The sequence below is a fragment of the Petromyzon marinus genome, chromosome 12, assembly GCF_048934315.1.
Source record: "Petromyzon marinus isolate PM22_M1 ecotype Great Lakes invasive population chromosome 12, UKy_Petmar_22M1.pri1.0, whole genome shotgun sequence".
In the NCBI taxonomy this organism is placed as follows: domain Eukaryota; kingdom Metazoa; phylum Chordata; class Hyperoartia; order Petromyzontiformes; family Petromyzontidae; genus Petromyzon; species Petromyzon marinus.
In genome coordinates this window covers 13,536,116-13,608,204 of record NC_133678.1, presented here as the reverse complement: position 1 = coordinate 13,608,204, position 72,089 = coordinate 13,536,116, and the positions used below count along the sequence as shown (strand labels likewise).

The 72,089-nt window shown below is 45.5% G+C and overlaps 2 protein-coding genes across 3 annotated transcripts in view; both read left to right on the top strand.

Annotated features, from left to right (window-relative positions):
• Positions 1-4,986, top strand: part of LOC116941530 (chymotrypsin-like elastase family member 2A) — a 10,214-nt gene extending 5,228 nt beyond the window's left edge. The window contains exons 4-8 of the mRNA XM_032952677.2: positions 387-515; positions 1,344-1,480; positions 1,837-1,979; positions 2,721-2,873; positions 3,459-4,986. Of these exons, the coding sequence (XP_032808568.1) occupies positions 387-515; positions 1,344-1,480; positions 1,837-1,979; positions 2,721-2,873; positions 3,459-3,563 (667 nt within the window). The 3' untranslated portion in view covers positions 3,564-4,986. The remainder of the gene's footprint in view (positions 1-386; positions 516-1,343; positions 1,481-1,836; positions 1,980-2,720; positions 2,874-3,458) is intronic.
• Positions 4,987-19,861: 14,875 nt separating this feature from the next.
• LOC116941533 (stromal membrane-associated protein 1-like) lies at positions 19,862-65,312 on the top strand. Of its 2 annotated transcripts, XM_032952679.2 has the most exons (11): positions 19,862-20,215; positions 26,865-26,998; positions 28,092-28,177; positions 29,414-29,492; positions 32,217-32,261; positions 33,719-33,787; positions 35,585-35,681; positions 45,567-45,688; positions 59,724-59,892; positions 60,567-61,003; positions 61,877-65,312. In XM_032952679.2, exons 1-11 carry the CDS (start codon positions 20,098-20,100, stop codon positions 62,012-62,014), a joined length of 1,494 nt encoding a protein of 497 aa, XP_032808570.1. In that variant the 5' UTR covers positions 19,862-20,097; the 3' UTR covers positions 62,015-65,312. The 2 variants fall into 2 exon arrangements, with proteins under 2 accessions (XP_032808570.1, XP_032808572.1); XM_032952681.2 differs by lacking the exon at positions 32,217-32,261.
• The last annotated feature ends 6,777 nt before the right edge of the window (positions 65,313-72,089 follow it).

Genomic DNA, 72,089 nt, shown 5'->3' with positions numbered 1-72,089 from the left:
TTCCAAATTTTGCTAAACCCTGTTTGATTTAGTGTTGCTCCGTCTCTCTGTGTGTCCCCTGGTGTGTCTGTGTTAATTCCCTCTACTTAAGGTTTGTATATATATGCAGTTATGTGTTTCCTCTCTCTCTTAAATTTAGCTCTTCTGTACCTGATGATGATTGCTTGTGTTGCAATCGAAACGTCGTATGCTTGATATAATTTTATTTTTATAATTTCTACATGACTTTACCGAAAAAACTAAAGAGTAATTCCTGCAGTCACGAAAGCAACCAATCAAGTTCGCACAATTTCTGTTTAGTAATTCCTCACTGCAATGTGTACAGATTAAAGTGATTAAGACAGCCCATTGCTCTGTTATCTCCCCACATCCACCACAACGTGCAGGAATGGCTACAGCTACAGGGTGGTGTTGGGAAAGCACAGTGTGTCCACAACCGAGCCGGGGGAGATCACCCCTCCATTGAGCCTGGCCGTCTGGCATACCTACTGGAATCCCAGCATCCCAACAAATGGGTGAGAACGCAAACACACACACTGATTTGTGTGACACCGTGATAGAATTGCCATGGAGAGATAAAAAATACAAACATAAAGTGTCATTTAGACAAACAGACAAAACACATACACTATAAATAGTAAAACAGACATGCATACAGAGGCATCCGTACAGGAACTGTAGGGTCTGCAAAAACTCCTATTATCCGTGGCCGTATTCTTTCGATTATACATGATTAGCTGCAATTTTATTCCGAAAATAATAGGAGTAAATTAGCAGATAATATCATCTTCGATATTGGTCCCCCACATCACCACGGTTAGAGGAGAGTTATCTGCACAACGCTGAACCCCAATTGCATGGGGTATGTTGGATGGGGAGCAGGCCCAGACTGGCCATAGGGCATAATTCCGGGCAAATGCTCAGTGGGCCGGTCCATTCTGAGGGCCGGTGAGCCGGTCTGTGTGTAGAAATAGCAAATGTGATCAGAGTAAAAAGAAAAAAAAATCTAAAAATGTTCTTACCTCGAATGTGTAAGATCCATTGCTTAGTTGGCATTAAATCAGATAGTTGGCAGCCCAAAATATTGGTCTTCACCAGTCCATTTGTTTTTTGTACCAGCCCAAATGGGCCAATGAGATCGCACGGCAAAATTCAACTAATACGTCACATCGCAAATCTAGCTTCGAGTATACAGTTTGTCCCCCAGCCCATTAAACAAAAGAATATTGTCCATAGCCATAATTTGGTCCGGTTTGTTTACAAATGCCTGTGCCGATTTTTAGTCCCAGTCCGTCACTGGTATTGAGCGTTGCTTCACGGCTGCCCATCTCGATCCCCCACAGGTACGACATCGCCATGTTCAAGATTGCATCGCCCGTGACCCTCACAAGCAAGGTGCGCCTCGCCTGCCTGCCCAGCGTCAACCAGATCCTGCCCAACAACTACCCATGCTACGTCACGGGCTGGGGTTCTCTCGACAGTGAGTACCGTTCACTCAGTCCCCATTAAACACAAAGGAGGCAGAGTTATGGGAAGTGATTTAAGCCCAATGTGTCAATTGCCCCTCCACGTTAACGAGATGATTCTGGCTGATAAACTGTCACAAATCACAGTAGAGGGTTGACTCAGCCCTTCATATTTTTGTAGTCTTCAAAATGAACACAACTCTGTATGGAGTCATTAGAATGCGAGTAGGCGGGCTATGATGCTATGTGCCTTTTGCATATTGAACATGGAGACACCAATGGTTCGCTTGGGGAGCACCTGCTAACGCCACACAACTCCGATGCTTTCACCAATGCTCTCCGTTTCCACATTGTCTATGCGCGTGAGCAGCCAGCGGCCCCTTCCCCAGCGTGCTGCAGCAGGCCAGCCTGCCCGTGGTCGACTACGCGACGTGCAGCCAACCCAGCTGGTGGGGGAGCAGCCTGAGGAGCAGCGTGATCTGCGCAGGGGGCAGCACCCGCTCTGCGTGCTCTGTGCGTATGGAGTTCAACGCGAGCCAACCTGCCTCAATTATTTGACTAAATTTACTAATGAGAATAGTTATCAACAAAATGTTTCTTTTAAATCTGAATTTAGTCAACAATGTCAATGAGTGGACAACAATCCCCAAGCATGGTGATGACTGTGACCACTAACATCACTGATTGGCTGACCTGGTAATGTTGGGGGAGCAGAGGGGGGCGACGCACATCCCACCACAATAATTAATAACTCAGACTGGACAAATAGTGACTGCTTTAGTTGTCTAGACTAACAGAATGACCAAATGAAATCCGGCGACACAATGATTTGACTAAAATTATTCCGACAGTTTTTGCATGACTACATTCAATCAATAAATAGCAGAAGGAATACAAATATTGACTAAATTAATGCCAGAGCCAACAGGGTGCATATTGATTTTGTCACTTATCATAGTCTGACTTTGCCATACCCTGCCACGTGTGTCTAGCGACCAGAGCAGTGTGGGGCTAGACACAGAAAGGCGTTTCAAGTGATGGGAGGAATCAGGCCTTAGGGTTGTGTGATTTTACTCCGTTACTCAGCAACACGGTACTAAAGCGTATTTGAAAAGTTTGCTCATCCAGACACCGCCCCAATATCCTGTACTTGCAAGCTCCTGTACTTACCCTTACCAGCACCCACCACCATATCCCGTTTATGCTTTACCCAGTTAACGTGGATGCATGTGTATCCTCTTCTATGCATCACAGGGTGATGGAGGTGGTCCACTGAACTGCCAGCAGTCAGACAATGCCTGGGTGGTGCAGGGAATCACCAGCTACGTCTCATCTCTGGGCTGCAACACAGTCCGCAAGCCCACTGTGTTCACCCGCGTATCAGCCTACAACAGCTGGATCAGCAACGTGAGTGCCAAGGCTATCAATGTCAACGTTCTTACCATGATCTTGCTGTCAATGTCAATATTGATGCTCTTACTGTAGCAATGTCATTGTCATTATCATACAAATGGTGCAGTAAAAAGCATTTTCAATAACACGTCACTGTCAATGTGATTATTGTTATTGCTCTTATAAATGCCATTATCATTGTCAATGTTGATATTGTTGTAAAGATCGATGTAGATGTCACTTAACCTTGAACCTTGTAATTAATCAGGGAAACGTTTTATGGATGGGGCATATGTGGAGGATTGAAATAGACATGTTATCAAGGCAGGCGTTGAAAGTGGAATTCAGTGGTCAGAAACCAAATGTGAAAACCACAAGATTGTGAAAAGACTCGTAAACCTTGGCGCTCAAGTTTTGACTGTGCACTAGCATAAGTGATGGCAAGGTGTCATGTCCTTTTTCTTTATCGATCACAATGCAAAGGTGGGATTTGCATGAGTCATCGGTGTGGCTGGTATCGGCAAGGTATGATTGCTATCATATTCGTTTATCAATAGGTACTGACGTTCAAACACCACCCATACCCTATTTCTCCCGCAGGTCATGAGCGTGTACCGTGAAGCTCCGAAGATCGCCGAGGGAGAGCAGAGCGTCAACAGCGGAGTTAATGCCACAATTGCCGCATTCAACAAGCCGCAGGCTTAAAGCATCATGCTCTTTACATCAATGCTACCGCTAATACTAGAATTACAGTTTATTGTTACGGGTATTGCCTTTTTTAATGTGGGACTGGACATCTGAGCATAGGATGGGTGGTTTGATGCAGTGAGTTTGTGTGGCCATGGCAGACATTACCAGTGTTAATGACACTGTATCAATTTGGCATTTAGATCACATGTTAAACAATGAGCTTCATAATTTGACAAGAAATACATATTTGTCATACCAACATGCATACTGTACTGCCAGTGCTATACAATTTTAAAAAACATCTTTTTAAGTAAAGTTCCATAATAGAACCGCTATTTTCATAGTAAGTTTATATTTTTTCTCCATTTGTGAAGACAATGTTAAACAATATTGCATATATAGTATGGTACGACTGATTACAAATCAATAATTAGCAAATTATTGACTCGATTTCCAAATACTGTAATGTGCTCTCAAGTGTACCGGATCTGCTAATGCTCTACCAGGCAGATATTACCTGGGGCCGTGTGATGTTCTGCGTTGTGTTCAGTCTCCCGACTCATGCATAATCTGGTTGCGTGGCATTACAAAGAGGATCCAGAAACAGAGCTCAATTGGCTGGTGGAGTTTATTTTTAAAAAAAGTGTTAGCCTCCACGCCATATTCAAAGCATCACTCTCCTATAAAATGGACATACAGTACACTATGAATTGTACTTTTTATTAAATAAATAAAAATAATAACAAAATTATTTGTTTTCTGAAATGCAAATGACACTAATATAACAACAGCAATGTATGTTAAGATGTTATACTTACAAACATGTGATAATTTTAAGTCGGATATTTCAGCATAACGGAGACATGGCTGACATCTGTAAAATCTGGCCATCATTGTAGGTGATGGCTAAGACTGTACAGTAGGGCAAAGCGATTGGACAGTGGGGGAGGATTAAACACAATCATTTGAGACTGATCCTGCAGATCAAAGCTACCTCTGAACTATCTATTCAGGTACTGACATTTTGGTGACAATTCATCCAGGTAATTCTACTCATCTGTTCTACGAGCAATGATTGAAAAAACAAGCTCATGGGACGACCTTTTAAGGCATGCATCTTTGGACTACCGAAAAAATGTCATTGTTACACGTGTACAGTTTAGCATTATACAGGCCATTATATTACTTTAATTTTGGTCAGGCCAATGTAGCATTTGTGCAATTTCGTCCATTATAATTTAGTAGTGTTTGGGTCACGCGGTTTTGTGGTGTATTGTGGGAAGCAGGTTAATGCAGGGTGATGAAGATTCGTTTCATAATGCTTAATGTTTACGATTTGGTTTATGAATTAACAGTACTGTACTGTAAATTGATAATGTTATTTGTCAATGATTGGGTTGGTGTAAAATAAACATTTAAAGTACAAAATAAAGTATCTGGTTTGTTTCATTGCCTGGTACATTTACCACACACCACTCACTTGCAGTCATAACTTACAGGCACTCACAACTTACTTTACGTATATGCATGTACGTATGTTGAACTTGTTTCGAACACCATACATAACTAACTGTGCTAATCATCTGACATCTGACACCACCAAACACTCTTTACTCAGCACTCACCACTCATCTTCCAATCACCCAAAACCTACATTCACTAGACTCACCACTGACCAAAGATCGCCCATGCAGCCTTAGTCTGTTGGGGAAAGTGCTGTAAGCATGCACCTCTGAAGGCACTCGAGGGGTTGATAGGGCCAGTAACACGCCTGGCTGCCTTTGTCTCCCTAGTGGCAATGTTTCTACAAGGCAGTAGGTAATCAATTGAGGCTGGGTCGACCAATGTGCGACCCTGGGCCGGTTCAGATATTCGCCACTGATATTGGTCGTGAGCAGGAATAGAACTAGCTTCGCCGGATACAGAGCACCTTTGAGTAGCTCTGTTGGCTACGTACGATACGAAATAAGTTAAACATACACACAGAGTGCAGTTGTGGTGCCACAACAGCGAAGCCGCTCCGTCGAAACAGGGGCCGTCGCTGTGCTGCTGCGACCGAGAAGCCACCCGGCTCCCATTACAGCACTTCCCCCGCCACCCCCCCCCCCACCTAAACACACACACACTCCAGTAGGGCCTCATGGGGAGGGAGGGGGGCACCTGCCCTAAGTTTTTACCCGAGAGGCCCCCTCGTGGGGGTGCTCCACGATTTCTCAGGGTCAGGGAATTGGCAGGCCCCCCCCCCCCCCAGGCAAAATGGCACTGCGGCGCCGTGGCTTAACTTAGAATTAAATGACCACAGCAAACTCACTGAGAACCGCAGTGAGGAGATGCTCAAGACACACACGGACCAGCAGACAGGTGGGGGAGCGGGGCAGCATGGGTTAAGCATCTCTACCCATGGTGCACCGCGGGCTAGCGTCTCTACCCATGATGCACCGCGGAGTAACGGACCTACCCATGATGCACCGCGGATTAACGGCCCTACCCAGGATGCACCGCGGATTAACGGCCTGACCCATGATGCACCGCGGATGGGCGCTGCGAGGGCTTTCAAAGGAGCATAAAAGGGGACGCTTTGGGGAAGCAAGGGGCCATTTTTATTTGACTGAAGATCAACAGGAGGGAGGGACCGCGGAGCCGTCACCTGACTGTTACTCGCACGTCCGTGAGACGGGGCAGAGAACAGCCAGATGCTGGTTACAGCATCATCTATCCGCGACCTCCATCGCTGCGAGGTCGGACCGTAAGTACAAGGGAGAGAGGTAAGACAAAGGGACGAAATTCGGAGAGAAAATAGAGGGCAGACAGGTCCATTAAGTATCAGGCAGTAGCAAGATAGGTTAGACCTGTCCTGCTGGTCCGTACTGACACACACAGTCTAGTTCGATACTCGCGGGGAATAAAACCACTAATAGGATAAAGCTGTGTCGTGGTCACTGTGAGTGCGAGGAGGGAGACGGAGTGTTTGGTGTTCGCATATCGGTACAAGTGTGTACAGAGTGTTTTGTGTTTGCGCGCATACGCGGCTGTTTGCAGCGAATAAGGGAGTAGAACGTGGTTAGTGCCGGTACCTGTACGATCGTTTACAGTATTGTTCAGCGCGCGCGTACCTACACGAATATTTTCGGTGGTGCCCAGCGCTCGCGTACCTGCGCAATAGCCTACAGTAGCGCTTTGCGCTCGCGCGCCTGCGTGACGGGGTGGCGGGGTGGTGGTCACGCACTCGCGCGATTGTCTAATAGCGAATTAAGCGCCTGGCGTGTGCGAATACGCAGCTGTGTAAACAGCCCGTTAAATCGGAGCAAAGTAATCGCGGCGTGTTTGCTTAAGCGCGTGGAGCGTGGGTGGGAGGGAATCCCACGGAGGCGCGCCGCGCCTGTTTATTCCCGTGCAGGACGGGGTTTTACTTTGCGAGCGCGCTCACCGCGACACGCCGCCATTGAACAGGGTAGCGCATCGCGAGCGCAAAGCGTACGAGCCGCTAATTAAGCTACGCAAACGCAGTCGACATCCCAGGCAGAGGTACAGGGGGGCGAGGCATTAGGGGTCGGTAGTCTGGACCTGACTGGAACGGGGGAGTCGGTGGGCAATGGCCCCGACAATTCAGCGATGGCGGGGGACGGTAGCCCCCACAGTTTGGCGTCAGAAGCGGTACGAACCCCCGCGTTACCCCACGCGAAAATAAGGCATATATTCACTGGCCTGGGTACACCGTCGTGGAAAGCATTTGTCCGCAACGTCCTAGGGGCTAAGAAAATTAATGGGTGGACGGACGCGCAGGCGTTACGTCAACTTAATATGAATCTGGATGGGCGGGCAGCCGATTTTGTGGAAGCCCTACCTGCAAGCGCGCAGACACAGCTAGAGGAGCTGATGCGCCGACTTGATCTGCGTTTCGGTACGCGCGATGAGGAGGAGGCAAAAGCGGCCTTAGAGGCACGCCGTCGCCAACCCGGCGAGGACCTGCGCGATTATGCCGAGGATGTGCGCGAGCTAACAAAGATCGCACGCCCGGGGTACACAACGGAAGTGATTGAGGAGCTGGCCGCAGAGAAAATCCAGCGATACTTAACGCGCACGGCGTGGTGGCAGCCAGACATGAGCTGTACGCGCCTCCCCTTTAACGCCCTTGTCGAGCGCGCGCGCAAATGTGAAATAATTTCTAGTGAGCGCACGCAGCTTCGAGGACTAGGACGAGAGCACGCCATCGCGAGCCTGGGCCCAGGGGAGGAGGAAGAGGAGGAGGAGGGACTCGCCCGCATGGCAAGGGGTCGAGCAAGAGAGTCTCCGGGGCCCCGCGAGACAACCCCGAGCTGGGTAGCGGGGATACAGACGGGCATAAAAGATGTAGCCGGCCAGGTGACCCAAGTAGGCGATAGGGTGACCCATGTACGCGAGGAAGCGAATAAAAATATGGAAACCATCCAGTCCGAGATGGGGGATCTAGGCTCCACAGTAGGGGGGCTGGCCGGGCGGGTGTCCCAGTTAGAATCCGACCTTGGGCACCTGCGTACGGGAAGGGGGAGAAGGGATGGGCAGGGGACCCCCTATGGGACCACCCCCCGGGCATGCTACCTGTGCGACCAGCGAGGGCATCTCGTGAGGGACTGTCCCCAGATCGCCCGTGCTAGAAAGGCACCAGGGTTAAAACGCCAACGCCCCCTAGATAGTGGACCACCTAGGGGTGCAATCAATGAGGTCCCGAAACAAAACGGCGATAATAATAATGGTGAGCGAGTGACCCCCACACAGGTCCCGACCACCACACCCAAGGACGTGGTGAGGACGGGCGACTGGCTGCGGGAGCTGGTAGCAGGAATCACGGGGGCCATGTCGCTGGTGGAAGGACAGGTGAACGGGCAGCACACCCGGATCCTACTGGACACGGGGGCCGTAGCCTCACTCGTGAGCGCCGCACACTGCAGCGTGCTCAGGGTTGACGTGAGCCGCTGCAGGCCCCGGATCACGCGCTGCACACAGCGAGCGGAGCCAGGATGGGGTTGCTGGGAAGGATCTCCCTCGAGGTCCGTCTCGGAAACCAGGTGTGCACCCAGGAATTCTACGTCTCGAGTGTGTTGTGCCACGAGTGTATTGCAGGTACGGACCTCCTGGAAAAGCTGGGGCTCAACGTGCAGCCCTGCCAGCGATGCGCCACCATGGAGGGCAGCGGGGAGCGGATCCCGTTCCTGGGACCCGAGCCGAATCGCGCTCGCTTCACACCCGTGGCCGCTACGCTGGTGTCGGCCGTCACCATCGGGCCGCTCGCCAAGATGCTGGTGCCAGTGGCAACCCCCTCTGCCGACCCCACACACCGACCATCGGGCGAGGTAATGCTAACTCCTCACCCGGAGTTGGCAGCGAGTCGTAGGGTCAGCCACGCTGGTAAATGCAGATGGGGGCCGACTGTTCATGCGGGTGTTTAACCCACACAGTACCCCGGTGATGCTACGACGACGCACCACAGTAGCCACCATACACCCCCTGCACGCCCGCCACTCTAACGACTCGGTGTTTGCACTCTGGGCGGAAGACCCTGGCCACTCCGAGGACAACCAGGATCTGGCCTGGCGGGTCGGCCCAACCCCCCGGGCCGAGATCGCTCCCCTGCATGATGCGTTACATGTGTCTTGGGCAGATTTACCTAAGGGGGAGGCCGATCAGCTGCGCAGGTTGTTACGGGAGTACGCCGACGTGTTCAGTGAGCACGATTCAGATGTAGGCCGAACAGACCTTGTTAAGCACCAAATTGACACAGGTGCAGCCCGACCGATCAAACTCCCCGCATACCGGGTGGGCGCGCCCGAACGGACCCAGATCAAGGAGGCAGTCGCGGACATGCTACGTGATAACATAATTCAGCCCTCGACGAGCCCCTGGTCTGCCCTGGTGGTGCTAGTGACGAAAAAAGATGTGTCGATCCGATTCTGCGTTGATTACCGAAAATTGAACGCAGTCACCCTCGGCGACGCCTTCCCCATACCGCGCATCGACTACACCTTTGACAGCCTCGCAGGAGCACGGTATTTTTCCACCCTCGATCTGGCGTCCGGGTACTGGCAGGTGGAGATGGCGGAGGAGGATCGGCCGAAAACCGCGTTTACCACCCCGATGGGGCTGTTCAAGTTTTGAGTGTTTCCGTTCGGACTCACTAACGCGCCCGCGACGTTCCAGTGGTTGATGGAGTTGGTAATGCGGGGCTTACAGTGGGAACAGTGCCTGATTTACCTGGATGACGTGATAGTGTTCAGCAGATCTCTGTCCGAGCACTGGTCCAGGTTGCGAGAGGTGTTCCAGCGACTACGAGCAGCACATCTCAAGCTCAAGCTGCGTAAGTGCTACATTGCGCAGCGTGAGGTAGGGTACCTCGGGCACCGAGTCAGTGAGGCGGGGGTGCGCACCGATCCGGAAAAGGTGTGCGCCGTAGTGGAATGGCCACGGCCCAGGAATCTGACGGAGATCAGGTCATTCTTGGAACTCGCCACCTATTATCGTCGATTTGTAAAGGGATTCAGCAAGATTGCACGCCCCCTCACCCAACTCACCTCCCCTAAGAACCCCTATCGATGGACGGAGGCCTGCCAAACGGCCTTCACCGCCCTCAAAGACCACCTCACCCACACCCCCACCCTAGCTTTCCCAGATTTCACCACGGATTTTATCTTGGACACCAACGCCTGCAGCAGTGGGCTGGGTGGGGTGCTGTCACAGGTGCAGGGTGGGACGGAGCGGGTCATCGCATACACCAGTCGGACCCTGAGTGGGGCCGAGCTGAATTATTGTGTGACCCGTCAAGAACTGTATGCCGTGATCTTCGCGTGTAAACAGTTCCGACCGTATTTGTACGGCAGGAAATGTCGGGTGCGCACCGACCATTATGCCCTGCAGTTTCTCCTTACATTCAAGGAACCACGGGGGCAGATGGCCCGATGGCTGGCGCAGTTGCAGGAGTACAACCTGCAAATAGAGTACCGAGCTGGGCGTACGCACGCAAACGCGGACGCCTTGTCGAGGCGGCCCGCGGTGTGCGCCGAGACAAGGTTGGAGGAAGTCTGCCCGTGCTTCACGGGGGGCCGTTGCCGGCAGGTGGCAGGCCTCCAGGAGCGCACCGAGACTAACCCTCCCCCGGTGAGAGGCAGTGCAGTATGTGCCACAGAGACCCTGGTAGGAGGAACCAGGGCCCCGGGGGACCACTCGGCGGGCACGGGGCCCACACCCCGGGGCCCGACAGGTCGCGCAACCCCACCCGATCGGATCCAGAAGGACGTCGGCTGCGCCTTTCCGGGCCTGGACGATGCGCAGCTGAGACGGACCCAGCTGCGGGATCCGGATCTGGCGGCGGTGGAAGCGGCCCTACGGGAGAAGAAGGACGCCCTACCACGACCCTGGAGTGGCTTGTACGCCCGGTTGTGTGTGCAGAACGGGGTAGTACGAGAACTGACAGAAGCCGGCCAGCCTGGGTGCATCTGTGTTCCCGCCCAGGTGCGACCCCAGCTGCTAAGACTGGTGCACGACCACCCGCTCGGGGGCCATGACGGGGAACGGCGCACTCGTGAAACCCTGCGTCGCCAGTATCTCTGGCCCAAGTTAGCACAAGACGTGGCCGCCTGGGTACAGGGCTGCCGCGCGTGCCAGCAATGCGGGCCGAAACCAGCACGATACCAGGTACCCCTGAGACCGTTCCGCGTCAGTCGAACGAATCAGATGGTTGGGATCGACCTGCAAGGGCCATTCCCGCGATCCCACCGGGGCAACCGATATATTCTCGTAGCGGTGGAGTACTTCACACGCTATCCCGTAGCAGTGGCCATCCCCGATAAGACAGCCCTCGTAGTGGCCCGAGCGTTCGTGGAACACTACGTACTGAAGCACGGGATCCCCGAACGAGTTATTTCCGACCAGGGTAGTGAGTTCGAGGCAGAGCTATTCCAGGCGCTGTGCCGGGAGTTCGGGATCCAGAAGGACCGAACTACGGCGTACCACCCCCAGGCAAATGGGATGGTAGAGAGGATGAACCAGACTCTAGCCAGGAAGCTTAAACGCATGGCGGCCGCGAATCAACGGGACTGGAACGAACACCTCCCCTATGCTCTGTTCGCCTACACCACCACGGTACACACATCTACGGGACAGACCGCGTTCCTAATGATGTTTGGTCGTGAGTCTCGCCTGCCCACAGATATGTTGTTCGGTGTACCTCCGCCGCAATGGGAGGAAGGGTGCCACCCCGTGGAGCACCTGATGGAGACCCTACGAGGAGCTAGGGGCCGGGCCTACCCGCAAGGCGAGGCCGCACACCAGCGGCAGGAGCAGGGGGCCCGACCCCGAATGGAGCCCACTTTCTACTCGGCGGGCTCTAAGGTATGGCTGCACACCCCTCGCGTCGGGGCCGGGCAGGGGGGGAAGCTAACCACCTACTGGCGGGGACCCTAGACCGTGGGACGACAGATCTCCCCCTGGACGGTACTGATTCAGGGGGGGGAGAGAGGCCGGGAGATGGTGGTCAATGTCCGGCGACTAAAACCATGGAGGGCGGCCCCAGCAAAGGAGAACCCCGCCGCTCGAGTACCCCGAAACCCCGGGGTCCCCACATCCCCCATACCCGGGGGCCTCGCACGGTATTTGGGCCCCACGGAGCCCCGGGGGTCCTGACCCGGGCCAGGGAGGACGGGGACGACGGCCCCTGAACCCTATGGCCCCCGAGTTTGCCTCCCAGCCCGCAGGTGCCAAGGACCAAGGAAAACCGCTGGAGTGGAGGAGGAGACTGCCGCCCGAACTCCGGGAGACGGAGCCACCACCCCCGAGGCCGGCCACGAGGACTGGACGAGTCCCGCGGACACCGCGGCGCTACCTCGTGGGAGCAACCCAGGTGAGGTGCTCCAGTCAACCCGGGACGGGGACTGGCACCTCGGGGGGCTATGTGGTGCCACAACAGCGAAGCCACTCCGTCGAAACAGGGGCCGTCGCTGTGCTGCTGCGACCAAGAAGCCACCCGGCTCCCATCACAGCACTTCCCCCGCCACCCCCCCCCCCCATCTAAACACACACACACTCCAGTAAGGCCTCATGGGGAGGGAGGGGGGCACCTGCCCTGAGTTTTTACCCGAGAGGCCCCCTCGTGGGGGTGCTCCACGATTTCTCAGGGTCAGGGAATTGGCAGGCACCCCCCCCCCCCCAGGCCAAATGGCACTGCGGCGCCGTGGCTTAACTTAGAATGAAATGATCACGGCGAACTCACTGAGAACCGCAGTGAGGAGATGCTCAAGACACATACGGACCAGCAGACAGGTGGGGAGCGGGGCAGCGTGGGTTAAGCGTCTCTACCCATGGTACACCGCGGGCTAGCGTCTCTACCCATGATGCACCGCAGAGTAACGGCCCTACCCATGATGCACCGCGGATTAACGGCCCTACCCAGGATGCACCGCGGATTAACGGCCTGACCCGTGATGCACCGCGGATGGGCGCTGCGAGGGCTTTGAAAGGAGCAAGGGGACGCTTTGGGGAAGCAAGGGGCCATTTTTATTTGACTGGAGATCAACAGGAGGGAGGGATCGCGGAGCCGTCACCTGACTGTTACTCGCACGTCCGTGAGACGGGGCAGAGAACAGCCAGATGCTGGTTACAGCATCATCTATCCGCGACCTCCATCGCTGCGAGGTCGGACCGTTGTGTTCGCGCGCATACGCGGCTGTTTGCAGCGAATAAGGGAGTAGAACGTGGTTAGTGCCGGTACCTGTACGATCGTTTACAGTATTGTTCAGTGCGCGCGTACCTACACGAATATTTTCGGTGGTGCCCAGCGCTCGCGTACCTGCGCAATAGCCCACAGTAGCGCTTTGTGCTCACGCGCCTGCGTGACGGGGTGGCGGGGTGGTGGTCGCGCACTCGCGCGATTGTCTAATAGCGAATTAAGCGCCTGGCGTGTGCGAATACGCAGCTGTGTAAACAGCCCGTTAAATCGGAGCAAAGTAATCGCGGCGTGTTTGTTTTTGCTTAAGCGCGTGGAGCGTGGGTGGGAGGGAATCCCACGGAGGCGCGCCGCGCCTGTTTATTCCCGTGCAGGACGGGGTTTTACTTTGCGAGCGCGCTCACCGCGACACGCCGCCGTTGAACAGGGTAGCGCATCGCGAGCGCAAAGCGTACGAGCCGCTAATTAAGCTACGCAAACGCGGTCGACATCCCAGGCAGAGGTACAGGGGGGCGAGGCATTAGGGGTCGGTAGTCTGGACCTGACAGAGCAGCCGGGGGGGTAGCGGTATGAATGGAACGGGGGAGTCGGTGGGCAACGGCCCCGACAATTCAGCGATGGCGGGGGACGGTAGCCCCCATACAGTGCACTAACCACTGCGCTATCTCTCCCACTCACTACTTACTAGTGGTGATATATGTAGGGCAGCCAAGACATCGGTTTCTTGGAGCGTCATGACATCAATATGTTTGTTCATTGTCTTCGCGAGACAGTCACACTTCCCTCAATGTTCAGTTGGAGGATACTTGTCCCAGGGCCTATCTGGCACGTAATTTGGCCATGAACGGGGCCGTTGGCGTGGCTTGTGTCGTTGCACTGGAGACTGAGAGCTCGTTCAGTCGACGCATTGATGGCATTCTTGTTATTTCTCACTTAACAGAGTGGGCAACGTGAAGGCTGCTTCCTTCCACTTCCAACTTCCACTCACCAAACACGACTGAACACGTATGACTCACCTAATCCTCGTCACTCACCACTCATTACTGACCATTCAAACAAGATTATAACAATGCATCACGTACTCGCTGACATTTATTAAGGATTGGTGGCCCACACAAATGTTGCGCAACTTCCTTGAAATGTGCGTCGAGGTGCCATACCCCGATTGGCCAGGAGACGGCGGTAGAGCCCAGAGTCAGTTTAACACGTAGGATTTCGCGACCAATCGCATCCATAATACAGGTTTTTGGGTTAGATCGCATAGACATATACATATATCGTTAAACAGGTGGACTTTTCCACAAATCTGTCTGTCGCCTGATGAAGCTAGTTGTAATTATTGGCAAAGCGTCGTACTCAGATTTTTAATGCTGTGGCTTGGCTCTCCAACACACTGGTGTGCTGTACTAGCGATGAAGTAGCATGTTCTGTTTACAGGACAACCCTTGCTAACTGGCTGTCGGGTGGTGGCGAGTTCAACGACACATATATACTTATCCTAAAAAACCCGTATTAGAGCCCAACAGTGTCCACGTTTTGTCTATCCCCCCTCCAGTTTAATGAGTGGAATCTGGCCGAGTAGAGTCCTCGACTCTCAATAAAATCACGAATTGAACTCCCTGTCAGAAGTTGACGCAAACTTTTATATTTATGGGGTAATCGAAGGACTGAATTGTCTTGGTATTTTCTGCCTTCCCCAAGCTTGCATTTGGTCTTGGGAAACCTGTAAAAATGTAATTTATGTATCTGTGTAATTTGTACTTCGATACGTTATTTGTATTTATCAGTAACTTGCTCAACCTTCTTCTATCTTGCTCTCATATAGTTGTTTGTATTGTTGATGTCACTGACTGATGTCTATTAAAAAGAGCTTCATAGCTCATCAGATTTCTCCAGTCAAAATAAACATGTAATGTTTCTGAACATAACTTTGCATACATCAACAGTGGCCATACTGTGGGTCTCCATCATAGGACTGTGTAATTTCCAACAATCAGCATTACTTAATATGTATACCTCCCATATTCTTGGTTCTTTCGGTAAAGTCCCTTCTACGTGACTTTACAGAAAGAACCAAGAATATGAATCCCTGCAGTCACGAATGCTTTAAATCGAAATTTATACCTCCCATGTCACACATTTCGTGGCACCCTTTGACCGTCCAGCCACGGGGATCCCCAGTGGCAGCTATCCCTATGATGCACGAGTGAACTCAGCACTGGCCAACAATTGGGCATTAGTCTGCCAGTAAGGGGGCGATATTGCAATGTGGTCGAAGGGTGTGGCCACAGCAGTGGCTGTGTGAGTACCTTACAGGAGGAACAGTGGGAATAGAAGAGCCGATAGCTATGTTAAAGGAAGGTTTTACCATTGGTCGCGACAGAGTTTTTCAGAAAGGCCATGGGAGGGCCGGAAATGAGCCACAGAGATGTATGTATGTTGAACTTCTTCAGCACAGTACGTAGACGACCATGCTAATTGGAGGTGCGGGAGGACAACAAACTAAACACACAACGCAGTTCTAAAGAAATGAGTTTTCAAACTAGACTTAAAAGTGCCTAGCTCCAGTGATTTCCTTATATCGAAGAAAGAGCATTCCAGATGTTTGCAGTTGGGCATCTGAAAGCACGCAATACAGTGACCATCTTTGTTTGATGGTTAGCCAAAAGCCTCTGCGAGGATGGCTGAAGTTTGCGCGCCAGTTTATGCTCCTTGACATCAGCAAGGCATTGTGGTTAATTTATGGAAAGCACTTTGTGTGGAATGAGTGCGACCTTATAATGAATTCGTTGGGCAACCGGAAGCCACTGCAACTCAGTGAACACTGGACATACATGGTTGGATCTTGCAGTACTCATCACGACACGTGCCAAAGCATGTTGTACAAGCTGCAGCTTAGTAACTTTTTGCCAGACATCTCGTAGAGTAGTGAGTTGCAATAACCGAGCCTTGTCGATACTGTGCTACACACCACCATACTGGCTATGTTATGACTCAATAGTAGTCGAATGTGTCGGTGAGCCCTTATATGAAATTTGCAGAACCCGACTATATTTTGCACCTTGTGGTCAAACGACATTCTGCTTGAGTATATTGCCGAGCCTCTTTAGATAAATAGAAAACTCAATAATGGCATCTGCGACTGCCACACCTGATCCTCCCACAAATGTTTTCGCCTGAGCCTGAGTGCCAAGTAGCAGAACCTCCGATTTTCCTGGATTAAGCAGCAACTGGTTTCGTGAAAACCACATGCACCACTAATATGCAATCTTCGAGGTTATTGAGGCTCTTCATGTCTAACTTTGACTTCACTGTGGTGTAAAATTATGTAGCATCAGCATATTGATGGAACTTGATAAGATGCGATGATATGACATCTGCCATCGGAAAGACATATGTTGAAAATAGGAAGGGCCCGAAGATGGACCCCTGTGGTATGTCAACTAGGTACGGCAAAAGTGATGACTGGGAATGAATGAATCCACTCCAGTGCCGTATTCAACACAACAAAACTTGACCGTAGCTGCTCTATGGTTTCGAAGATGGCTCAGACATCGAGGCCAGCCAACTGTGGTGCACCGGTCATGCATGTTCTGTAGAGATCATCAGTGATCTTTAATAAGCCGTCTCAGTGCTGTGGGACTTCCGGTACCTCGACTGAAACGGGTTGACTCTGTCACAGCGATGTGGGGAAGCAACCGCTTCAGACAAAGGTGTTCTATGCCCTTTGAAATCGTACTCAGGTTTGAAATCGGGTGATAGTTTCTGGGGTCACTAAGGCTCAAGCCAACTTTTTTCAGGAGCGGAGTTACCTCCGCCATTTTGAACCGGTCTGTGAAACAGTCCTCGCTGAAGGAAAGATTTGCCAGGTGGATAATCAGCGGCACAAGCACGTCTGAGCATGATTTGAGGCTCGACGTGTGGATGTAATCGAGTGGCTATGTCTTTTGATTTAAAGCTTTCGTGACTGCAGGAATTCATATTATTGGTTCTTTCGGTAAAGTCACGTAGAAGGGAAACAATCAAATAATAAAAATATTAAACATTAATGTATATTTTTATTGTTTTAATGTTTCATATTTTTATTATTTTATTGCTTCCCTTCTACGTAACTTTACCGAAAGAACCAAGAATATGGCTATGTCTTATTTGGCAACCGTGCGATGAACATCGACACCTCTGCCATCGACGTTGGTGCCAGGGTTTTGAGTTTTGCATTGGAGTGCAGCAGATCCTTTGCGATGCACCACAGGGCACGGGGGTTGCGAGCCGACTCATTGACACGCAGAGCATTAAACGATCTGTGAGATGAGGCAGTTGGGAGATTTGCAGGTGGCTCTGTGAGCGAGTAGGGCAGTCTCAAAACTAGTTATCTTCTAAACACGCTCCAGCCATCTCCGGTGACAGCCAATTATTGCGCACTTTCTCTGTTCTTTTTGTGCTTATTCTGATGGGCACGAGTTCATCAAGAACAGCATTGATGTAATTTTCTAATTGAGCTGCAAATGAATCGACCGTCGATGCTAGGACTTAAGATACGCCGATGATGACCGGATCTTCTGATGGAAAGCATCATGGTCCAGTTGTTTCCAGTCCCTGAAAAAGCAATATGGCCATGTCGCGACCGAAGCAAGAGTAGGTGGTGGAAAGGTGGGAATTCGGGAAAAAAATGGGGACAGGGGGAAGGCATTTATCGGGCCAGGGAAGCTAAAGCCATTATAGAGACTACAGGGTGAGGGCAAGAGGCGTGATGGGAGAGTCATTAGGTTTATAGAGCAGGCCAGGACATTGGAAAGGCAATGTCCATTACAAAAGCTGTGAAAGTTTGCTTTTGTTAGCACCTGATGATGCTGTCATCTCCAGCGAAAGTTTTTTTTACCTTTGCTTACTTTTCAAAATTCCGGTTTTGCCTAAAAAGTACATGCGGTTAATGCAGACTTGATTCCTTGCGAAATGTTTCTATTTGGTGTTTGAACATCTTAACACCTCCTGTTTTATGGGGCCGTCCATAAATGACGTCACGCACCTGGGGGGGGGGTCAGACATTTGTGACGAGGGGGGAGGGGGTTTGAGAAATGTGACGTCACATCAAAATGCGCAACTTTAAATAAATATAGACAACACGTTCTACTTATATTCTTAGTTTTTTCGGTAAAGTCACGTTGAAGAGAAACAACAAAATAATAAAATATATATAAAACAATAAAAAATTCTCACGACGTTTCGACCATAACTCAAACGGTCGTCTTCAGACGACCGTCTTCAGACGACCGTTTGAGTTATGGTCGAAACGTCGTGAGAATTTTTTATTGTTTTATATATATTTTATTATTTTGTTGTTTCTCTTCAACGTGACTTTACCGAAAAAACTAAGAATATGAATTACTGCAGTCACGAAAGCTTTAAATCAAAACGTTCTACTTAATTAAATATTTTTTAAAATGTTTTCTCCTACAACATCAGAGTGCAGCGCCACATTAAATACGCACTACAATGACAATAGTATGACAATAGTTTAAAGCGATTTGAAGCATTTTTTTGGGGGGGGGGGGCTGAGCTTTGTGACGTCATATTTGAGGGGGGGTCTGACTTTTTGTGACGCCGTGTGACGAAGGGGGGGGGGGTCAAAAATCGTCCAAAATCGCGTGACGTCATTTATGGACGACCCCTATTGCCAGAAAGGATACAACCTATTGTTATATTTTCATACTGGCAAAAAGGTCCCTTTTTGCAGCTAACCACGAGCTATAATCTGGTAGTACATTGTCTTTGTACTGTTAGCCTTTTGGCGTACTCTAGTTTGACACTGGTGAGACCAGACACAATGATCACTAATTTTACGTCACTATAGTGGCCACGTGTGACGTAATTTACCAGCTGGCCACTATATGACGTAAATTGCCAGTTGTTTGCGTGTGTGATGCCATAGGGCAATTACATTTCAAGTGACGTCACGTATCACTTCCGCGTCATTGCGCGGAAATGGCCAATTGACGTCACGCACGCAAAACACCGCAGGAATAAGCGGTTCAATTGTTCCTCTTCGTGAAAGGCCTTTGACGAGTCATCGACCGTCAACGGCGATTCGGTTGGGGTAGCGTCGCCTCTGTCGTCCGCGGCAATTCGCGCGGCGGGTCCACGAGGAAACGGGTCGACGACACAAAAATAACAAACGTCACTTGCAACAAGAAGGCAACTTCCGCGCGCACGCTGACATTTTACCCACGCGTACAAGGCGCCAACCTCGCCCCGTCTTGCAACACGATTGGTCCGTGGCGCGTCACGCGCGCGCGCTTAACCAATCACAGCGCGAATCTTAAAAAAAATAACTCCCCCCTTCCCCCTCTGCCTGCTTTAAATATTCAACAAGCCTCGTTTACGCGCGTCATAAACACGCGCGCGATGCTGAAGCGGTTTCCGCCATATTGGAAAGGGAACGCTCCCCCCCCAACCCCCAATGGGCGTTCGCATCATAAACGGAGCCCCCCCCCTCTCCTGGCGTCATCACGGCGCGCCACGAAAAACGCCGGCAGAGTGGCGGGCTCCGGCCTGCTGTGTCGCCTTCCCCGACCCCACCCAACATGGCGCCGCGCGTGCCCCCCCCCCACCCCCCTCATTTAAACAGTCCGCGCCCATCGGCTGTAGGAAATGCAATCGGCGGCCGCACCATATTCGCGTCCTCGCCGGCTCCGCCCGACGCAGCCTCAAGTCGCCGCCGCCGCATCTCTCCCCCCCGCACCACCACCACGTCGAGAACACAGCGGACAGCCCTCGTTGTCCCCCCCCGGCCCCGTCGGAGCCATCGCAAGTTATCGCCGATTAAGCTGAGGTCGCGGTAAACGCCGTTCCAAGGGCAAGATGACGACGCGCTCGGAGCGCGAGAAGGCGCTCAAGCAGAATGAACAGCACCAGGCTCTGCTCGTGGCGATGCTGCGCGAAGAGGACAATAAGTACTGCGCCGACTGCGAGGCGAAAGGTGCGGGACACGGGGACACCGGGGCCTAGGGGACATCGGTGATAGGTATGGTGGCAGGGAGAAAAGGGACATGGTGGATACCTAGGGAGAGAAGATGTAGAGGTACGGGGGAGGCAGGAAACAACCAGTGTAGGGAGATTGGGGATAGGGAGATACCAAATTTACGGGACAGAGGGACAACGATTTGGGATGATAACAGGTAACTAGAAGGCAAGACAGACGAGAGGTTGGGGACAGAGCGGAAGAGAACGTGAATTAAGAGAGCCCGAATGACTGAGGATAGGTTGATCGCTGATGGAGAGACGGAAAAGCGTGACCGAGAGACGGGATAATATGATTCTGGGAGACGGAACAGGGTAAAGGGACAAGGAGACTGTGAATAAAAGGTAGTGAAACTGGCGTGGCGTGAGAGGGCAGAGGGAAGTAGAACGGTATAGAGAGAGGGGTAGGGGATGCGGGTATGGTGAGACGGAAGGCACCGAGGGAGGGGGGATTGGGGACGGGAAGAGACAGAGACGGAAACAAGAGACTGGCCTGAGATGGAGGCTTATTAATTGGGAGAGCGACTTTACCGAAAGAACCAAATAGTATGGATTCCTGCAGCCGCGAAAGCTTCAAATCAAGATCAAGTCAAGATAGGGAGAGCGAGCTTTACTGAGATCTCAAATGATAAACCCCAAACCCAGGAATGAAACGATGATTGCAGAACCCATAGGTTACCCACAAACTGAACCGTTAAACCAAGATTAAACAGCTGACCCGAGTTACCTAATGGGTTAACACCCTAATTCTACACACGGGGATAAAACCCAAAACCAATTCGAAACAGACCCCATGAATAAAAACCCTTTACCTTTAACCGTGGACCTCAGACCCTCGACCTGGGAACCAGGTTCTAAAACGAAAGTCCTTCGCTTTGGACAGTGGTTGTCCTTTTAGGGAGACTGGTCCCCCGTCGTTCCAATGTATTGGGCACGAATGGAGAGTAATTGTTCTCGCCGCAGAACTCGTGGTGTATCTCAGGCCTGCACGCGATGTCCTGTGTTCAAACATACGGAACCATTGTGCGGCACGCTGAGTGTGCTTTGCTAAACTGAACCAGTTCTGCATTCATTCGAGAGGCTAGAATTACATCGTTGTAAAGAGATGTCTGAAAAAACAATCTCACCGCGTTATTCCGTATTTTTTCGTTATGATGTTTAACGCATTGTTTAGTCAGTTTTTCTAACCTTGTCGGATGTTTTATTTTGATTATTAACATGACTGGATGAACTGGGAATAGGGGTTATGGCTGGGGTAAGCGTGATAGCCAAGGTTAGCCTTCGCTCAATACTCTTAAGCTGTTCACATCAGCCGCTTATGTAGTGGAATAAGTACGTACTGTTCACTGGCAATGTTGTTGAGTAAGAAGGAGCTGACATAAGGGGGGGGAGCGGTGGCTGAGTGCCTCAAAGGACCGAATGCTGAGTTGGCACTTTTGAGGACCTTTGTCAAAAACCAGACAGCCACCTGTGATTAAACTGCATTTTAAACTGTGTTGAGTTGATGATCACAGCCCAATTATGATTGACTGTTCAGAGATATCGCTCAGTGGTAGTTCTGTGACATCTGCTACTTTGGTCCATTCTCAAACGTAGTGGGTTTGCACTACTCTGGGACAGTTCCAAATTCAACTTTTATCTCATCTCATGTGACACCAATAGCGCGGTAGGGTTAAAACTGGGGACGTAAAAAATATTAACGCGGAGGCGGGAATTATGTATCGCTAGCTTTACTACCCGGCTTCGCCCGAGACTTGGATTCGTCTTGGATTAATACACGGCCGACGCGGATGGTGGGGGAGGGTGACGTCAGCAGGCACACTGCGTGACGCTGCCGCATGCGGGTGACATCACAGATTCTGACGTCACTGCTCACTTGCCATGCAAAATATATCCATTATTGCGCCCCCCCCCCCCCCCCCAAAATACAAAAGTTTATTTTTATACTTTTTGCATTGTCTACAGTCTGGAAGCTGCCCACATGCCGAATTTCAAGTTTGTTGCATGTCGGGAAGTATGCTAAACATTTCGAACAGACACATTCACAAATTTCCCTTTTATTATGTATCATTACATCATGTTGCTTTTCCGAGTTTTGACTCTTTCTGTTATTGCATTTAGATGTTAGCCTGAGGTGGGCAGTGGACCCTGTCCATCCCCAGAGGTGTCTTCTTACCATGCTAGGGGCAGCTCAGGTTAAGATTAAACGCACATGGACCCTGATATCTCCACTGGCGTCTAAGACTCGTCCTGCTAGATTAACTTTTACCCTCATCCATGCTGTGTCTTGCTAGCTTGGTGCATGACAGTACATTCCCTGGCCGTTTTGCGTTTTAGGAAATTTGATGTGTGCTCAGCGAATGTGATTTACACACATACTCAATGTAATAATGCCAAGACAAGTATGTTAGTGCACACAATTATTTTAACAAATTCCAGTGGGAGATATTCAGTGTCATCAAATTGTATCACCTGTGCACTTGGTGAAATAAGGTTACCTAAGGCAGATCCACTACAGAATATTAAGATCTTTATTTAACCAGGAGAGAGTCCACTGACATGCACATCTGTTGTGAGACCTAAATAATGGAATCGAAAAGACAAAAGTGAAAGGGAACGGGTAGTAAAATAATTCAAACCAAACACAAAAGGGGGGAACACAATATAAATTAAAATACTTGCTCTTAATCACATTTGCTAACAACAATACAACGTGAACATTTTGAAGTACTTAAGTGCAGTGGCAGAAGACATCACAACTAGAAGACCTGTGAGGTTAAAGTCCCGGTTGGGTGTTGCCTCGGCTTATCCCTTCATGGAATGAGTATCACACTTTTTGGGATGCTACGCCCCTGTTATAGTAATGGTGAATTTCAACCACTGGCTTGGAGCCTACAGTGGAGATGGTTACGACTATCCCGTGCTTGGTTGAAGAATCACTGTGACACAACCGTCATTTAAGTTAAGCATTAAAAATCCATCCGTGCATCCTGAGGCTATTAGAAGGAAAAACATTCCCTTATTAAAGGTGCGTATATGTCGCAGTGGGTTATTCCCGCGGCTTATTACAGATGCGCCTTTCAGATATATATTTTTTATGATCGAGTAAGTAACTTGAAAGCTCAGAATGGAGAGCTGAGGAAGGTCTTGTGGACTTATTCGGGAAGAGGTGGTTGTGATGTATGAGGAACACGTGCTGTATTTATGAAGACAGGTTAATTAAATGGGTATTATGGTGCCAAGAAAAGGTTGCCAGTTTAACACGTAGGCTTTCGCCACCAATATCCATAATACAGGTTTTGTTTGGGTTAGATCGCGTAAATATAAATGTGTCATTAAAACCGCCACGTAAACAGAACATGCCAATGCTTTACTGGTACAGCACTCCAGTGTATTGAGTAATCAACAACATTCATATTGTAAATGTTTATGGGGTTTATACAAAACTACCCTAGGAGGTTGGATTGTGACTGAAACAGCCGTGCAATCTGACAAGGTGGAAAGCTTGGCGTATCGACATAATTGGTTGTGATGATCTCTGCATCCTGAACTAATTTGTGCAAGACAAGTCTAGCACGACAAGATGCATTGTGTGGCTGGGCGGCGATGATGGACGTTCACTGTCTTATGCGGCGTGTTGCGTGACGCCCCTCCAGAGTGCCACCGCTGCAGTTGACGCGGCATGTTGCGCGCACGCATTTCCGCTTGCCAAGCAGTCATTTCGCAAAACAGCTGACGCGCCTTTAACTTGCGTTGACACTGCCTGGGGGGGCCTCATGCTTCTTCCCTCAGCGCACAAAGGCAAATATCCCTTTGTAGCCTGTTGAGGACGCGTGCTGTTCACATTAAAGTACCTGTTCAAATTAAAGACCCCGTTCAAAAAAACAAATGGGGGGGGGGGGAGGGGGGGGGCACGTTGGATGTCCTAAGCCAGCGTTAAAAAAAAATCCTCATTTTCCTTTTGTGGAAATTGGTTACAGTGCCTCATAGGATTGCTACTGTTGACTCCCCAGAAATGGAGTGTTCATTTTCGTAACAATTGACGGCTTGGTGGGCTCAGTTGGCCAGCAACCAATACTCTTTGGTTCTTTCGGTAAAGTCACGTAGTTCTTTCTTGCTGTGGTTGTCGCACCTGATGACGGACACTTGTGTTGCGCCCGAAACGTCGTGATTTAATTTATTTTATTTTATACCTACGTCACTTTACCGAAAGAACCAAAGAGTATGGATCCCTGCAGTCACGAAAACTTCAAATCTTGGTCAGCAACCAATAGTTACACTTTCAGATTTCCTTTTGTCCAGCAACTAGCACCGGGGCATGCCCAGCCACCTTAATATAATTATTCTGATATTAACCATATTACATGTAGTTAAAGCCAAAAATAGATTCAGATATTGATTGGTATTTATAGATAGTAATCAAACCTGGGTTGTTGAGGTTATTGTACAGTGCGATAACCACCACAGCAACGTTCCCCGAACACCCACACACTTACAAAGCGTCCTCCCATGCTTACGTGGCACAGAACGCGTGCAATATATATTGGAGGGCAGAATCTCACTGGATATGGACTCCCACACTGCATAAAACCACACGCATATTTTGGCACTATTGCACAGGAAATGTACAGGAGCATACACATACAACATCCACCATTCACCATTAAGTGTCAGTTGACGTCACCACGGTGTTTATGCCAAACTAGGTGCACATGGCTTAGTTTATGCCAAACTAGGCCATGTGAAGTGTTGATGGCTAATTTGAACTACTTTTAGCAAGCACCTGCTAAGACCAGAATTACACATCAGTGGTGAGTGGTGTGGCCCAAAACTTGCTTTTGTCATGCAAGTTTATAGCAAGGCAATGCTTTGATTTGCAATTGTAGTGTCATTACAATAAATTATCATTGCTATGGGAAGATGAAGTTTCCCACTCCAAACATTGAATCATAATGAATTAATGGAGTACTGTATATGTATATGGCGACTGTGTGTGCAGTAAAATAATACGTACTGTGTAATCTTTAAACTTTATACTATCTATATAAAAGGGAAATTTGTGAATGTGTGTCTGTTCGAAATGTTTAGCATACTTCCCGACATGCAACAAACTTGAAATGTGGCATGTGGGTAGCTTCCAGACTGTACACAATGCAAAACGTATAAAATATACTTTTGTATTTTGGGGGGGGGGGGGGCGCAATAATGGGTATATTTTGCACGGCAAGTGAGCGGTGACGTCATATCAGTGATGTCACCCGCATGCGGCAGCGTCACGCAGTGTGCCTGCTGACGTCACCCCCCCCACACTCCGCGTCGGCCGTGTATTAATCCAAGACAAGTATCCAAGTCCTGGGCGAAGCCGGATAGTAAAGCTAGTACAGTATAACTGGACCTGCAGTTTAGAAGGTATGGCACAATGAAGGTGTTGTGCGTGAATATTTTCTCACTTGTAATGGCAAGTAACGAACATATTAAACTCGTTATTTTGCTAAGTTTTACTGTGGTGCCTCGACAAGGAAAAACAATTCAGTGGGAACTTTCCTCAAAGACCAAATTTTTATTTTATTTGGCAAACGTTCAACTTGCTGCCCTGAGTGATGTGTTTATGTTGAGCAATGTGAATAAATTGTATGCTTCACATACACCACAACCATTAATTAAATTATGACCTAGTCAACTTGAAGATGGCTACCAAGACCATCAACCTATGGAAAGTTCAGAACCCCGTTTAATCACAGGTGGCTTCCTGGATTTATAATCTAGCATCTTCGAGTCTCTGCTTAGCACTCTAATCTCTGAGCTTCTAAACACGTCCAGAATCGACCCCGCTTTGAACTCTCATAAGTAGAATATCACTCTTTGTTACGAAATGGCATGTTGAAGCAGATTTTTGCAGAACTACTGAGATCCCTTCAAGTTACCTTAACCGTGCTAGGGGACAGTACTGTCCCACTTTCCCTACCACAGATTACTGAGTCGCACGGCAGTCAAGTGGACATTAAAAAAATTGTAGAGCTGAAATGTAGTCAAACTAAGTGGCAACTCAAATTTAATTAGATTGATGTTTGTGCAGCTTTTGGTGACTAGACTAATACTACAAACTCACGATACTTGAGAATGTGACTTAACCACAGGGATCTGAAACTCCGATTCCATCTCAGGATATCACAGTGACAATTCATCTCTCTTAACATAAGCCACCCAGCCGCCTCTCAAGAATCAAACTTGATGAACGAATTTATGCTTTTTTACACCCAAACTGTATGTACGCATTAAAACTAAAAAACTATATTTTTATTTTAGCAGGTGTAAGGCCGATTGAGCTATATAGCTCTTTTTTCAAATGCGACCAGAAATTCATGGCAGCCATATAATCTTAACGCATGTTTTTAAATGTGGAGGGAAAACCATGCAACCACGGGGAAAACACTCCCAAATATACAGACACGAGGGTCTGGATCAAACCCACGACCTGTATACCAGGCATGGTAGTTAACGTCTCGCCACTGTGGCAGATCTCGCATTCACTTTGAGTTGAGCACGTGGCGTGTGACCACCGTGGTGTGTGTGGCCACCCTGACCGGGAGCGCTATCCGGTTACCCAGGTCCCAGGTGGGCATCGTGGAACCTCGGCGTGTTCGTGTGCATCCGCTGTGCGGGCATCCACCGCAACCTGGGCGTGCACATCTCGCGTGTGAAATCTGTCAATCTCGACCAGTGGACGCCCGAGCAGATCCAGGTAGGTGCCTCCAAGCTGCTGCAACCACGGTGTCTGCTGTATATGCTCGGTGTTGGGGGGAGGGGGGAGAGACTGGAGCGACAAATGCTGTCCGAACCAGAGAAACACGCTCAGCCATGTTTCACTCTGCCTCCCTGCGGCACATGATATGCTTCAAGCTGGCTCCTGAGCCTCAGGTATTCATCATTCGTAAATATTTAGAAGGCGCCTAAATTTGGCTTTTTGAACCGAAGGCTAAATGTGTCTTATTCTACATCTCTCACAATGAACTCCAAAAAATCGTTAATATTTTCATGTTTTAGCCGAGCCCACCAGCATTAGAATGGAATTCTGAAAATCCTGAAGATGCATTGGTTTGGCCTCGTGAGCTTCAGACATTCATGATCGCTTAAGAATCCTGAAAGTGCTTTCATCTGGGTGTTAATGTTGAACCCTAACAATCTCAAAGGTCAGTTTAACACGTAGGTTTTCGCGAAGGTGCTTTAATTTGCCTGCCTGTGCGCTGTTGTGCTCTTTGGTATGTGCTTGCTAATGTGTATCATTGTGTTTTTTGTGTAAAGTGCATAAAGCCAGGCACAATCACTTAGTGGTGAATGTCGGTAGTTTGTGTACAGTACATAATACAGATTTTTTTTAAATATGGTTTTGGTGTTACATGACACAAAATATGACATCGCAACTTGCACAAAAATATTCGTTTATTCATAATTTAACATTGACTCTTCCATTCACAATGCATGCATTGAATTGTGTGCATTAGAATTGATTATTTCAAAATTATGCAAAATTCACTAATTTGTGCTATTAAAAAAATCGTATGTAAATAGAGGAAATGAGAGAATATGAAGCAGACGATGCATGAGACTGTAGACAACATACAATAAACATGTTATTCTTCACTCGTGTCATGTATCGAATTTGTGACAGCCCCATAAATTTAATTGGATGACTCATCACATGCCTGCAGATGAGCCTCCAGTCATAGACGAATGACTTTCACAAATTCCGGGAGAGGATTGCCAATCACTCACTGTCCCACGAGGATGTGCGATGCATTATAACTGGTGCGCTGTGTGTTCCGCATGCACGGTAGAACATTCAAGAGATGGGCAACAGGAAAGCACGACGTCTGTACGAGGCCAACCTGCCAGACAGCTTCAGGAGACCGCAGTCCGACCAGTATCCTTTGCCCGGCCCGGCTGAAGAAATGTTGCTGCTGTTTATGTACCGACTAAGCTGTCGCATTGTCCCTACAGGATTACCGGTTGACACGAGCCCTGCCTTCCTAGCCCCCGCCGCCTTTCACTATGCGTTTGGGCACAAATGCCTGGAACGTTAATCGTATTAAGCATGCTCAGTGCTTGTTTCCCTAGAAGCTGGACACCAATGCTTTAGTCCTGACATTTTGTCATTACGAATGATGATAATAATAATAATGCATGGCAGCATTTTGTAGGAGTACACACTCCTAAGGCAGTTTCCTGGCAAGTCAAGCTCGTAAACCTCAATCTTGATTTGAAGATAAAAATCCTCGGATTATGCAACGTTACACTGAGTAGAGTTCTGGACTCACAATTGGAAAATGTTGAGTTGAGGACAGGTGTCGTCTCAGCTCATCTCTGCATGATGGTCAATAAAGTAGGCGCAAATTTGTGTCTAGCTGCTCAAACGAGCAATGGTGGTGCTCATCTCCTTTGTTGGCCCTGAACCATTTGCTGAGAATGCACATTTTTATGCTGAGGACTAAAAAGTGATTCTCATGCATCCTTGAGGGGGATGATGAGTTGAATTGTTACCTGATTTGAATTTTGAATGTGTGACCTTCCAAATACGAGTCTATCACTCTAAACACAGTAATATATGGTGCTTTTTTATATTGAGTAAATCAAATTAAATATTAATTGATAGTTATTGGTCCATGTGCTTCTGGATGAAGGCTTCCCTGTGCCATGTCAGTCACGGGGGTGGTTTGACCATACTTAATCATGACGGTCAGTGCATGTTGGTAAAGGAATGTGGTGGGGTAGCCAGGACTGGTTCGGATATCACTTGCCACTGATGTTAGCATTGGCAGGGAATTGAACTCTGGCGATGGGGTTCATAGCGAATGCGCTTTACCACTGCGCGAACGCGTTGCTCGTTAATTGCATACGCTCATAAATTCAGGCCCACACGCACGAGTGCCTGTTCAGCACCTTTCGTGTCATTTAGCAAATGAAGTCACTGTTCACATTTAGGCATGTTCTACATTAAATATAAAGAAAATGGTTTTAAATATAAGAAGATATTCATGTTTTCTGACTAATTTACGAATGTTTTGTGTTTACTGCTGTGTTGGAATTACTGTTTTTTAAAAGTATTTACACACTGGCAGTGTCTATCGTGGCAACCCTTAACCGCTAACCTACAATTTAGTGCCGTCGAAATTTTCATCCGAGAAAAGTATGAAAAGAAAAAGTACATGGACAAAAGTTTGGACATTAACGCTCTTAAGGTCAGTAATAGTAAGATCGCAAAAATCAAATTTATTCTCAACCTTCTTGTCTTTGGCATACACATCTACAGAATCAATTTTTTTGGTCGCCCAGACAATAATTACTGTAAACTGAAAAGCGTACAAGCAATAACTTCACTCCTGTGCAGTTTCAAAGTCCTTGTGGGAGTTTACACACAAGCACAATACTTGAGGCTCTGCATTTGTGTTTGTTTATCAAGCTTTCATAATCACTGGGTCAATATGGCCAAGCTTGGCCACTTGTTTGTTCGGCAAACAGTGCAATGGTAATGAGTACTGGCAAGCAGGCTACAGTAGCGGTCAAGGGAAGTCTAACAACGCACTGCATGGTGGCTATGCTTTTGACTTTCCCCAGACATACTAACAGTGGTTGTTCGAAGGTGATTCTGGCTTCTGACATGGGAATGTAGTATTTCCACCACTGATTCAGGGCTGCCAATGACATGGGTGCTGCCCCATTGCTCATTTGACCAGAGCAATATCTAGACTTTTAATTGGAATTTTGAAACTTTAAATTGTTGGTAAGGTTTGGGAGTTTGGTAATTTTGATGGTGCGAGTTATGCTATAAGACCAAATTATTTTCAGTTCAAATATCCAGTAATCCGTGTTAAGCTGAACACTGTTCGTCTTCAACGTGTCTCTGTGATTGAGAAAGGCACATGAAAGCATGTTTGCTGGGGACGTGGCATGCTGTACAAGGTCACACGGGTGCTCTAGAGGCACTCGATGAGTGCACTGGAATGGAGAATATAGAATACATTGACGTAATGAGCCAGCTAAGCTTTAGCGCGAAAAACATTAATACATATTCTATAGTTATGTCGGTAAAGTCACGTAGATAGAAAAATAATAACAATAAAAATGAAAATAAAGTGAATATTTTTTATTCACTTTATTTGTATTATTTTGTTATTTTTTCTATCTACGTGATTTTACCGAAAGAACCATAGGATATGAATTCCTGCAGTCACGAAAGTTGTAAGTCAAAACATGAATACATGTGTATATTGTACATTTAATGGGATGTTGGTACATCTGTGAAGTTGTTTCAACAGCAAAGTGCTACTTAGCATAAACACAAACTGTCTGCGAACAACCCTCTGCCACCTTGCAGTGGATTATTCCTTTTTAAAATGATAATTCCTTCCAATCTATCGTTTTTTGCCATAAAACGTCGCTGTCTTCTGAATCCTTAATGTCAATATTTATTTTCCCTTAATAGCTATGTGGTTATAGCAGTAAATATGAAAAAAAACTAGAGCAACCATCGTGATTGCTGTTCTGAACATAGTGATAGATAAAGTAATTGCCTTGAAGGACTGACATAAACCGGCGATCTTGTTTCTGCCAGTGCTGTAATGTCATTTTCTGCTTTTTCCCCATGTAAGCATTAATACCACCCTACCAGGCAGCTGTGTGTCATAAGTCTACAGTACTTGCCACTGAACCAGATTAAACAAGTTTGATGGTTCAATTCGCGCCACACTCACCGGAAAAAAAACTTGCAGATCATTTCTCGTGTTGTAACCATGTGTGGGTCAGTTTGCTCGCTGAAGTTTATTTGTAGATAATGCTAAGAATGTCTTTCCATACTCAAGCGAGTGTTGGGCATTGTTCAACTCCGTTCTTAGCCTTGAGCCTCTGATGGAAATTCCACATTCCTGTGGTGGTAGGTCAGTGTCTACACCTAATACTATATATTGATGCAACTACCTATTTAATTTTGGGTGCCAAGCTGTATAATTTTGGAAAAATACTGAATCTTGGAGGACTCATCTGGTTAAGTAATTAAAACATTCCAATTGAATTGAGAACATTGGCTGCCAGCAGCGTCACTCTAGGCCATGCAGTTTTTTGAGCACCTGCGCAGCTCTCAGCGGTTGCTTTAAACAAAAATGTTGTGGTGCTCAACTGGACTTGCTTAATTAAAACTGTGCCCTGGTGTGACAGGTACGATGTGAAGAGATGTGTTTAAATTCCTTTTTCAGTTCTATGTCTGGGTAATGGGAACCTGTTACCAAATATGTTGGCTCTGTTGCCTGTCATTACACTTGTGCTGAGAGAGGGCTACTTTTGAAATGTTACCAGTCTCTCATTACTGCTTATTTTTAAAGGTTTTTCATGTAACATAGTAGAATGCTTTCAAAATAATGTAATTTTATTTTTAAATTACTTTCGTGATTAATTGCTTCAAAAATGTCAAACTTTCCCTGTGCAAACGAGCCACCACCATAATTTACACCACTGGCTCGAGTACCATCGTTTAACGCTCATTTAAGCAGGGAGACACTTTCAATTGTGAGTCTAACCACAGTTAGACCCATCCTGTCGCATTAGCATAGCACTCCTCAACACTGCCGCTACTTTTATGCTTTATATGGCTGCCTTTGTTGTTAAAGCTTCCAAATTTTCCAGGAAGCTTGACCGGGATGCATGATGAGCCCTGTCTACTTCTCTGTAAATCCTAATCACTGCTCGGGTAGCTCCGTCGTTTTGCCCCGATTAGCAGTCGAGCATGAAGCCCAAAAATATTAAGCAGAGGCGAAAACCTGATTTTTTTCAAAAGATTGAGGACACTCGAACAGCCTTTCTACTAATAGGGGCAGTCCCAGTCAAACCGGGACTTTTGGTATCCTTGTGCATGTTTAGTGTTCACTACGCGCGCCATGCGTGACAAATGTGCGCCTTTCTCTCGCAAACAGTCCTCGGCTTCCTCGGCGTCACTATCAGGAGAGAGCCGAGTGGAGGTATTGTCACCCTTCCTTATTTAAGCCACTGGAAAACTGAACAGTGCATGTCCTGCTATGTAAACGGCCAGGAATTCATGCATGTTTGTTTTAGAAACATGAAAAAGTATTTGGTTTAGGTTTTCATGCTAGCTATGCTTGCATGAAAATATTTACTGGAACTTATTTGGCCAAGTGGCACTGTGGGCAGGGGACTTGACTCAAGTTGAAAAGTTGCAAGTTCAAATCCTGGTTTGGGGTTGCAACTCAGAACATTATATCTCCCAGGATAAAAAAAAAACAATCAGTACTGCTAAAGGTAGTCAACCATGTTTTCCCCTCTCGACTGGCCTTCGCTATAAATGTGGGATTTCCACAACTGGGTGGGGGCCGTCAAAGGATATGAGACACCATCTGACTTCCAATTTCGATTCAAGAGCTCTGACCACAATTCCACAGATAATGTTTAAATAATGCCACTTGTAGCATATCATCATCACCAGCCATTGTTTAACCACTGCTGGATAAAGGCCATCCCACCCTATAGTGCCATCCCAAATGTGATGCCACAATCCATTTTACTCCTGCACATGAACTGATCTCATCTTTGTTCATCCTTTTGAGTGCATTCTCTCCTTTGGCTGCCATTCTAAATCCACTCTTGTCCGTTTGTCATCATCCCGTCTATCGATGTGTTTCGTTCAAGCTCACATACTTTTCTTCAGAGGAGATGTAACTCAAAAGACAAATGCTTTTCGATGCCTACATATGCTGTGTTGCTTGCTGTCTCTAATAAACGTTATAAGTTTCCTTAATGATAATAAATATGATAACATTAGAGTACTCTGGTGACATAGATGTACATATGCCATGGTATGGTCCCTTGCTTGATCATAATTACAAAGTATTTGGATTATCATTAACAAAGCTAAAACTTTACATATTACACAGATCCTTTGCCCATCCATACAAGCTTAGAACGAATTGTTTTTTGAGTTACATTTTCCTAATAGTTGGATACTGTCTCTGATTTGCATTTTTTCCCTGATTTATATGCCCCTCTTTTTCACAGCATATAAACATGCTAAAAAAGCAACATGTAAAGCAACTTTGTCGATCTACATTTGACTATTATTTCACTTACTGAAGCTGATTAAGTGGTTTGTGTGATTCACCGCAGATTAAATATAGCGATGCAAATTAAGTGTCCTTCTTTCGTGGTCACTTGTATACCAGTGGCTTAAGAATGATCAGCGACTTGTAAGTGCCGTTGATTCGCATATATGTATCGTGTGCATCTTACATATGTATGTATGTTGAAATTATTTCGCACCGTATGTAGCCAACTGTGCTAATTGTAGGTTCCGGGAGAAGGATAACTAAACACAAAAAGCATTTTTAAACAAATTCGTTTTCAATCTAGATTTAAAACTGCATAGTTCCAGTGGCTTACGTGACACTTGCCTTATTTCCTACAGAAGGAGAAGGACAGACGGGTGGAGGAGAAGAAAAAGGAGAAGGCAGTTCCCTTCAGCAAACCCAAAGCCGTGAGTCTGGGGGACACTGTTAAAGCAGTCACCTTAGAGATGAGATGTACTGTAGAGGTTGTTACAAGCTCGAGAGGCAAAGGCATTGCTGTGGTTTACATTGTGCTGGTGCTAGTGGCTGAACAGGAACTTGCAGTGGTGATGAAATCAGGTAAAGCAAACTGCATCTGATATAGCATTTGTGTGCCCACTTGTTGACACGTGTGTTGTTTTGCCCTTGTACAGTTTTCTTTATCATTTACACACAATCGTGCACCATTGTGTGTGCGCGTAAGAGTATACAATGCAAGTGGCCACGTGGAAGTTTGTGTGTATATGCAGTTTTGTTTTTGCACTCAGCGTATTGTGTTACACAATGAGCAAAACACTTGGCTTTCATTATGGTTTCACCACAGAGACACGTGTTTCATTGTTTGACGACTGGGAAGTTATTTCACAGGCTAAAACCCAATACATCTCTTTCATGAATGTCTTGTACCTCAAATGCTGGTTTGTGCTGTCTTCTGTGTGGACAAGTGAGTGCTTCACTCTCTGTCCTCTGTTGAAAACACACCAAGAGATATTATTTAAAAACCCAAATTTTATCTAGGTCTGTTAGTGCAAAGTGAGAGTAATAGATTTAATCGGGAAGACAGCCAGAGGTCAGGGGGGGGTGGGGTGACCAAGAGGAAGACCTTAATCCAGATGGTGTTTATGAAACTAAAATATCAGATATTGGTGGTTATGTGTCGACTGCAGTGGCTCAAAAATCTAGCATAAGGCAGGAAGCGATGACAGTAGGATTGGCAGAAGTGGCTGTGATTAACTCTTGACCTTTGGCATTGTGCTGTCATTGGTGGCTGGGCTGGCACCACCACGCACGCAAGATTTGAAGTTGCGGTCTGGGATGTGAAACCCAAGATCTCAGCACTGCCGGCTCAGGGCACCGACTTGGGTGTAATAAAAATTGAGAATACCGTGTATTATTTAACACTTACCATGTTTTGGGAGTGTCTTCGAACAACAATATGAGTTTCCCAAGGGAACAGTACCACAATAATTTTCTCTACTCTACAAACCCTAAGGCCTGAGTTTGATTCCCAGCCACTGCTAACGTGAGTGGGGAGCAATATCTGTAATAATATATCTCTCATCAACCCGCAATGACCAATGAGGTGGAGTATGGTCAAACAACCCCCACGACTGGCAGACGGTGTGTTACTCCTAGTACGCACGGTGAAGTTTCTCCTGGTTCTCTGATTTCCTTCTGCATGCCAAGGGGCCATCCATTTAGTACATGCGCAAAAATTTGACAAAACTTGACCCCTCCCCCCCTCCCTGTACGCACGCGTACTTTTTACACCCCCGCCCACCTGCGTACATACGCTTGATGCACCCCTCCGCCCGAATCCTATAGAACGGCCGATATTTAATCCACGTAGAAACGATCAAGGATTGATAATATTAACATGTTTAAGCAAAGAGTCCACCGCCGGACTATCGAACTCATTTGAAGGCCAATGTAGACAAATTATTATTGAGGCTCCACCCCCCCCTCCCGCTGTTTCCTATGCATACGTACATTGTCAGTAGACCCACCATACACAAACGTACGCATTTGGGTTAACCCCCCCTAAATGGATGGCTCCCAAACACACGTTATTAGTGATGACAAAATATCTAAATCAGGTCCTCTGAAAAAAGTATTGAGACTCAGCGAGGCTTTTGTGGGTAAAGAATTGGCATTGCTGGTTGTATCCGCTCGGGCTGGTATTAATCAGTGGCCGTTTCTCCTTGTGCTGTCACTTCCGGGATCAGAAGTCTCCTGAGCAGCAGCAGCAGCGGCCACCAATTCCGTTAGCAAAGGCAGCTCCACCAAAGCCAGCTGTGCCTCCTGTGGACCTTCTCGGCTTGGGTAAGTATTGTCACTTCTGAAAGGGAGTCCACGCGAGTTGTCCTAGCAGGGGTACTTTGCCGTTTCGATCAACAGGAATACTCGTAGGGTAGGGCAGGCACAGCGCGGATGCTTGCAAGGCACGGGCGCTCGTTGACTTCAGCCTTTTCTTCCCAAAGCCCCTAGCCTTGGTGCCACATCTTTTTATAAATCCTCTCTTCTTCTTCCCCGCCAATCTGTATCTTTTGGGTTCCCCCCCCCCAATCTCCTATCCCCCTTTTCACGCCCCTTTCATGACCCCTACATTAAATCCTGGCATGTCCCTGCATGACCTCTACACTTTCATAGGCTTCATCAATCAATTTGGAAGTAAATAAAATAAATGGATGTCTATTGTGTTCCTATATACAGTGAGGGAAAAAAATATTTGATCCCCTGCTGATTTTGTACGTTTGCCCACTGACAAAGAAATTATCAGTATATAATTTTAATGGTAGGTTTATTTGAACAGTGAGAGACAGAATAACAACAACAAAATTTAGAAAAACGCATGTCAAAAATGTTATAAATTGATTTGCATTTTAATGAGGGAAATAAGTATTTGACCCCCTCTCAATCAGAAAGATTTCTGGCTCCCAGGTGTCTTTTATACAGGTAACAAGCTGAGATTAGGAGCACACTCTTAAAGGGAGTGCTCCTAATCTCAGCTTGTTACCTGTATAAAAGACACCTGTCCACAGAAGCAATCAATCAGATTCCAAACTCTCCACCATGGCCAAGACCAAAGAGCTCTCGAAGGATGTCGGGGACAAGATTGTAGACCTACACAAGGCTGGAATTGGCTACAAGACCATTGCCAAGCAGCTTGGTGAGCAGGTCACAACAGTTGGTGCGATTATTCGCAAATGGAAGAAACACAAAAGAACTGTCAATCTGCCTCGGCCTGGGGCTCCATGCAAGATCTCACCTCGTGGAGTTTTAATGGTCATGAGAACGGTGAGGAATCAGCCCAGAACTACAAGGGAGGATCTTGTCAATGATCTCAAGGCAGCTGGGACCATAGTCACCAGTGCCCGCAAGGTCCCCCTGCTCAAGAAGGCACATATACATGCCTGTCTGAAGTTTGCCAATGAACATCAGAATGATTCAGAGGACAACTGGGTGAAAGTGTTGTGGGCAGATGAGACCAAAATGAAGCTCTTTGGCATCAACTCAACTCGCCGTGTTTGGAGGAGGAGGAATGCTGCCTATGACCCCAAGAACACCATCCACACCGTCAAACATGGAGGTGGAAACATTATGCTTTGGGGGTGTTTTTTCTGCTAAGGGGACATGACAACTTCACCGCATCAAAGGGACAATGGACGGGGCTCTGTACCGTCAAATCTTGGGTGAGAACCTCCTTCCCTCAGCCAGGGCATTGAAAATAGGTCGTGGATGGGTATTCCAGCATGACAATGACCCAAAACACACGGCCAAGGCAACAAAGGAGTGGCTCAAGAAGAAGCACATTAAGGTCCTGGAGTGGCCTAGCCAGTCTCCAGACCTTAATCCCATAGAAAATCTGTGGAGGGAGCTGAAGGTTCGAGTTGCCAAACGTCAGCCTCAAAACCTTAATGACTTGGAGAAGATCTGCAAAGAGGAGTGGGACAAAATCCCTCCTGAGATGTGTGCAAACCTGGTGGCCAACTACAAGAAACGTCTGATCTCTGCGATTGCCAACAAGGGTTTTGCCACCAAGTACTAAGTCATGTTTTGCAGAGGGGTCAAATACTTATTTCCCTCATTAAATGCAAATCAATTTATAACATTTTTGACATGCGTTTTTCTGGATTTTTTTGTTGTTATTCTGTCTCTCACTGTTCAAATAAACCTACCATTAAAATTATAGACTGATCATTTCTTTGTCAGTGGGCAAAAACGTACAAAATCAGCAGGGGAGTACATTTTTCCCTCACTGTATAAAATGAAATACGTCTTAATCTGTTGGCTTATTGACCTTCCAGACTTACATGAAACAGCATTTGATTGCCCTACGCTTCAATTAAATGCTTAGCATTTGATTGCTTATTTTTACCAGGAGCATGTTTTCTTAAACAAATGCTGCTGGTTGATATAAGTGTAGAAATCAAATAGACTAATAACAAATTTTACAGTGGAGATATAGGATGCAAGTATGTATTTATTTACCCAGAATAACCTGCTGCATCACAATGAGTGTTTATATCGTGATGTTATTTGCATTTGAATGTTATTCCTCAATAATGTACAGATTGTACATAATGTACAGATTGTACATTATTATGATTTGGGAATAATATAAGGATTTTATTTCCCACGTTACAGAATACAGTAAACAAAAAATGCATTATTGGGATTGATCTTTTGATCTTTTGCAACTTGGCTCAGGCAAGTGGCCACCCAGCCTCCGATAAGACCATTCGGTTGCGTTTCTCTCATTGAGGTCAATAGTGTATCAGTAGGGAATGTTAGAAACGGTTATAGTAAATTACTCAACTTTAAACATATTAAGTTTTGACTTAACTTTCTTGACTGCAGGAATTCATATTATTGGTTCTTTTGGTAAAGTCACGTAGATAGAACAATAAAATAATACAAAATAAAAATGAAAATAAAATATCACGACGTTTCGATCGCAAGACAAGCAATCGTCATCAGGTGAAAAAAGAGGGGGGAAAGCTGCTGAGGCATGCTGTTTGAAAGGTTTGAAATGGGATGTAGCGCAAGGGTTATAAACGAAGTGGGCAGGGCTAGTGATGTTAAAGTGAGAGATATTAGCATGTCAATGTAAGAGATAAGCATATGAATGTAAACGGCGGCTGTGTAAACAAAGTGGGCGAGGCTAGTGATGTTAAAGTGAGAGAGATTAGCATACTCTTTGGTTCTTTCGGTTAAGTCACGTAGGTATAAAATGCAATAAATCATGACGTTTCGATCGCAACACAAGCGGTCGTCCTTAGGCGGAAAAAATATAATCCAGCAGTGGAACTGCTGAACTAGCAAGAGAGCTGTTACAACAAGAGGTTATAGATGTGGTGATGGGCAAGCAAGCGGAGTCTGAGCTGGAAAGGAATTCCACCCCCGGACGCAAACGCCTCAGTTGTGTTAATAGGGGAGATTAGGGAGAGAGGGATTAGGAAGGGAGGTTAGCATGAATGAGCTTCCGTCGCCGCATAAGAGTATCATGCCAGCATATGCGCACAACAGCAGTGCTAATGAGAGATTAGCACCATGAGAGTGCAATCCAAAGGACATGTGAGCATGAGAGTGCAATCCAAAGGACATGTGAGAGATATAAGAGAGAGGCATAGAGAAAGAGAGAGAGAGACACAGAGTCGGAAATAACAGCTGACATAGGCAGGTACAGTGAGGGAAAAAAGTGTTTAATACTGGTAGGAACGAAGTTGTAAACTGAGTGTACCAGCCTGCAATAGATTAATGTGTCCGTCCGTCCGTCCCCTTTCAATACTTTAACGAAGTGAAAAATTCCAATGTTCCTACCAGCCCACCCTGACAAAGAAATTATCAGTCTATTATTTTAATGGTAGGTTTATTTGAACAGTGAGAGGCAGAATAACAACAACAAAATTTAGAAAAATGCATGTCAAAAATGTTATAAATTGATTTGCATTTTAATGAGGGAAATAAGTATTTGACCCCCTCTCAATCAGAAATATGTCTGGCTCCCAGTTGCCTTGGCTGTGTGTTTTGGGTCATTGTCATGCTGGAATACCCATCCACGACCCATTTTCAATGCCCTGGCTGAGGGAAGGAGGTTCTCACCCAAGGTTTGACGGTACATGGCCCCGTCCATCGTCCCTTTGATGCGGTGAAGTTGTCCTGTCCCCTTAGCAGAAAAACACCCCCAAAGCATAATGTTTCCACCTCCATGTTTGACGGTGTGGATGGTGTTCTTGTGGTCATAGGCAGCATTCCTCCTCCTCCAAGCACGGCGAGTTGAGTTGATGCCAAAGAGCTTCATTTTGGTCTCATCTGACCACAACACTTTCACCCAGTTGTCCTCTGAAACTTCAGACGGGCATGTATATGTGCTTTCTTGAGCAGGGGGACCTTGCGGGCGCTGCAGGATTTCAGTCCTTCACGGCGTAGTGTGTTACCAATTGTTTTCTTGGTGACTATGGTCCCAGCTGCCTTGAGATCATTGACAAGATCCTCCCTTGTAGTTCTGGGCTGATTCCTCACCGTTCTCATGATCATTAAAACTCCACGAGGTGAGATCTTGCATGGAGCCCCAGGCCGAGGGAGATTGACAGTTCTTTTGTGTTTCTTCCATTTGCGAATAATCGCACCAACTGTTGTCACCTGCTCACCAAGCTGCTTGGCAATGGTCTTATAGCCAATTCCAGCCTTGTGTAGGTCTACAATCTTGTCCCTAACATCCTTGGAGAGCTCTTTGGTCTTGGCCATGGTGGAGAGTTTGGAATCTGATAGATTGCTTCTGTGGACAGGTGTCTTTTATACAGGTAACAAGCTGAGATTAGGAGCACTCCCTTTCAGAGTGTGCTCCTAATCTCAGCTTGTTACCTGTATAAAAAACACCTGGGAGCCAGAAATATTTCTGATTGAGAGGGGGTCAGATGCTTATTTCCCTCATTAAAATGCAATCAATTTATAACATTTTTTGACATGCGTTTTTATGGATTTTCTTGTTGGTATTCTGTCTCTCACTATTCAAATAAACCTACCATTAAAATTATAGACTGATCATTTCTTTGTCAGTGGGCAAACGTACGAAATCGGCAGGGGATCAAATACTTTTTTCCCTCACTGTAGGATGGAAACATCACAGCCAGTTATGACTTAAACTGGTTAATAATGTCCTTCCAATGATTGCTCAGTTTGTACCCAGCTTTTCGGTTGAAATTGTGTCTGTCTATCTATCTGGATGTCTTCATGAACGAATCTTTGTTGATCGCCAGTGATGTTTGCAGAGTACCTTCGTTTTGGAGAAATCAATTTCGTGTGAGCCCACCGCATTAAAACAATGATCAGCCACGGCTGAGGTATTGGTCCTACCGTGTTTCAGATCTGCCTTATGTTCACAAACACGGTCCGAGACATGTCACTTAGTTTCCCCAATGTAACTACTGCCGCAGGCACAGCCTATTTTGTAGACGCCGGGGTATTGCATGTCGGGGATCACATCTTTCGCAGATGGGATCAAATCACGAATTTTATGTACTGTGTTAAATCGAACCTGGATCTTGTGTTTGCTCATGATTTTGGAAATATTTTGGTGACCCCTGCTATGTATGGCAAGGTGATGGTTTTGATTGGGTCCTCAGATGGTTCTTTCCCAATGGTTCGGGTGACAGCTTTACGGATTGTGTAGTCTGAATATCCATTCATCTTGAGGGCTTGTTGTACGTTTTCCAGTTCATTGGCTAGGTGGTAATGGTCGGAAATACAACGAGCTCGATGGTGTAGAATTTTGATGAGGTAATTCTTCTGGGATGGTTGGTGGTTGGAGTCAGGTTTTAGGTAGGCATCCGTATGGGTGGCTTTCCTGTAGACAGTGTCCCATTGAGCCATCTGGTCTCTTCGATTAAAACATCGCCATCCTTTTCCATCTCCACGGTGAATTTGATGGCTGGGTGTATGGAATTGATGTGGTTGAGGAATTAGTTCAGAGCTGGTAGGCCATGTAGCCAGATGACGAAGGTGTCATCTATGTACCTCTTCCACAAGGACGGACGTAGAGTGGATGCCTGGATGGCACCTGTCTCAAATTTTTCCATGCAAACATTGGCGACAACTGGAGATAAGGGCGAACCCATTGGGGCACCTTCAACTTGTTTGTAGAATGTTCCATTCCAGGTGAAGTAAGTGTTTGTGAGGCAGTGTCTAACCAGGGCCGGTACATCAGCATTCAGTCCTTGTTGGACCAAATCTTCAATGATTGCAATGGTGTCAGGCAGAGGAACTTTGGTAAACAAAGATACTACATCGAAACTAACGAGCATTCACCTGGAGATAGTGAGATGTCCTTAATTAACGATACCAAGTGAGCTGAGTTAAGTACAGCTGAGGTGGTCTTAGTAGTGAATGGTTGTAAGGTCTCAGACAGAAATCGGGCCAGTTTGTAGGTGGGTGAGTCAATGGTGGAGACGATAGGACGAAGTGGTGTGCCTTCTTTATGGATTTTTGGTAAGCCATACAATCAGGGTAGTCTAGCCGCAGAGGGTTTTAAGGAAAACCGCTTGGTTGGTTCGATTAAAGATGTCGAATCAGTGATGATATTGTTGGTTTTCGTAACCAGGCGGTTGGTGGGATCTCTTGATTTTGGTATAGCTTCCATCATTAAGTAGGTCCTGAATTTTGTTAATTGTATGTGGTTTTGTCCATGATGACAGTGGTATTCTTCAGGCGGATGAAGACCGCTTCTGTTGCGATCAAAACGTCGTGGGTATTTTGCTTTTATTTTTTTTCAATTTATTTTCAATTTTATTTTACTGGTTTTTTTTTGCTTTTATTATTTTAAATGTATTACTTGTATTTTTTATTTATTTAAATTTGTTTTACATTTTTAGATTTTTTGTTTTCTATTCATGTAACTTTACCGAAACAACCAATAATATACATATATTAAGTGTCATGTATTGTCTCTTGATTGCGTGCTAAACTGTATGATTCTTATTCTTTGGGTCTTTCGGTAAATTCATGTAGATAGGGTCAAAGAAAATAACAAAAAACTACGACGTTTCGATCGCAACCCATGACGACCGCTTGTGTTGCGATGGAAACATTGTCGTTTTTTGTTATTTTCTTTGAACCTATCTACGTGACTTTACCGAAAGACCCAAAGAATATGAATTCCTGCAGTCACGAAAGCTTTAAGTCTATGATTCTTGTTTATAATTTTATCATGCTTTTTTCTGTGTAACGTTAAATGGTCATTGTATATGTATCGTGCAATAGCAATTAGACACGAACGCCACTTCATAGTTTTTTTTTAAGTATATACTAGCCTCTGCTACAGTAGTTATGGAATTTCCACCACTGGCTTCGACTAATCTTTACAGCAAATTACCTCTACCAAAAATAATCAGCACAAGAAGATGACAATGAAAGATAATTTAATTGTGTAAAAATCTACACAAACTTTACCATGACTTACCATGTTTCCTATGCATTTTACAAATTACACAGCGCGGGATTGTTCAATGGGCTGCTTTTGTCTTCTCATTATGAAAGCGTCATCCCTGTGCTTCTCTATGTCACCATGTCCTTTGTGGCCCGTGTTGGGTTAGTGTCACGGTGTAATTGGACTTCTCTTACAGATATTTGAGCTCGCGAGCCAGTGTGGCTTTACTGGAATTGTTGGTGCCATGTCCTCAAATCTCCCACAGTGCCATCAATGACAGCCCTCTTAATGTGCTCGGTTGTAGTCCCTTTTATAATATCAACAGAGATCGCTACATAATTTCTTTACAAATGTGTTTTTTTTGGAACCATGCTCATCTTCCTATTTCGTGGAAATTCAACATTCCTGCGACAAGAATCCCCCCCATACTTTTCTTTCACATAGCATCCTACATAGTTGGGTGGTGGGGGTGATGGAATCATGATGATGGTCAAGCTGAACCTTGGAGGAGTTTCGACTTGAGGTCTACTGCTTAACCAACTGAGTATTTCACAATTAAATTACAATGAAATCTATTTGATCAAATAACATTCTCAATTCAACTGAATTATGCCAAATATGTTGTCAAAGGCCAAAGCATAACTGTGCTTTATTCAAACTGGCATTGGGTAGTGCTCATTTTCATTGACGGTCCTGAGCCAGTGATGGAAATGCCACGTTCCTATGATGGGAGCGAGTTTGTATGTTGCATCAACCACTGTTGAGGTTTCTGCAAAGTTGTCATGATTTTATCGACACTAGAGGGATGACAGGCTGCATATGTAGCAGTGTTGGTAACAAACTGATAAAACAATAAAAAAATAGGCACACCCTGTGATGTCAGATACTCTGAGTGCATGAGATCGGGTGCATAATCCTGCTGTCAGACAATCTGTGATGCACATCTGAGTCATTTCCTTTCCGGTGGCTGAGTCACTGCTTGTGTTGTGACATTTGGAGGTTTCATTTACACAGAGCATAAAACCAGCCTCCCATATGCCGCATGTTTCTCGCTTAGAATTTCTTTCATTAAAACATTCTCTTAGAGGTTCCAAGGAAACAATATTGTGGAAAGTTGTTAGTATACTAGAAAGCATTCATTTGGCAGCAGAATTGCACAGAATAACATGCCATCGTACAGATCAACATCAATCGTAATTTTTAACTATAATTTAAAACACAGTTGTGTATTAGTTTTTGGTCTTTTGGCGCTGATGTTAATTTCGCAACAACAATAAACATCTTGCATAGATTATCATGATATGAACATTCTTTATTTTAATAATATTGTGTATAACAAGAAAAAATTCTGGCATTTTTCAATCCACTACTGGATTTGCAGAAGTAGTTTTGTGATGTCCACTTGTAACGGCCATTCTTTAACGTGGGAGGTTGCACTCCTGTTTGAGATTTCCAAACGGATTCTTAATTTCACGAGATGCTGCAACAGCACAACATTTGGGATAAAATTTTGGTGGGGGGGAAATAATAACCCGTTCATAAATATAATATATCAAATCGCCAATATTGGGAGGGCGACTTGAAAAGTAATATAGTATATTCCCTTTTTTTCACAGTAACAATCTAATTAATTACCTTTCCAAGTACTTGAATTTAATATGCAGAATATTGGATTGGCTTAACGTCTAAAATATCAGGCTTGATATTAGTGATGTATACAGTTTCTGCCAATATTATTGCATAAACCCAAAATGTTGATAACATTTTTTTTATTTAAAGCTTTCGTGACTGCAGTAATTCATATTCTTAGCTCTTTCGGTAAAGTCAGGTTGAAGGGAAACAATAAAATAATCAATATTTTTTTAAAAATACCTGACTGTTATAAGACTATCACAGGAAGATTCTGCAATATTGTATTATAATTGTTTCTAGTGTGCAACTCAATTACTATAATTACAATCACATTTACCAGTTGATTATTTTTCATGATCCACCTGATATTGATTGTTTCCCTTCAACGTGACTTTACCGAAAGAGCTAAGAATATAAACATCATTTTTATATAATTATTTTGTAGTCGTCTTTTATCAATATAAGGTTGATCATGAAAAATAATCAACTGGTAAATGTGATTGTAAGTATAGTAATTGAATTGCACACTAGAAACAATTATAATACAATATTGCAGAATCTTCCTGTGATAGTCTTATAACAGTCAGGTATTTTTTGCAATGAGTATCTTCCCAACACTGGTTTACCAAAGTCAGTGCTCTGTTTTGTGACTCTTTAGAACCCGGGCTATCACGGGCCCAGTACAAGGGAGACCTGGGACAATGAAATTCAAGACTATACTACAATTTAGTGGCAAAACTAGAAAGCAGTCTCTATGAGTCAGAGTAGGGGTGGTGTCACATCAAAGAGCATATCTTCTGTGTTGGTTTTTTGGATGTTTGTATTCAACTGGGCTTGTATAAACAAGGCAAATCTTGAGCCTGTTTCACCTTCATTGTATTTAAGAGGAACTTCCCTGCTTGCCTGCGTACTATTTTCTAAAATATTTGCACGAATACATTTGCTTAAGCCAATTCACCAACCACAGGACGCACTACTGTAATGGTGAATCACACAAAACAAGAGAATGCTTTTGCATACAAGCACCGTAGGTGTCAGGCATGTGATGATGTAAGCACTTCTCCCTTGTTGTGTGTAAACCAATCTGCCTCCGTGCATCCCCCTTGTGTGTAAAACCAATCAACCAAAGATGCTCCTTCTCGTTTCAGATGCACAAGGGTGGCACAGCGACGGATCCGCTGTGCCCAATGGGACGGGTGGTGGAATGGGAAGTGACCTGGATATTTTTGGTCCCATGGTTTCCAACCCCCTGCCAGTGTCCACCAGTCAGGTATGCCAAGTGGAATGAGGATATATATTTTGGCATGTGTTTTGACATTGTAATGCTTTGCACGTGTCACCAGTGCCAGTTCTGTGTCATCTTGACAAGTTTTTGCGACTCCACATGTTTTCAATGGCACCTATCCTGTCACAAGCACGTTACCACCACTTATTGACATTTGACTGCTGTTGCAGTAGTTGTCCGATGTAGACACCAGTTTCTGACAAAGGAATCTGGAATATCCCCCACTATAGGCTGTTGGCCGAGATGAGCCTGTCTAAGGTTCAGTTGAATATAGGAAGATACATTCACGTGTTTTTTACGTTTGTAAACAGTTTTTCAGTTTATTTATTTTGGTATAGCCCTGTGAGCCATTCGACTCTTGAATCGGGTGCAACCACAACAAACAAACAAAACACGAACAAGAAAACATCTTAAAGTGACTATGTGACTGTGCAAATAGAAAATCCATGGAAAAACAGCAAAATATTCCTGAAAAAAGCACTGTACACCAATGCTGTGTGCAAAAAATCCCAGTGGGATGCAAGTCAAACAACAGCAACAACCACAAGGAAACTTAGATTAAGACCGTCAGTATAACTCCGTACTACAACAAAACAAACATGTCCAAATCAAAAAACGTTTTCGAAATCACCAAAAAAGAAAGCCATAATTCCAACGTAACAGTGATCATAGGGACTGTGACCGAATTTTTACAATAAATTACATAAAAAACATGTAACACCAAAATCCTAGAGCCATAGCTGGCTGCATGAGTTACTCCACAACAACAGAAGCATCAGTCGGAGTATCAAATTTTTCAATGCACCTTTAAGATCAGCACACTAAATCAAAATACAGATAATACTTTGCAGCGTCATCCGGAGCGAAACATTTTATTTTAAGCCAATGAATAGCAGTGGCAGCTAGGGGTGTACAACTCCTCTAGAGCAGTTTTGAGAGATCTCATTGGTAGCGATTCAAGTTTCAGTTTATTGGCAATAGCATTCCAGACCCTGGGGGCATCAATAGCAAAGGCCCTTCCTCCAGTTTTTGTACGGCAATAGGGAATGTGAAGCTGGTAAATAAGCGAAGACCTGAGGTCAAATTTGTTCTTTGAAACAGAGAGGAGATCCAGCAGGTAGTCTGCGGATTTTTTTGTAAGTACATCGTGAATAAATAAGATATGGTGCACAAGCTGTCGAACATTAAGAGATGTTAAGTTTGACCCAATGTAGAGATCACAGTGGTGAGTCCTATATGGGCAGTTCAATGTAAATCTTAAGGCCGAGTGATAGATGGAATCAAGCTTCTTCAGTACAGTACCTGGGGCTGATTTATACACGATGTCACAGTAGTCAAGTAGAGGCAGTGTTAGCTTTTATCAATTCCAAACGGAATATTGGGGGGAAGCAGTGCTTGTGTCGATACAGAAAACCAATTTTAATTTTTGTCTTTTTACCAATATAATCAATGTGATCTTCAAAATTCAGTTTTGAATCCAGGATGACCCCAAAATACTTATAGATCTTGACTTGCTCTATTTGATAATTATTTAAGGAATGTAAGTGGGGAAAAATAACTTCCTGCTTTAGTCCTGGTGAGAAGCATAGCACCTTGGTTTTGGAGGTATTCAGGACTAGTTTAAGAGCAACTAGCTGATGTTGTAGTTTGTTGAAATCACCCTGTAGCTTAGCAATCACGTCATCCGGAGAGCGGCCAGCAGTAATCAGTATCGTGTCATCTGCAAAAAGATTTACAGTACCCTGGAATGATCCAGGTCAGTGCCCAAGTCATTGACATAAAGAGAGAACAAAAGGGGGCCGAGGATGGAACCCTGTGGAACCCCTTTTGTTATCTTAACACTGTTTGACCTCCAACCATCTGTGAATACAGTTTGGGTGCGAGAAAAGAGGAAACTTTGTAACCATTTTACTGCGTTTTCAGAAAAACCGAGGCAACTTAGTTTACTAAGCAGGGTGTTGTGGTCTACTGTATCAAAAGCTTTGGACAGGTCTAGAAAAAGACAGGCACAGTACTGCTTATTATCAAGGCTACTGTAAATGTGATTCAGAGAGTCTAATGCAACAGATGTGGTGCTGAACTTTTTTTTCGGAACCCAGATTGTTTTAGATGTAGTAGATTGTTGGTGGACAGGAAACTGCTAATTTGGTAGGTCAATGATTTTTCAAAAATTTTCATCAACGGGGACAAAATTGAGATAGGTCGGTAGTTATTTGGATCATCTTTAGGGCCCCCTTTGTGAAGTGGACGGACATAGGAATGTTTCCATTCTAGAGGAACTGATGCTTCTTTGATGGACAGGTTGAAAATATGGGCTATAGGTTTGTATATTAGGTTACCAACAGTTAGTATAGCAAAGATGAGAATGCTATCTGCTCCGGTAGAGGAGGACCCTTTGAGGTACGACAGTTGTTTCAGAACATTACTTTCGTGGATTGGCTGGAAACTAAATTCGTTTAATGTTTGGACAGGGGTGTAGGAATTTGCATGAGCAGGAATGACTCCCAATACATTATCAAAAAGATTACCAGCTTCAGAAAAATGAAGGTTAAAATTGTCAACTATTTTTTTAGGATCTGAAAAATATTCCCCATTTCGGTTAAGCTCAACGGGCAGATTGTCTGTTTTGGATGCCTTTTCAATACATTTGATTGTTTTCCAGAAAATCCTGGCATTTCCATGTGATTCCAGGAGAGTGGAGGAAAAGTTGTCATTTTTTGCATGCCTTATTTTTTTGATGCATCTATTTCTTAAAATCCTGTATTCTAGCCAGTCATTGACCAAATTACTTTTCTGAGCACATGCCCAAGCCTTGTCCCTAGTTTTCATGAGCTTTGTAATCTAACCAACGGAGCATGTTTGTTAAGAATTTGGAGAATTGTGTACCTGAAGGTCACACATGCACGGCTTCTCGCCCACGTGCTAGGGTTGAACACCCCCCCCCCGCCCACCCCCCCCCCCACAGACAGGGACAGCAGATTCTTGGCTGTTATGTGCTCGGCTGAGCCGCTTGCACCGCCTCCTTTACCCGCCGCAGGATGGTGCTCGAGCTAGCCCTCCTTGAGCTCAGCCCACGACTGGAATGTCGTTTCTTGGCCTCTCGTGTCTCTGCTGCCCGACCAGACGGCCCCACTGAAGCCCACACAGGGGTCTCTTCATTCACGACCCTTGGCCGTCTTGATCTCCGTGAAGTTTTCCAGGAACACAGCTTGGGGTCCGTCGCAATGTTGCCTTGGCAGGAACACAGCTTGTGGTCTGTGGCAATGTTGCCTTAGTAGGAACACAGCTTGGGGTCCGTAGCAATGTTGCCTTGGCATTTACACAGCTTGGGGTCCGTGGAAATGCTGCTCTGGCAGGAACACAGCCTGGGGTCCGTGGCAATGTTACCTTGGCAGGAACACAGCTTGGGGTCCGTGGCAATGTTGCCTTGGCAGGAACACAGCTTGGAGTCTGTGGCAATGTTGCCTTGGCAGGAACACAGCTTGGGGTGTGTGGCAATGCCGCCTTGGCAGGGACACAGCTTGTGGTCCGTCGCACTATTAACTAGGCCTCAGGCTGCGCCATGGGCGCAATCAACCAGGCCTCACTCAGGCTGCACCAGGTGCACGATTTACTAGGCCTCACTCAGGCTGCGCCAGGTATACTGTCAACCAGGCCTCACTCAGGCTGCGCCTTGTGCATGATTAATCAGGCCTCTCTCAGGCTGCTCCAGGTGCACGATCAGCCAGGCCTCACCCAGGCAGTGTCATGTGCACAACCAGGCCTCACTCAGGCCGCGCTACGTGTATGACCAACTAAGCCTCACTCAGGCTGCGCCTTGTGCATGATTTACTAGGCCTCACTCGGGCTGCGCCAGGTGCACGATTAGCTAGGCCTCGCTCAGGCAGTGTCACGTGCACAATTTACTAGGCCTCACTCAGGCTGCGCCATGTGCGCAATTAACTAGGCCTCAGGCTGCGCCAGGTGCATGATTTTCTCGGCCTCACTCAGGCTGTGTCATCTAGGCCTCACTCAGGCTGCGCCAGGTGCAGGATTAACCAGGCCTCACTCAGGCTGCGCCAGGTGCACAATTAGCTTTGCCTCACTCAGGCAGTGTCATGTGCACAATTTACTAGGCCTCACTCAGGCTGCGCCATGTGCGCGATTTACTAGGCCTCAGGCTGTGCCACGTGTGTGATTAACTAGGCCTCACTCAGGCTGCGCCAGGTGCACGATTTACTCGGCCTCACTCAGGCTGTGTCATGTGCAGTATTACCTAGGCCTCACTCAGGCTGTACCACATGCACGATTAACTAGGCATCACTCAGGCTGCGCCACGTGCACTATTAACTAGGCCTCACTCAGGCTGCGCCAGGTGCATGATCAGCTAGCCTCACTCAGGCAGTGTCATGATGTACGATCAGGTGCATGATCAGCTAGCCTCACTCAGGCAGTGTCATGATGTACGATCAACCAGGCTGCACTAGGTGCACGATCAACCACGCCTCACTCGCTGCGCCACGTGCACGACCAACCAGGCCTCACTCAGGCTGCGCCACGTGCGCGACCAACCAAGCCTCACTCAGGCTGCGCCAGGTACACACACGAGCGCACATCACCACACCATCACACACACACACGAGTGCACATCACCACACTATCACACACACACGAGTGCACATCACCACACTATCACACACACACGAGTGCACATCACCACACTATCACACACATACAGAGTGCACACCACCACACTATCACACACACAGAGTGCACATCACCACACCATCACACACGCGAACGCAGAAGTCCCTCTCGTCACGGCCACTCTCACACACGGCTCACTCACACACACGGCTCACTCACACACACGGCTCACTCACACACACGGCTCACTCACACACACGGCTCACTCACACACACGGCTCACTCACACACACGGCTCACTCACACACACGGCTCACTCACACACACGGCTCACTCACACACGGCTCACACACACTCACACGCAGCTCACACACAGCTCATTCTCACTCACATTTTCACACATTCTCACGCACAGTTTACACTCACGCAAAACAACTCACAAAAACAACTCGCGCTGCTACACACGCCGCCGCCATCTTTAAAGACAAAGGCACCCGGCCTTTAACTGAAACTATGCATATCCAGGCATAGTGGAATATATCTGCGATCCATTGCTTTTGAAGTATATAAAACTCAGCCTACTGGGCTGTGAGATGGCTAATGGATAATCGTAGAGAAGGTGGGTCTGTGAACCTGTCTGTCATTGTTGTCCTGCCTGCCGTATGCGGGAATTATCTTTGAGTACTCTGGTTTCCTTGCAAAAAAAAAACTAATTAAAATGGAAATTGGCCAACAATCTCAATCCTTAAAAAATATTGACATTCCACAAAGCCTTTTCTGGTGAAATAAATTACATCATTATTACCGAAGCGTATCATGTGACAACACAGAAAAAAGCAATGCATGCTGGGATCAGACCAAAATGTTAATTGTTTCAATTTCACTAAAAGAAAATTGGTTACTGGAGCCGAATATGCAGGACAGGTAATTAATCTCAATGTGCTAAAAAAATGATATACAATCAAATTGCAATGTCGGTTTGGAAGCGTTTTGAATTCCTCCCTATATGCAATCACTTGATCTGGGATAAAACCTACATTGTTGCATTGTATTTTAAATCAGCTCTTACTGAAGGTGGTGGAGAATACAACCTGCAGAATTGGTGCTATATAATTCATGAATCACAAGTATGCTCTTAGAGGAATTGGCAGCCATGTAGTTTTTGTACAAAGATAGTGTTTGCGGATTTCTTTGCCATTACCAACCGTATTTAATGAGTGTCACTTGTGGGGGCATGTTTGAAGCCTTTGACTAAAACGTCGCCCCCCTTTAAGTTATTGCTTACAAACATTTTTTGTCACGTCAGGATTGATCGTCTGCATACCATAGATTCGGAGCTTTTGGAAACCAAACAATTGTTGTTGCATACTCTTTTTAACAATTTCAATGATAACACTATGTAACACAATTTTTGTCCCTGGGTAGTAAGTCTTATTTCGTCATTGCATATGCCTAAAAAGTATATAAAATGGCTATTCTTCCCCAAAAACTTTGCTTTTGTGACCAGGACAGTGATATTTTGAAATGTACCTATTTTCAATGAGAAAACGGGTGAATTTGTGTCTTTCGTTAACATAAAGTCAGAAAAGAACAACATGAATCAAAATAAAGGTTTTTGGGTTAGATCGCGTTATTTATAAATGTGTCGTAACCCTCCACCACCCGACACGGCCAAACAGTAAAAAAAGTGTCACGTTTACAAAGGACAAATAGTTCACTACTTTAGTCCACCAGCATCATCGGGCAATTTGCTAGAATGGCGAATTGCCCGATGATGCTGGATGTAATTACCAGCGAAACGTCGTACTCAAATTTTAAATGATGTTGATTTACTCTTCAACACACTGGTGGGCTAAAGTAGTGAACTATTTGTCCTTTGTAAACGTGACACATTTTTTTACTGTTTGGCCGTGTCGGGTGGTGGAGGGTTACGACACATTTATAATTAACGCAATATAACCCAAAAACCTTTATTATGAATAATATTGGTCGCGAAAGTCAATGTGTTAAACTAATATGAATCAAAATTCACATGTATTTATACTAAAATAATACAAAAATTACTACAAAAGATTTAGAAGTGAGTACTTTGTTTAACATGTAGGCTTTCGCGACCAATATTCATAATAAAGGTTTTTGGGTTAGAGCGCGTTTTTTTATAAATGTGTCGTAACCTTCCACCACCCGACACGGCCAATCAGCAAAAAAAAGTGTCACGTTGACAAAAAGACAAATAATTCACTACTTTAGCCCACCGGTGTGTTGAAGAGTGAATCCACATTTACAGTTTGAGTACGACGTTTCGCTGGTAAATACATGCAGCATCATCGGGCAATTCGCCAGAATGGTAAAGCCCTCACTTGCTCCTGGTCTTAAATAGAGCAGCAGGGTAACGTCATCATTTAACTCATTCAGGTGCAGTGATTTGAGGCGGAGGGGGGGGTATTGTAATTATATAATCGATTAGTAATCAGTCATTGGTTATGATTAGTAATGAGTTGTAGATTAGTAATTCTTTAAATCAAAATGTAATGTGTATTATTTAATAATACGCTTCCAGGCCGCACTAAGCCTGTAGCTGTCAGAGCAAATAAAGTTATTCTTGTTCCTCTCAATTTCAATGGATTCTCTAATTAGTCTTTGCCTGTAATAATTAGTTTTACACACCACTGCTTAGTGCGGCCTGGAAGCGTATTATTAAATAATACACATTACATTTTGATTTAAAGAATTACTAATCTACAACTCATTACTAATCATAACCAATGACTGATTACTAATCGATTATATAATTACAATACCCCCCCCTCCGCCTCTAATCACTGCACCTGATATGAGTTAAGTGATGACGTCACCCTGCTGCTCTATATAAAACCGGGAGCAAGCGAGGGCTTTACCATTCTGGCGAATTGCCCGATGATGCTGGATGTATTTACCAGCGGAACGTCGTACTCAAACTGTAAATGTGGATTCACTCTTCAACACACCGGTGGGCTAAAGTAGTGAATTATTTGTCTTTTTGTCAACGTGACACTTTTTTTGCTGATTGGCCATGTCGGGTGGTGGAGGGTTACGACACATTTATAAATAAACGCGATCTAACCCAAAAACCTTTATTATGAAGTGAGTACTTTCTCGAGATTTACGATTATATTGTAAATCACTTTTACGAATCAGCCCCCAAATGTAGTCTCCCATCATGTTCTCGTTATACTGTCCTTGGTAGTATATCCTGGTGGAAGCGCTCATCTTGCTCCTCCGAGTACGCGCCCATGTTCTTCTTGAATTTATAAAGATGAGCATCAAGGATATGGACTTTGAGGGTCATCCTACAGCCCATTGTGCCGTAGTTCTTCACCAGAGTCTCAACCAGCTCCACATAGTTTTTGACCTTGTGATTGCCCAGGAAGCCACGAACCACTCCGACAAAGCTGTTCCAAGCCGCTTTCTCCTTACAAGTGAGCTTCTTGGGGAAATCATTGCACTCCAGGATCTGCATTATCTGTGGTCCGATGAAGACACCGGCTTTGACTTTTGCCTCAGACAGCTTAAGGAAGAAGTCTTGAAGGTACTTGAAGGCTGCTGACTCCTTATATACAGCTCTGACAAATTGTTTCATAAGGCCCAATTTGATGTGCAGTGGTGACATCAGCACCTTCCGGGGGTCCACCAGTGGCTCCCACTTGACGTTGTTCCTCCCCACAGAACTCGGTCCGCTGTGGCCAGTCCCACCTGTGGTAGTGCGCCTTGGTGTCCCTGCTGTCCTAAAGGCAAAGATAGCAGGGAAACTTGGTAAAACCGCCTTGGAGACCCATCAGGGATGCCACCATTTGAAGCCTCCGATGACCTCCCAGCCATACTCATTATACTTCAAGGCGTCCAGCAAGGTCTTGATGCTCTTGTAATCCCCTTTGAGGTGCACCGAGTGAGCCAGGGGAAGAGACGGGTACTTGTTACCATTATGGAGCAGCACGGCTTTGAGGTTCCTGGATGAGCTTTCAATGAAGAGGCGCCACTCATTCTGGTTACAGGCGATTCAGATTGCCTCGAACAGACTGGTCACATTGTGGCAGAAGCAGGGCCCATCTTGACAGGTGAAGAAGCTGAAAAAAGGTTGGTGACGCTTCCTCTACTCTGCGACTTGCACACTTTCATCCAACACGTTCCACTGCTTGAGCCTAGACGTCAAAAGCTCGGCATTGGACTTGGTGAGACCAAAATCTCTAATCAAGTCGTTGGGGTCTTTTTGGTTGGAGTAGTATGGGTTTCTCTCCTCAGCTCCACCTCTGAAATTGTCATCTGGATCTACGTCTTGCTCGCTCTCTGACTTGCTGCTCTCTTCTAAAGACGGCTCTCTCTCTCTGGAGGAGTGGCTATGGGGAGCTCATGGCAGTTTGGCACTGGGGCGATGGATGAAGGAAGGTCTGGATACGTGATAGCAGGTGCATTCTTGCCAGTCCGACGTTTGGAAGGGTCCACCATGCAGAAGTAGCAGTTGCTTGACTGGTCAGTGAGTTCCTACCAAATTCTTTGGATCGCGAACTTCATGGCTCTATTTTCCCCTCTATACCATCCTACAAAAATACACTTATTTCACCCATGACTAATCTGCAAGAGAATCTCACAACATTTTTTATATTTGTATTTTTTCAATAACATTGAAAATTGTAAAACATTGAAATATTAAAAACTTTTACAATTTTTTACAAATTTTATAACATAAAATTCCGAGCAACAATTCTACATCTTACCTTCCAGAGTATTTTTGCATTGCTCACAGGTGAAATGAGGTGCCCAGGGTTTGTCTTGATCCCCGACAGGCATGCCGAAATATGCCTTGTAGGCCTCACACATCTTAGCAGATGCTTCCACAGAGTGTTTTTTCGCTCTTGTCTTGATGAATTGGCCTTAGACAGCAAAATGCGTTTGCCGGATGCTTGAAGCCTCTTGATGCCATCTCAGAAAAATGCAGATATTTATCCACTTAAGCAGCTGGAACTAAACTGAACTGGTGGGCCTAAGGCCCTGTATTTATACTCCTATTTATATTACTGGAAAGTCCTAGAAGTCACTCCAAGTTTACTCAGCACTGAATCTATCTGGAATGTTCTGGAAAATAGGTACATTTAAAAATATTAATGTCCTGGTCACAAAAGCAAAGTTTGTGGAGAATAATAGCCATTTTCTGTACTTTTGAGGCATAAGCAATTAGGAAATATACTTACTACCCAGGAACAAAAAAAAATGTGTTCAGTGTAATCATTCAAAAAAATCAACGTTCTATACAAAAAATTCTCACGACATTTTGGCCACAACACAAGTAGCCTTCTTCAGGTGGAATTAACATATGAATTAGCATACTAATATGAACATTTAATTGTATTTAATTTTATTATGTTTTATTTTTATTATTTTATTTCCATTCTACGTGACTTTACCGAAAGAACCAAGAAGATGAATCCCTGCAGTCACGAAAGCTTTAAATCGAAAAATTAGGGAAGTGTTTAATGTTAAAATACCTCTTAATTCCCAACCAATGGACCTTCCAGGTCAGTGCTTTTGTTGTGGAAAAACTAGCCCCTGCTATGGGAATCTGTAAATTCTGACAGTAGCCCAGGGCCACCATAGTAGATGCCCCATACCCTACACACTTTTACTAGAACAGGTTATACCATGTTCAGGGAATGCTGCTGGGTGATCCAATGTGATGGGCAAGACACTACTGTTCCTATAACGCGATGCAGCAACAACAGCAAGAACCATAGTAGTGGCAGTAATGAGAAAGGTGCGAATTTTCCTGAACAGTTGGGTTCTACAAAGTTGGAAAGACAGAAGAAGGGATGGAGTTCCAAAGCCGGTACGATGAGAGAACCAGGATGATAAATGTTCCTGAAATGAGGGCAGCTGTACACTGTGCAGATGTGAGGCGTCAACCAGTGTGAGACAGCATCCTAGCGATAATAGATGGAATCACATAATTCCTGAGATCAATTACCATGATAGTAGTGGTACACATGTGATGAGAGAAGCTGTCGTAACAACCTTGATAGTAGCAGAGACCTAAGGAACCGATCAATGATAAGAGAAGCTGAGATGGTATTATAGGGAGTTTCATCTATGTTTGGTTTTGTGATCTTGGGAGGGCATAGGAATGTCCATTGAAAATTCAGTGGAGTTGTTGGGGAGCCAACATTGAATCATCCACTTCAAGCACCTATTGTAATGCTGTAAAATAACATTCACAGAATCCCTGTGATGTTTTCAGTACACAGGAATGCAACTCCAGCAGGTAGATACAAGGCAGCAAGTAAAGTTGTTTAAACTAGTCTTTATTAAAGCATATTTTCACACCAGTGGCACACGGGTTCAAGCCCACATCTCATAGTTGCCATTGATGCGTTGCAGAAACACCGTGAATAAGATAATCTTTGATGGAGACACCCCACCTACTCACTGGACAATACAGTGGTTTGCACGCAGAGCTGTGCGTCGTATGTGTATATTTTGGTTTTCATTATCATACTTTACATTTCCAGCAGGTTTTGTTAAAATGTCAGTCGGAAATGTGTTACGCGTGCAACGTGGCTTTGCCTTGGGGGTTGTTGAGTAAATTCCTGCAAGGGCAGAGTTCCCGGGTTCCTGTGGTTTTTACTCATGCGTTCCTTTGCATACTTCTTAGCTCTCTGTATGGTATGTACATATGCGGCCCTTTTATTGTCAGTCCCCTGCCGGATGAAGGCCTTTCCCCGCCCTGTGGGTCGTGTAGATTGTTTGACAAAACTCGACCACGCTGGTCAGTTGGTGAAGGTGGGGAGTGTAGACGGAGACTAGTTCAGTACAATGGATTTTTCTGCACTTCCCTTTGCTGATATCTCAGCCCCCATACCGAGACAAGTAAAGTTTAATCTGATCGTTCGCAACCTGAATTATTCATGACTATGTATTGGGGGATTGCTTTGGATTCTGGCATAGTTTGAGCATTGTTCTTTCATATGCTTGGGTTTTCTCTGGACATTACGTTCATTACATGTTAAAGAACAAATGGTCTGTATATCAGAACTATACCCAGTGATACTTACGTGTTCATGTGGGTGGCTTTATCCGGGTACTCCCAGTTTCATCCTATATACAAAACACCCTTAAAGGCATTGGCCAAACATCCCAATGTAGAACGCGCCTTAAAAAGTGTTTTGAAACTCATTGTGGCATCTATATATAAATTAGTGACATGGTTATTTTAACATGCGCAGGTCATTCATGTTACTCATGGTTATTTTGTTGATTTTGATTAATCTTATTTACATCACATAGCAGCAAAATACATATAAGTCCACAAAAACAATCCCATTCCCCAAGCAATGCACTAAAGCTCATTTTCCTCGGTGGCCCAAAGCCACCTATGGAAATTCCACATTCCAATGGTGCAGCCAGTATGTCCGTAGTATGACTACCTCCGATTTCGCACCTCCGATTAACACGGTTGGCTACGTATGGTGCCAATAAAGTTCAACATACATACATGACTGTACAGTAATACAATAGGTCACCGTAGAATAGTCCTACAAATTTGATTGCCATGTGACAATGCGTAAAATGCTTATTTGGACATAGCTGCTGACGTGGCGAAGGGTGTGTGCGCATACACAGTTGTGAGCGCGTGCCTGACTCATGAGTAAAACCAGGTTTGGGAGTTTTTGTTCTTCTGACAAATGTGACCCTAATGTATGATGTGACTCCACAAACACTCGCTGAAGCCACCAATCACTGCCCCTTGATCACTTGGCAGTGATTAAATGAATGTCAACCCAAGGCAATGTAACCAATGTAAATTAAATGAAACTGTGACTGATTTAGTTGGTGCTCCATTATCGAACCAAGTGAGATTAAGTTGATATTTGTGATCTCTCCTCATAAAGATATGACATTTCCTTATGTAATGTCAAGTGTTCGTTTTGATATTAATAGCTAACATATGGTGCCATTTTTATTGCTGCTGGCCTTGAGGTTATGGATCCTGTGGAGGTAAATGTTTACCTTTTCAAGGCTGTGTAGAAAAATCCCAGTGGGATGTTTGACTTGCATCCCACTGGGATTTTTGCACACAGCGTTGAAATGCGGTGTTTTTTTCTGGAAGACTTCGCTGTTTTTTCCAGGATTTTTTCTGTTGCGTGTAGTCACTTTAAGATGTTTCTTGTTCATGTTTTTGTTTTGTTGCGGTTGCACCCGAGTCAAGAGCCGCATGGCTTACAGGGTTATACCTAATAAATGAAACTGAAAAACTGAAACTTACAGGCTATACAAATAAAGACAATTGACATTTTTTGCAATTGTATGTGTGCGCACTTGCATGTGTTTTTGTGTACATGTATATGTGTGTGCTTTCGTTTGTGTGTGTACATCTTTGTATTTTGTGCGTGTGTTTGAGTGTGCATGTATATGTGGGGAGCGGTAGCTTAGCGTTTAGTGCGTTGTGCTATGAACACGGTGACTCGAGTTCTAGTCCCGCTCACGGCAGCCAACACCAGTGATGATAATTATCTGATCCGGTTCTGATCCTCCACTAGGTCGACTCAGCCGCAAATGAGTACCTGGTGCAGTGTGTAAAGACATCGCCACTGGGGAGACAAAGGCGGTCGAGCGTGGTGCTTGCCACCCACCCCCTCATGTGCTGTGCCGGCCTTAATAGGTGCTCGCTTAACAGCACTTGCCCCAACAGTCTGTTAACGCTATACAGGGGATCTTTGTCTGCATGTATATGTGGGGAGTTGCAGCATAGTGGTTACTGCACTGTGATACAAATCCTTGAACCTGAATTATATTTCGGTGACAAATATCTGAATCAGTCCTGGGCCTTCCTGAGGGCGACTCAGCATTATATGAGTATCTGGTGCGGTGTTTAAACATCGCCATTTGGGAGACAAAGGTGGCCGGGGATAGTTCTTGCCCCCCACCCCCTCGTGTACCATGTAGGCTTTAAAAGTGCTAACACCACTTACACCAACAGTCTGTTAAAGGCTATATGTGGGATCTTGTCTTTGTTGTATATGTATGTGTGTGGAGAATAGGCTTCCATTGGTTAGCGCAGTATGCAGTTATGCTGGCTGCTTGAATATGACTCCCGGTCATGAATAACATAAGCAGTGGAAGTGATTTCTTCACCCATCTTGGCCATTCTGTAGGTCAACCCATATTTCTTTGAATACCTGATGCTGTGTGTGGACATCATTATTCTTGAGACAAAGACAGCCAGTCATTCTAATGGCCTCATATATCTTTTGTGTGCTGTGACAGCCTTAGTCGGTCCTCGCTGATAGCACCAACATCTATGTGGGGGATCTTTGTCTTTGCTTGTGTTTGAATGTGCATGTGTGCTGTGCCTTCTTCCACTCTGTAGGACTCAACAGGAATGCCTGCATCAGAAAGTGCTGACAGTGGCAGTAGCAACGACCTGAGTCTCTTCTCCGAGGCTGCGGCCAAGGCAGAGGATGCCGCCAAGAAACCCCTCACCAAGGACTCCATCATGTCCCTGTACGGCCCAGTGCCCAGCCAGAACCTCAATCAAGGTAGTGGCATCATTGATGCAAAAGTACAACTCGTGCTCAGGTCATGGCCAATTCCCATAGCTCATTTGTGCATTGCAGACTGGCCCTTATACATTTCCCTTGCTTATTTGACCACAGATCTCCACCCTCTCCTCACATTTGGTGGAAGCTTTCCATTCAAACAAATGCAATGCTATTAATTATATCAAGTCAAATGTCTCCACTATCGAGTGAGTGTTGGGCATTGCTTAATATATGTTGAAACCAGTGGTGGAAGTGTCACATTTTAATGCCAGGATTCAGTCTCTTCATAAAGATGAACATTATTTATGTAACCAATGCTCTTTCCTGGAATTGTAAAGTAGTGTTATTTTATGGACATAGGAGGGACGATGATCAGTTCTATTTTTATGCATGTGAAACGTGTTTGGACCAGGTGCCAAAAGATGTCTTTATGTTTTTCTATTTGTGTTTCTCTTTCGGTGTGTCACTCTTAATTGTTTGCTCTGTGTCGGCTAAAGCCGCAACGAGAACTCCTCGTTTCCCATGTGCACACTGCTCCCACGAACGATTGCAGTGGCTTTCAAATTATGAAAACAGTCTAAACACGATAGTAAGACCAGAAATGAACAGTTGTTTGCGCACACATCTGCTTAATCCTTCTCGAACCCCACTCCCTGTGCCGCCAAACGCAGGCATGTACTATGCGCCGACCCCCAGCGCTGCGTACGCACAGCAGTCGCAGCTCGCTGCATCGTACGGCCAGCCTCCTGTGGGTTACGGAGCTCCCGGCAGCATGACGCAGCAGCAGCAGATGCAGCAACAGCAGCAGCAACAGGCCATGGCGGGCCTAATGGCACAGCAGCAGGCCATGGCAGGTCTAATGGCTCAGCAGCAACAGGTGCACCAGCAGCAGGTGCTGGCGGGGGTAATGGCGCAGCAGCAGATGGCTGGAGTGATGGCGGGCGTGCCGAATGGATACGGTCCCAATGCGGGGGCAGTGACGCCGGCAATGATGGGCCTGAGTGTGGGGCCTGGCATGGTGGGAGGGCAGCACGGCATGGTGGCACAGCCCGTGTATGGTATGGCCCCACAGATGAACGCTGCTGCTCACCAGTGGAATGTCAACCAGGTGAGATGTACTTTATTTGCGTGGCGCGTGTGCGTGGAGCATGTGTGCTTGCGTGCAGTGGGGAACGGTGATCCAGTCACCTGCATACTGCTGTGAGTCCAGCAGCCCGAGTTTCATTCCCAGCCATGGGAAATGTCAGTTGGCAAGCTTTGCCTAAGTTGACTAAGCCTTAAATGATTACCTGGTGCAGTGGATAAACATCATAAGTTAGGAGTCGGCAGTGACCGAGCGTGGTGCGATAACACGACGTTCGCAGTGACGGCCTTAAGTGCTCACAGATCTGTTCAGGCTCTATAGGGATTTTTCTGTTATGTGCCAATTTTTGCACGTTTGCATGTAATTTTCTACATTTGTATGTAAACATATCCTGTGTGTGTTTACTTTTTGTTTATGCATATGCATGTAAATGTGAAGGTACGTATTTTACGGTGGTTAGTGCGTTGCGCTACAAACCTGGCAGCCCAGGTTTGATTCCCGATCATGGTCAACACCAGTGACAATATCTAAACCGGTCTTAGGCCTCTCCTAGGTCGACTCAGCCTTAAAATGAGTACCTGGTTTGGGGTGTAAACATCCCCTCTGGGGAGACAAAGGTGGATGGGTGTGGTACTGGCCACCCACCTCCTTGTGTGTCATGCCAGCCATCATAGATGCTCGCTAACAGCACTTGCTCAACAGTCTTTTAAGGCTTTACAGGGGAACGTTTTGTCTTTGTATTTTTGGGTGTGCACCCATGTATGTGCATTTGTTTGGGGGTTTGTATGTGCGCATCACCCAGTGGTGGGGACGGTTCACATGCTTCAATGACCCTTGCTTGTACTTCCCTTGTTTTTTTGCATACGTGTGTGCACGTGCGCTTGTTTACCAAATCAGCTGAGTCAACAGATGGCGGGAATGGCGGTGGGTGTGCCTGCCGGTGTCATCGGATACGCGCAGCCTAGCAGCGGTGCAGGTGGCGTCTGGGGCGCCGGAATGGGGACCCAGTCCTTGGCCACGCACACCTGGAAATAGCGGAAGCTGCCCGGACGCACCACCAGCCCTTCCTTACCCTCATCCAACCAGCATCATTTACCCGCCAAGGACTTGCCCGTACAGTATGCTGGCCAGCTGGACTCAGTGTGTCTTGAGAAACACGGGTGCTCACCACCTGGGCACTGTCACCCACGCACCACCTTGCACTATTACACACGCCTGACAATCACACACACCCACCCACGCACCACCTTGGATAAACACAGAGTCTGGCAGTATCTCATACACTACCTACAAAATTTGTATTCCACAATTGTTTGCAGAAGAAATCCTGTGAAAACATTCCATCATGGGGGCATTGACGTATCGTGTTGCTGGTGCTGGAGGTCCTGCTGTCGGTGCTGGTTATCGTCCTGGGGCTGATGGTGGCGCTGCTAGTGTTGCAGGCACTGGGCAAGTCAATTTATGGGTAAACGCAACCACATAGAGCCATCCTATCCCCATGCACACAGGTGTACAGTAATGCTATATATGAATATACAATATATTATTTTTAGACAAATATGCCACCATGTAATTCTTTTGCATGTGTGCTACATTCTGACACCCTGTTTGGTGGTCTTGGGCTATCGGGCGTCAAGAATTTGCGCATGCGTAGTGGGGTGGGGGCTTTTGTGGACAGACGTACCCACGTATGTGTCGGAGCAACGCCGCCACATACAGCGCGCTGCTTGTGTACCGGGCAGCATTGTGGGGGGAGTGCACCGCACAAGGATTATAAAACGTGCCCATCGTACGGTCCGTGACATTGCCCAGCATGCTGTCCTTTTGAGGTCCTTTGTGCTTTCCAATAATGTTCCAACCAAGTTTGTCGGTCACAGATGTTAAATAAAGGGGCAAAGGCATTTAATGTAACAAGAATAATCTCAACGGTGGAAGGTGTGCTCTGTCTAGCTTTGATTTTTGCGAGCCTTTGTAGAGAGGTTTGTTTGCTGTGATGCCACTGCCTTCGGAATGTGTACATGGGGACTTGGTTGTCGCTCTAAACTTAACTTTACCAAAGCATGTTGGGATTAAAATTAAAACAGTGAAATTCTTATAAAGACGTTTGTTTAACATAGCGTGTGCTTTGAAAAGTCACGGAGTCTGCTCAAACAGCCTTTAGGTAGTACACATCCTCCATTGGCAATCCTGAGCCAGTCATGAAAATTCCACGTTCATTTGGCATGATCCAGGCTTCTAATCGAACAATCGCTATTTAAACAGACTGATGTGAGAATGGACAACTAATCTTATTGCAAGTGCTTTGTAAAAGCCAGAGATGTGAGTTTGCTGACTGATTGTTTTAAGACACATTCTTGAGTTCCTGGTGTTGCCCCCTTAGACAATATCTTTCTGCATTCTGCTCGGCTACGGTTGGCTGTCATCGTCAAGAGTTTTGCACAGTTGTGCAAAGCCTTGCTATTGTGTGTGAGCAGCACAGGCTTTTGTGTGCATCAACATCTATAGGTATTTTATTACATCTACCAGCTGGTAATTGTCATGTTGAGCTATGTAACGGATTTTTTTTCTTGTTTGACATTGTAGGAAAATGTATTTCTGTGTCTGTGATAATTGTTAAATGTGGAAATTATAAATACAAAAACATAAAAAGTGGGGGGCAGTAAATGTCTTCACTTTGATTAATGTTGCGATCTTGTACAGAAGTCAGTTTGTTATATGAGAGATCTGCCATTGGCTATTGATTTTTGTTCTGCAAAAATAGTTCGGCATTTGTCATTACCCATGTCCGTACGATTGAGCACATGCTTGTATATGTACTATCCATTAGCGTGTATACATGGTAAGAAATTAAATTAAAACAAAATCAGTACTATATACAGCATGTCCTTGTATAGTACATTGTTGTATGGGCAAGTCAAAGTATCTCCCTGCTCGTACAAATATTGGGGTGGTGCTGCTCATCTCTGTTGGCAGTCCTGAATCACATTCCAGTGACAAGGGTCAGTTCCTTTACAGCACGACCACTGTTTATTTTTCCTCCAGAGTGGTTGGCATTTTATTGACCCCAGAGGGATGAAGGGGCTGAGTGGATTTCGCGGCCAATATTTGAAGTCTTGAAGTCGCGATCCACCAATTGCAAGTTGGGCACTTGACTGGAGCACCACCTGTCCAGATAATGTATGCTTGGGTGTCACACAAACACACTATGTGCACCTTACCATAACACCAACTGCATTCGTGTTTGTAAACTTGAAACTATTTTTGCTGAACAGATCTAAAATATAAGCTTAAGAGGTAAGGACTTAATGCATGATAGCTGAATCAAGCTTATACAATTATTTCAAATTGTCTAATTTCCTATTGCATATTTTATAAATCTGTACAATTTATGTAGCAGAAAGTTGATTTTATATTGTTTTTGTAGCATTTGCTTCCTGTGTATTACGTATATAGACACTTAAATCAGTTATTTAAATTGTAATTTGCAATGGTTAACCATTGCATTGTTTTAAGGGAGGGAGGTACTTGAGGGGCTTCTTCAAAGCAGTGGCTGTAAAAAGGGACTGCCTGCCAAGAGCATGTGCACGCTTGGCAGCAATTGTGTACAAGACAACATGTTAACGTGTGAGCCATATGCTAAGTTTGCACATTTGTAATTTGGTTTCTTGGGATTTGGTAGCATTGCACCAATAAAAAAAAGTCTAAGTTTGTGTCCCTTTTAAGCCAGCAATGTTCGGTGCCTTACTTCCATTGGCAATTCTGAGCCTGTTTTGGAAATTGAACGTTCCTTGGTTGGGAACCAAGTCTCCACAGGATAATCACTGTTGCTGACCTCCATTGACCATATTGTGCAGCCTTCCTGCTTGATACCGATTTCAATGACCCCGGAAGGATGATTTTCCTACGGTAGCGGTCTCCACTTTCTCATTGACATAACAGCATGGAGATGGCCCTCTATGGGAACTGGGCTTAACGTACGTGCCTAAAACCCACTTTTGATGGTGTACAGCAAATACATTCGAATTGAGGTACAAATATTCTGGCAAGGTAGTTTCACGCGCAAACAAAATAGTGCGAGTTAAAAATCGCTATAGGGTTGTCAACTCTTCCCATTATACCTCCGGGGTGAATACAATTACACGAGTACAACTTCATGGGAAGTCAACAGTGGTCGTTATAATCAACAGACTGGACCTTGTAGGAATGTGGAATTTCTGTCACGGGCTTAAGACCAGAAATCGAGTTGAGCACCACCCACAATAATCGTATGGTCGTGGAGTAATAGTATGATCGTGCACTTGACTTTGTTTCTAATAAAATACCTTACGATGGAGCGTCTGGTGATTGTTATGCAATTTTATTGAAGGTTTTTGGCCATTCTCAGTTGCATTCGTTAAGTTATTAGGGTAATTTAGAGTGCCATATATTCCAGTATTGGCTATTGAGACCCATTTTTTCAATGTAATTGTCTTTCATGGTTCGCTACATTTTGCTTAATATCTTAAGGCCAATCCAAGGAATCCTTATTTAGACCTTGTTAAGTGAGTACAGGCATCTTGCTCTGATACAGATATTTTGTGGTGGCCACACATGCCCTTAACACAGACTTGGGAGGTTGGATTGGTGGATCATGCAGAGATGGAAATGCTGAATCGTACCCAATTGCAGTATAATTCACTGTATAACAAAAAAAATTCCCTGGGTAGTAAGTGTTATTTTGTAATTGCTTATGCCTCAAGAACAGACAATGGCTATTTTTCCCCACAAACTTTGCTTTTGTGACCAGGACTGATATTTTTAATGCGAAAACACGTGCCTTTGTCATTCCTTCACATAAAGTCCTGGTCACAAAACCACGTTTGTGGGGAATAATAGCCATTTTCTATACTTTTTAGGCATAACCAATAAAAAAATAAAACTACCCAGGGACAAAAATCGTGTTACATCTATATATAAAAGTCAAAATTTGTGGGTTTGTGTCATTGTGTGTGGGTTTGTGTGTTCGCGAGCTTGCGAAGGATTTGCGTCTCCAACGGTGGGGTTTACGTAAAATAAAAATAGCCAGGTATCACGCCGTAAGCCCCGCCGTGAGCAAGCGCTATTCCTTTTTCACATCCGTCAACTTTTAATTAGTTTAATTAGCAATTTTGTGCGAATCCTGTGCGATTTATTTATTTATGACTCGTACACGGCCATACCAACTCACGCGCCTTTGGTGGGGAGGACGGCCCATACCAAGTCGCACGCCTTTGGTGGGAGTGAGAGGGACATTTTCTGTAGCGTTAAAAATGCTATAAAATACACTAAATGCTCAGGTCAATTCTTCACTGTGTGATGTCCCCCCCACCCCGATGCGTGCAGTTACCACTATACAGTCGGTACATGATATTATAGGCAGTGCATGTTACTGCAGAGCGGCCGGGGAGATCGTGGCTGGGGGGGAAGGGGGTCAGGGCTAGCAGCCCAGCCCTAGCCTGCCAAGGTGCCACCTCGGCCGGTTGGACAATATAGGCGAGGCCGGAGGCTCTGCACGGGACTAGGCCTCACCACGCCACTGTCAGGTGAGTACTTTGTGCTATAGGGTCGATGAATACTGCTATAAAGTCGGCATGTATTACTGTAGTGATAGCAGGTACCACCACAGTCGGTATGCACTGCTGTAATCATAGCATGTACCACCACTATGCACTGCTGTTAGATTTTTAAGAGTAGGTTTGAAATATTTTTTTTGACCCGGGCAACGCCGGGTACTTCCTGCTAGTAATAATAGGGTTTTTTCCCCTTTTTTCTGGCAACAAAACTGAAACCTTCTTACAAGGATTCATGTCTGCATTAACAATACCTGCAGTCAAAATGCAAAAGGAAACATACTGTGATAATATATGTATTGTCCTTGAAACTGATTGGTCCACACCAAGGGACGGCTGCACAACCTTACATGACAGATGTCACCAGCTAGTAGTTTATATAATACGACAGTAGGAGGCAGTATACCTGAGCTTGGGCAATCAGCGCCTGCGTGTTACAAGTTGAAATGATTACATTTCATTAAAGGCAAATAGAGCAGATTGTAGTGTTTTTTTAAGTCTGAACTTATGAAAAGCTTCTTAGTAATGTGCCGAATGAAGAACATTTAATCAGTGGATCAGAAACATTGACATTCACAACAAAATTGAACAAAAGCTGAAAGGCTTTCAAAGCATGGTGAGATGCATGCTGGGAATTATATGAAGACAGAAAGAGGAACAACATGGATAAGGCAACAAACAATACAAGACATCGTATTGGTGTACATCCAGGCGATGGTGTCTCACGCTTATAATCCAGGACTGGAGACGAGTGGTTGGTGGATCACACATGTTGCCAAACTCCGTTGGCGGTACCACAAGTGGGGTCCGATATCATCTTTCTCGTCTATATGGGATAGTGTTGCCCCCTCGCATGCGTGGCTTTTTTCCCCAGGTGCTGCGCATTCCTACCATGTATGAACACTCATTAATTGCCTGAAAACATCTTAATATATAGAGGACTGCAGAGCTTGGACAATTGTTGACACCGGATCAGCGTGGCTGTTACCTGTCCTGCTTGTCTGTGGTTCCTTAGCCAATGTAAGATGCAATTTTCACGAACAATGCTAGAAAAACTAAAATATTACATTCAGCAGTAGATAGATAATGGCTGGTGATGATGATGGACTTTGGCCTCCGATTTCTCCGAGATCCCTTCAGCCGAGAAGTGCGGGGACCCAGGTAGATAACCAAGCAACAGGCTTGGTCTTTGTTGCCTGGTTGCCTGTGATCTAACCCAAAAAAACCTGTATTATGGATAATATTGGTCGCGAAAGCCTACATGTTAAACTAGGCCTGGCTCGTCGGAGGCGCCTCCATAAACACGGTGATCTTTGGTTCTTTCGGTAAAGTCACGTAGAATGAGAATAAAATAATAAAATAAAACAATAAAATTCTCACGACGTTTCAGCCACAACATAAGTAGCCTTCTTCAGGTGAAGGAACAAAACTGTCGGGACAACAGAGCTTTAATGAACGCTGCTAAGATTCGTAGCGTCTTTTTAAGCTGCTTGAGAGAAGTGAGGCACCTTGACAAAGGGGTTTACATATCAAACAGGAGAATTTAGCATTGACATAACTGAGGGATTAGCTTGTGACTGGTCAACGAAATAGCTATGTTAAAGTCAAAGCCTACACATACACAGAGGCACCTAGTGCATGGACGTACTCAATATATTGTTCAATAAGCAGAGCTATTAACAGCAACTGGGTATACACTACACTATATAATGAATACCATATAGTAAACTGATAAGAAACTAAAATTTAAACTACCTCAATGTTATCAATAAACTCTATATATTATCCAATTAGCTGAGCTACCAACAAGAAGTCGTTATATGTCACGATGCTTTAAATCGAAACACGGTGATTAATTTTGATTTAAAGCTTTCGTGACTGCAGTAATTCATATTCTTAGTTCTTTCGGTAAAGTCACGGTAAAGTCACGTTGTTTTATATATATTTTATTATGTGACTTTACCGAAAGAACTAAGAATACGGTGATGTTTGTCGCATCATCGAATTGGTCAAAGTCTTATCGTCGCTGGGATTTTTGTTGTTGTTGAAAATAGAGTTTCAGCCAAACCATTTATATATATTCGCAGTCCCAAATAGCACCGTGACTTTTAAAATCAAGTTTAATTTATATTGAATAATTTTTACGACAGTTCACAGGCGGACAGACATTGAGACGGACAGAGCCGAATACATTGCCACATTTAACCTTGGCCGGAAAGCGTTGCAAATACATGGCCCTGCATTTGTGAAAAGCTAAACATTTACATTCCTGTAATCATTCACGAGTCAAAACGTGACTACCAATACCGAATAGCAAACTTCACGCTTCACGTTAACTCTCCGATAACGGCCTGGCCCTTTGCACGCGCTCGCGTGTAACACCTTGGGAAGATAACGGATGGCCAAATTTCAGGCATGTGCCAGCCATGATGCACGTGACGTGTTTATGCGGGCCTTTGTATTTTAAGTGGCTGGAGCAAAAGCACCGCGGTTAACAACACTGTGCGATGAACCATGTGACCTGAGTATCATTTTTCGGCCATGGCAAACATCAGTGAGTTGGTTATATCTCAACCAGGTCCTAAACCCTCTCCCACCCCCTTCACGAAACCCGCACTGACCAGCATAGAGAAGTATGGTTAAAAAAAACATGACTGACACTGCCTGCTGAGGTCCTCATCCAGCAGTAAATTGAAATAGGGCTATGAGTTATTCGGTGTGTGCACTTGTATATAGAATCGGCCACTGCTGGTGACATCTGTCATGTAAGGTTGTGAACTGACCATTTATACTCTTTGGTTCTTTCGGTATAAAAATAAAGCAAAAAATTATGTATATATCATGACATTTAAATCGCAACACAAGCGGTCGTCCTCAGGCGGAAAAAATAATCCAGCAGTGAAACTGCTGAACCAGCGAAATAGCTCTTACAACAAGAAGTTATTTATGTGGCGATGGGCAAGCAAGCAGGGTCTGAGCTGGAAAGGAATTCCATCCCCGGACGCAAGCACGTCAGTTGTATTAATGGGGGAGATTAGGGAGATAGAGATTAGGGAGAGAAATTAGCATGAAATTAGCTTCTGTCGCCGCATAAGAGTATCATCCCCGCATATGCGCACAACAGCAGTGTTAATGGGAGGAGATTCGCACTATGTTGATGGGAGAGATTAGGAAGGGAGATTAGGGGGGGGGTTAGTAAGTTAATGGCATGTCTATGTGTAACACAAGCTGCGGCACTGCCAACTGTGCTGTGAGGCAAGCGTGTCCACCAATATCATCCTGACTAACCTCTATGGGGAGGATACTTTTCTTCAAACCAGAAAACTGGAGAAACTCCGAATTCAGCAGAGGAAGCTGTTGTCTTCACTGGCAGCAATGGGATCTCCTTTGTCTGCTGTGATTCTGGATATTCTGCTTGGACGGGGTAGAAATATTAAAATAACACACAGTTACATCATGTGACCTCCTTGCCAGTACCAAAATATGAGAATCGGTTTTCCCATTTTTTTTTCTGGCAACAAACAGGTGTTTAGATGGTAGAATACCAATCTAAAACCTTTTACAAGGAAGCATGTCTGCATTAACCGCAATAATTGTGGTCAGAATGCAAACAAAAAACATACTCTGATAATACATGCATTGTCTTTGAAACTGATTGGTCCACACCAGAGACAGCTTTCTATTGAGCCTAGTCTCAAAACAGTGTTAGACCAGAGGACGCCAAAAGGTGTACAGCACAAAGACAAGTATTATTAGAGTAATGCGAGCTCGGGGTGAGCAGCTCCATCATGGGACCTCCTTTGCCAGTACAAAAATATGAGAATAGGTTTTCCCCTTTTTGTTGCCAGAAAAAAACGGGAAAACCTCTTCTTCCCCCCACTCCAATGTGTGCACTTACTACTATATGGTCGGTAGCAGGAACAACTACAGTCGGGATGCAATGCTGTAGTTAATGCAGGTACCACCAAAGTCAGTATGCACTGCTGTAATCGTAGCAGGTACCACCACAGTCGGCATGCATGTATTGATAGCAGGAACCACCATAGTCGGTATGCAATGCTGTAGTGAAAGCAGGTACCACCACAGTCGGTATGCACTGCTGTCATGCAAGCAGTTACCACCACAGTCAGTATGCACTGCTGTAGTCATAGCAGGATACCACCACAGTCAGTATGCACTGCTGTCGTGAAAGCAGGTACCACCAAAGTCAGTATGCACTGCTGTAATCGTAGCAGGTACCACCACAGTCGGTATGTACTGCTGTAGTCATTGCAGGTACCACCACAGTCGGTATGCACTGCTGTAGTGAAATCAGGTGCCACCACAGTCGATATGCACTGCGGTAGTGATAGCAGGTACCACCACAGTCGGTATGCACTGCTGTAGTTAAAGCAGGTACTACCACAGTCATTGTGCACTGTTGTAGTGAAAGCAGGTACCACCAAAGTCGGTGTAAGAGCCATAAGACATAAAGTGAGGGTATTATTTCTATATGTACATTTGATGTACATCCGTCATACATTTGTTGGCGGACTGGTTATATTTGATTTGGAATATCCCAACTGTGTAGAAACCCCCCTGTGGTTAGACGCTCCGTTGGTTGAACCTATGACGTCACTTCCGGTTTTTACAGTATAAACGGGGAGCTACGAGAATAGCCGGGGGGAGCGAGTGGATACAGTCTTTTGACCGTGCGACGGGGTGACAGTGCGTGCGACGAGGTGACACAGTACGTGCGACGAGGTGACACAGTACGTGCGAAGAGGTGACACAGTACGTGCGACGAGGTGACACAGTACGTGCGACGAGGTGACAGTACGTGCGACGGGGTGATACAGTACGTGAACAGGCGATGATATAACTTTAGAAAACGCTCGTTTTTGTGCAACTAAGAAATAAAGAAACAGTTTGATTTAAGACACCTCAAACACGCGTCAGGCTTTTTGCTCCCACAAGTTAAGGCGTAGCTTATTTTTTGGTTCAGGAAAGCTGCGCCTACATTCAGTCAAAAGACTCGTACTCACGTGGAAGAAACCTACTCAAGTAAAATACTTCTACCCACGTGGAAGAAACCTACTCAAGTAAAAGACTTCTACTCACGTGGAAGAAACCTACTCAGGTCAAAAGACTCCTACTCACGTGGAAGAAACCCACTCAAGTAAAAGACTCCTACTCACGTGGAAGAAACCTACTCAAGTAAAAGACTTCTACTCACGTGGAAGAAACCTACTCAAGTAAAAGACTCCTACTCACGTGGAAGAAACCTACTCAAGTAAAAGACTCCTACTCACGTGGAAGAAACCTACTCAAGTTAAAGACTTCTACTCACGTGGAAGAAACCTACTCAAGTAAAAGACTCCTACTCACGTGGAAGAAACCTACTCAAGTAAAGACTTCTACCCACGTGGAAGAAACCTACTCACGTAAAGACTTCTACTCACGTGGAAGAAACCTACTCAAGTAAAAGACTTCTACCCACGTGGAAGAAACCTACTCAAGTAAAAGACTCCTACTCACGTGGA

Bases quoted from the DNA above. Each gene is read 5' to 3' on its own strand.
- LOC116941533 (XM_032952679.2), top strand. From the start codon at position 20,098: ATGACGACGCGCTCGGAGCGCGAGAAGGCGCTCAAGCAGAATGAACAG. The intron at 29,493-32,216 runs GTCAGTAATAGT...TCTCGCAAACAG, and splicing joins TGGACATTAACGCTCTTAAG to TCCTCGGCTTCCTCGGCGTC. The intron at 61,004-61,876 runs GTGAGATGTACT...TTACCAAATCAG, and splicing joins ACCAGTGGAATGTCAACCAG to CTGAGTCAACAGATGGCGGG.